The sequence below is a fragment of the Camellia sinensis genome, chromosome 2 (genome assembly GCF_055761805.1).
Source record: "Camellia sinensis isolate YWXY chromosome 2, ASM5576180v1, whole genome shotgun sequence".
NCBI classification, from domain to species: Eukaryota; Viridiplantae; Streptophyta; class Magnoliopsida; order Ericales; family Theaceae; genus Camellia; species Camellia sinensis.
Window position 1 is genome coordinate 52,709,581 of NC_138962.1, and position 72,089 is coordinate 52,781,669.

General features: G+C 34.3%; 3 protein-coding genes and 1 long non-coding RNA gene across 6 annotated transcripts; 2 read left to right on the forward strand and 2 right to left on the reverse strand.

The window, feature by feature from the left end:
* Positions 1-11,173: 11,173 nt before the first annotated feature.
* On the forward strand, positions 11,174-16,120 carry LOC114322800 (uncharacterized). 3 transcript variants are annotated; one of them, XM_082914417.1, is made up of 3 exons: positions 11,174-13,202; positions 14,395-15,319; positions 15,499-16,120. In XM_082914417.1, the coding sequence occupies exon 1, from the start codon at positions 11,387-11,389 to the stop codon at positions 13,076-13,078; it is 1,692 nt and encodes a 563-aa protein (XP_082770543.1). In that variant the 5' UTR covers positions 11,174-11,386; the 3' UTR covers positions 13,079-13,202; positions 14,395-15,319; positions 15,499-16,120. The 3 variants fall into 3 exon arrangements, with proteins under 3 accessions (XP_082770543.1, XP_028126016.1, XP_028126017.1); XM_028270215.2 differs by having other exon boundaries at positions 11,178-13,202; positions 15,246-15,319; XM_028270216.2 differs by having other exon boundaries at positions 11,178-13,202; positions 15,246-15,295.
* An 8,969-nt stretch (positions 16,121-25,089) lies between these two features.
* LOC114322816 (uncharacterized) lies at positions 25,090-26,427 on the forward strand. The gene is made up of 2 exons (XM_028270238.2): positions 25,090-25,596; positions 25,782-26,427. Exons 1-2 carry the CDS (start codon positions 25,398-25,400, stop codon positions 26,213-26,215), a joined length of 633 nt encoding a protein of 210 aa, XP_028126039.2. The 5' UTR covers positions 25,090-25,397; the 3' UTR covers positions 26,216-26,427.
* Positions 26,428-26,669: 242 nt separating this feature from the next.
* LOC114322817 (uncharacterized) lies at positions 26,670-29,177 on the reverse strand. Its single transcript, XR_003650879.2, has 3 exons — positions 28,851-29,177; positions 28,660-28,770; positions 26,670-27,100 (listed from the first exon to the last, which is right to left on the reverse strand). It is a non-coding gene; the product is annotated as an uncharacterized LOC114322817 (long non-coding RNA).
* A 3,312-nt stretch (positions 29,178-32,489) lies between these two features.
* LOC114322802 (uncharacterized) lies at positions 32,490-39,786 on the reverse strand. The gene is made up of 2 exons (XM_028270219.2): positions 38,754-39,786; positions 32,490-33,133 (listed from the first exon to the last, which is right to left on the reverse strand). Exons 1-2 carry the CDS (start codon positions 39,453-39,455, stop codon positions 33,047-33,049), a joined length of 789 nt encoding a protein of 262 aa, XP_028126020.2. The 5' UTR covers positions 39,456-39,786; the 3' UTR covers positions 32,490-33,046.
* Positions 39,787-72,089: the final 32,303 nt, after the last annotated feature.

A 72,089-nucleotide genomic window follows, 5' to 3' on the forward strand; every position in this document is an offset into this window, starting at 1 on the left:
GAGCTCGGTTGGAGCAAGGGCCTTTAGCCCGGTTGAACTTTTGGGGTAGCATTCTTAGTTCGGTTTTAACTAATGGAGCTGGTTTAGCTCCAAGTCATGGTTCGGTCGGTGGTTAAGGCTATTGGGGCAGCAATCTTAGCTCGGTTTTTACTAAGGAAGCTGGTTTAGCCTCAAGTTTTAGCTCGGTCGGTGATGGTGACTTTCTAGCGCGGCATTGTGCAAACCTAATCTAATTCGCTAGCTCGGCTAAATAAAGCAAAAGGTTCTTAGACCTACTTGAAACAACAAGTGTTCATGAAGTGTTAGTTCGGTTGTTTAGTCTAGCTAGGTTCGCACCTAATACAAACAACTTCCTAGTTCGGTTAGAGTGTGATTTTGGATCAAACACATCATTCTCCAGATTATTCGTGAGTACAAGTGGTTCTATTACATGGTTTTTCACCAAAAAATGGAAGTAAACATGGCATATGTTTTGAAAAAACATACGAACGAGCATGTTACGTATTGCAAAACAGGTGCAAAATTAACAAAAAGGAAACAGATTTGAGCAAACATACCAGTCAGGAATGGAGGAACTGGAGATGAAAATACAAGCTTCACAGGTGCAAAGGTCGCAGAAATGGAGACTCAAGCAAGAGAGAGAGAGAGAAGATGAATAGTGCAGGTAAAGTGGTTTGAAGCATAAGGGTTTGTTTTATGAAAAAGGAAGCAAAATGGCGGGACTGTTCAAATTTTGCGAAGTACGAAGACGGTGTGACAGCTACGCCAGGCAAATGACAGCTCGCCACGTGTCCTTAGAATGGGAAGCGATTCAGTTTTAGTACGATTGAAGAGAGGTTTTGTAACCGTACCAGAATGAGAAGCGATTCAGTTTTAGTATGATTGAAGAGAGGTTTTGTAACCGTACCAGTCGGTAGCCCGGCGACATACTAGCTCGATTGAAAGGCTAAAGTTTTTTAGCTCGGCTGGAAAAAGATAATCCCTATCATGCTGCGCAGATGGAATTAAGGGGCAATTGAGAGGGTAATTTATATGTAAATTGGGCCGAACTGGGTGATGGGCCGTTCTGTGGGCCACAGTAAAAAGGGCTGAGTAAAAAAGCCTTGTAGTTAGCCCGGTCCAAAAGAGCTTTGTAGTTAGCTCGGTACAGAGGAGCTTCGCAGATAGCCCGGTCCGAAAGAGCTTGGTGGTTAGCTCGGTCACCATGGTCGGCGCGGTGATAGTTAGCTCGGCCAAACCATCTTGAGCCGAGGTATTTTTCACTTCTACTCAGGACCTTGCTGTTGAATAGCTCGGTCCAAGTACGCTATGGTTAGCACGGTCTACAGGCGAAGCCGAGGTACATGTTACACATAAAGCACCGAGATAAATGTAACATGAGTGTTGTCAGCTTGGTTACATTGTCATTGTGCCATGGCAATGCTAGCTCGGTCATTTGGACATACCACCGAGCTAGAACCATCTCACTTGGTTTAAGCAGTGAGGGGAGTGCTGAAGGATAAGCATTATCTTTCAGGAGTGTGATTCCTAGGAGGACTCTGCATGGAGGAATAAGAATCCTACTAGGATTGTGCCACGCGGAACCTATAAAAGCTCATAACATCACCTATGGAGAGGCAACACAACTTTGATTCTCGAATACACAGAGCTTTTGTCTATTTTGCTGACTTAGGCATTAGAGAAGTATCCGGCACACATCCGCCGGCTAGCTCACCTTTGTGTTTTCAGGGAGTAAAGCGACGACGTTTGGAGGAGCGCAAACTTGATCAACAGGATTATACGAGAAGATTATTTCCTGCTCGTACATTTATCATGTTTATTTTCAAAAAAATAGATAGCAAATGTATTTTTTAAAATTAATCATTTATTTATTTTTAGTGACAAATACGATAAATTGAACAGATTATAATTTTTGAAACGATTTTTTTTTTTGGTAGGTAACATACACAAAGAATCTTATAAAATAAATAATTCGAATTATCAAGATAAAATCCGTGATGAGTTTGACGGATAGAAGAGACAATTCAGACGCTTTTTATATATGGAGAGGATTGAAGAGGTTGCTCCATTTGGGAAGTTTCATTTGGCTTTAGCTTATAAAAGCATCCCCAACATAATCCTTATTTCCCCTTTTTGCTAAATTGAGGAGTTTATTGTGGAAAAAAAAAAAAAAACCTTCATAACAGATTGTAACGCCCTGAAACAAATACAATAAATCATCTATGACAATAAGTAAACGACAATATAAATCAGAGTATAAGATCTTTCTATTACATAAGATTTAGTTGTAAAAAAAAAAGGTGACACATGTAAATATACATTCATAAATCCTTACCCTGAATCTGTAGCATGTGTCAACAACCAAAGTATGAAATAGAAGTTAAACAAATAATTGAAATGTCCTGTAGGTTACAACTTTCCACGACTGTACTTGGTTACATAAAAATGGATTTAAAACCAATACATATGAAGTCTTAGGTTTGTATAAAATAATAACAAGTAAACAAAATGAAGCTTTTACTCCAATCCTCCCAAGCTACTGCATTGACGGAGGCATCTCACAAACACCTGAAAATGATTTTCCTATATAGGGTGAGCCAAAATCCAGTAGAAATAATCTAACACAATATATGAATCTTAACAAAGATATAAGGTTTTATACTTATGCAATGCCCATATCAAAACGTTTTACATTTTCTTTTCAAAAATAATGCCATGCTCAGTTTATATCACAATTCTCAAAGCCATGCTCCTTACAATAGAAAGCAAGGGGGAAAATCTCAAACCAGTACAACTTTTAACGGATATTTCGTCCGCGGGAAACTGTCAAATGGTACTCATGTAAACGTAGTCTATACAAGCACTACTATTACCATTTTACAAATATTTCATTTGCTGGAATCGGCACCCATGTATACGCGCATTCTTCGAGCACAGGCCAACTTAGTTTGGTGATACACACACCTCTTTTCAACATTCATCCATTTTTCTCAAATTCATATTCATTTGCAATGTATTAAATGAGAAACAATGTTCAATGCACATGGATGAGAAATTAGTTTTAATTCACCTAATCCTCATGCAATTTCTACAATAATCATAACTATCCTTCACTAATAACCCAAAACAAATATTTCTAAACAGATATAAAATCTCAAATACAGATAAATTTTCCAAAATTCAAGATGTGGGCAATAATGCATCTCCAACTCCACCATCCATATCAATACCCACCCAATTTCATATTTCCAACACTAATTCTAGTTATTTATACAAAATAAATATTTGAGACATTTAGGGCAAAACTCATTTTTCTTCCAAAATTCACTCCAAGTACAAAATCAACAATTTTTTCACAACTCAATCTCATTTCCACTCTCATAACCATCTTCAATACATCCATTTGAAAATCCTCTTTTAATTTTAAACCAAAACCTTAGGTTTGTTCAAATTCCTCTAAAATCACAAGATTATTTTATAAAAACTAATAACTAAGTTGAAAATCATGAAAAAAGCATAGAGGATCCCTACCTCAAAGCTAGAAGACGAGATAAATACGGATGAAACTCGGATAAAGCCGAAACCTAACTCTATTCGGATGAAAACAAAGTTCTAGGTGAGTTCTACATTTTTAACCAAGAGAGTAGGGTGGAGAAATAGGTAGATCGTAGTGTGTTTGTGGAGAGAGAGTGAGTTTTAGAGAGCGCGTATCTCAACTTAGGGTTTTAAAATGTTTTAGAGAGAGATAGAGAGATGAAAAAGTGATGTAAAATGGCATGTTTACAAATTGATATATGCACAGTTCACTTGATCGCAAGAGTTGTCACTCGAGTGACCAAACATAATAAATTGTTCCCCTCGAGCGTAAGAAGATTTGCTCGAGTGCAGAATACACACTCGCAGTAGTTTTGTAGACAGATGTCGTCGCTCGAGCACAAGAAGCTTCACTTGAGCAAAGAACACAAACTCCCAGTATTTTTGCAGGCCTACAAAAGTACTAGAGTTTCACAAAGACCACTCGAGCACAAAAAGTGTCGCTTGAGCGAAGGAACAAAAATCTGGACAACACAAGTTTGAAAAACAAGCTGCCAACCTGTTTCAAACATAATCAACACAACTCAATAGCCAAATTCAAGGAAAGAAAAGAGGAATAAGACATGAACAACAATACAAAACAATGAAACCCGAATCCAGAATATAAAATGGGTCGGGTCTTAAACCAGAATCGCTATACAGATCCTCTATAGAGTCTTTTAAATTTGAAATTGCTATAGTCACTTTTTATTTGTAGCTCCCTTATATATATATAAAATTTTTATTTTATTTCATTGAAGGCGCAAACTCGAAACTAAAAGACACGAAAGACCTAACTTTCTCTTCTTCTCTGTTTCTACAAAACTTAGCAAAACGTCCACTAAGTGGTTGACCACCTAGGTTGGACATATGGATGTTGTGTCAATTTTGTGTAATAATTATTTTATTATTGCAAAAATGATTTTCATAATTCAAATTTAAAAATAATTGAAAATAATATTTTAATAGAATAGAGAAAGAATAGGGAGTGTTGTTGGGATAAGTAGTTGAAAAAGTGAATAAATCAATTTTTTCAATTATATTTTAGGAAAAAAATAGGATAGATTGTTGGAGATGTTCCAAGGTAATTTATTTTTGTTAGTTTATTTTTGTATTTTGTATTTTCTTAATTTTGAATTAATTTTTTTTAAGGTACATCAAAACTGTAACGACCCAGATTTCTAATTATTCTGTAGAATTTATACTAACATTATTTAATCTCAGTTCAGAAAATATATAATTTATTATATATTATTATGTGTAATTTTGTAAAATAATATAATTATTAAAAGTTTAGGGATCAAAATATAAATAATAATAATAATAATGGACATAATAATAAAATAAATAATTAATTTTCTGTTAGTATGTGATAATGTGTAATTTAATTAAAAATTAATCAATTTATATAATTATATTAAAATATTGAGTCAAAAAAATAATTATCTTAAATATCTATTAAGGATAAGAATGAATCTTTGTAATTATTATCGAAATTTGCCACGTATTGCTCTCTCCCCTATAAAAGGCGGAGGCGTCCGCAGAAAGAAAGAAAAGAAAAGAAAGAAGAAAGAATGAAAAGAAAAGGGAAAGAAAGAAAAAAAAGAGAGGAAAAGAAAGAAGAAATAATGGAAGCTAAAAGGGTCTTTGATAGTGGGAAGAAAGAGTAAGGTATTAAAGTTAAGGTGAGTTATATTATATCTTGAGTCACCAAAAAGTATTTTACTTATGTTTTGACTTACCAAAATCTATTTTATATAAGTTATGTTTTATTAATATATTTATAAAAGTTATGTTTTATAAAGGTTTCAACTACGTGGTTTTATTTCTGAACCCTATTTGCTTAAAAGGAAACCCATGGATTTGTCTGTTTTGCTTTTAAAGAATATTTGACTATGACATTATATGAAAATATGTTTTGTAAGTACCATCACGGGAGTTCCATGCCTTGGGGGACTTCAATAACCATTGGCTTAGTGAGTCCCATGCCTTGGGGACTTAAATAACCATTGGCTTAGTGATTGACCACTTTGTGGTCCAGTGTTTGTCGTGGATCCATTGACCAGTGTAGTGCTTGGCACTTAGTGATGTACCATGGTTATGGTTGCATAGTGATTTTTGTATTACATGTTATATGTCAAATGATTTTCGTATTATATGTAATAAACTCTTTTTGGCCTAACTAATTATCCATGGTGAATTTTATGCCTTATACTCTTAGTATAATATTTCTCACTCTGCCATGAGCTTATAGTTTTTTTACCACTTTCAGGTGACATGTTGGGACCAGCGTGTGGGATAGGCACAAAGCACCTTTGTTGATGTATTTTTGTTTTTATGTAAAAATTGGCCTTTTTGGTCAATACCTTTTGTAATAAAAATAGAAGCTCCAATGATTATTTTAGTACCCTTATTTAAATATTCCTTCCGCTTGCGTTTATTAATTTGTTTAAAGATTTGGCCGGAGGTAACCTCGGTTACTGGCCATCACGATGCCTAACCCTTGGGTACGGGGAGCGGGTCGTGACAAAAACTAGACAATTGTTGAAATAAGCCACTAAAATTGAAACAATAACTTTATATTAACAATCTTATTAACAATCTTACAGACAATCGTTGATTTCTTTTTTCTTTTTTAATATTATTTTAGATTTATTCATAAATATTTTACTTTTTACGTATGCTAATATTAAGGTCTATTTTGGCAATTAACTATTTTAATCAAAAAGTCAAAATGTCACTATAAAAAGTTAATTATTTTCTCTAATTTTTTGCATGTACAAAGTAAAAAAAAAAATCATTAAAAAAGTTAACTCCTAAAATAACCCTAAGTGCATCAAAAAACTAAAAACAAATAATTAAATTAAATTAAACATGAAAAATATTTTACTAAAAATAAAAATATTAAAATAAAAAAACTAAAAAATAATTTTTGATTTAGCATTGCTAAGTCCATATAGGGGTGTAGAATAGATTGCGACCCGAAACCCTCTCGTGACCCAAGGTGGGCCCAAACCGGTTAGGCCTAGGAACCTAACCCAATCCAGACCTTGGGTCTGGGCATGGGTCGTCATTTTGAAGCTCGGCTTGGCTTGTGTGCTGGGCCCGACTAGCTTGGCCCATGGATCGGTCCATCGGTTCGCTCAAGACCCATTCAAAGCCTGACCCGAGGCTTGGCCCACCCAAGGTGTAATAACCCGAAAATTTAAGTTGTCCCTTAAATTTTATACTAGCATTATGGTTGTATGTGATGATATATTATTAAAAATAAAAATAAATAACAATAATAATAATAATAATGGGTATGGTAGTAAAATAAATAATTAATTTTCTGTTGATATAAGATAGAGTGTAATTTAATTAGGGATTAATTTATTCATATAGCTATATTAAAAAACTGGGTCAAAGTGTAATTATCTTAAATGTTTATTAAAGATAAGTATAAATTCATATAATTTATGAATCAAATCTGTGAGAGGATTCGCTGGCCACGCATTGGCCTACCAATGCTCTTACCTCCTTATAAATAGGGAGGAGGTGCTGTGTGGGAAAGAAAAGGAAAAGAAGAGAAAAAGAAAGGAAAATGAGAGCGAAGGAACATCCGTGAGAAGAAGGTAGTAAAAACAAGAAGAAAATAGTAAGGGTCAATGTTAAGGTGAGTTATATTATACCTTGAGTTATCATAATATATTTTATGTATGTTTTGACTTATCATATTTGTTTTATACAAGTTATGTTTTATAAATTATTATTAATTAAATGTGTTTGGTTTGAGTTTTTTGAATTAAGTTTTTTGAAAATTAAGTTTTTTGATTTTCGTATTTTTTTGTTTTTAGTGAATATTTTTTAAATTTTAAATATATTTTTTTACTTTTTAGATGCACCTTACTTAGATGTATCTAAAAAGTAAAAAAATTGTGAAAAAATATTTTAAAAAATTAATAAATACATAAAAATACAAAAAATATGCTGAATTCTCATATATATATTTTTTTTTGTATTTTGTGTATTTAGTGAATTTTTAAAAGGTTTTCTTCACAAATTTTTTACTTTTTAGATACATTTAAGTTAGATATGTCTAAAAATTTTAAAAATTGCTTAAAATATTAAAAAAAATAGTAAAAATAAAAAAATACGAAAAATAAGAAAGTAAAATTTTCTGAAAAGAGTTTTTTGAAAAGTGAAACCAAGCATAGTAAATAATATTTCAATTTCGTGGATTATTTTTTGAATCCTATTTGTTAAAATAAAACCCATGGATGTGTTTGTTTATATTTTAAAGAATATTTGGCTATAACCTTATAAACAATTATGTTTTGTAAGTACCACCATGGGAGTCCCACACCTTGGGGGACTTAAATAACCATTGATTTCTGTTTAGTCACTTTGTGGCCCTTTGTCTGTCATGGATCCATTGACCTTCTGATTTCTGGTGTGGAGCAAAGTGCTGTACGGAACTAAGTGCTACACTGTTGTGGGAGCCACTTTTAAAGTTCATACGAGTCACCTCTTGAGTCTATGCATCTGTTCTATTCTGTTCTGTTCGGTACCGTGGTTATGATTATTTATTTACATAATCTCAGTTTTGCTACTTAAATGATTATTTGTTCAGACTAAATTATCTTAAATATTTTAGTTACATAACTATCCATGATTTTTTTGTGTCCCTTATACTCTTGATATAATATTTCTCACTCCGCCATATGGTTATAATTGTTTACCATTTTTCAGGAAATAATACAATTTAAAAATAACTTTTGGAAAGTCGGGTTGCAGAATAGACACACACAATACTTTTATGATATTTTTATATGTAAATATCGGCCTTTTGGGTCAATAAATTTTGTAATAGAAATAGAAACTCCGATGATTATTTTGGTACCCTCACTTAAATATTGTTTCCGCTCGCGCTTATTAATTTGTTCAAGAATTGGCCGGATGTAATTTCAGTAATTGGTCATCACGATACTTAACCCTTGGGGACGGGAGCGGGTCGTGACAAGTGGTATCAGAGCAATGGCTTATAAAAAAATAAATAAATCATCATTGGAGTATATGACACACACATTTAAGAAGTAGGTTAGCGAGTAATTAGTACCTAAATATTATATTTTGTTAGTCGATTTAATTATATTATAATTATATATATATATATATATATATTATTTTATTTTTTTGTGTGCCTAATTTGTGAAGGATATTAGATATACTTTACATTTGTTATAGTAAAAGAAGGAAAAGAAATAGAGGGTGTCGGGTTCAAGCACCCACCAAAATTGTAATATAATTAAATACATATAATTTTCAGTTCAGTATTAAAAAAAAAAAAAATTCATTTCGACTTTTTAAAAATGGATTCAAATTTTAAAAATACTAATTTTGAAACTATTTTCCATTAGTGGAAGTTCATGGATAAAAGAAATGAGAGTTTATCTCAAATTTCTTCAACTCTTGCATATGATTCTGTCATTTCACTTCCAGTAATGTGTTTGATTGTGTTTTCATTTTATTTTTTTTTAATTTTTTTTTGGAAATAAAACTAATGAAAAGTTTTTAAAATCACTGATTGTTTCTCATTTTTGCCCAAAATAATTTTTGACAACTAGACAGTGAGTTGTTTTTGGTAAAAAAATTTTTTGAGGTAATATTTTCTATCAGATTAATCATCTAATATATATTTATCAGAGTGCGCAGCGGATAGTTTACATATATGACAAATTTCAAGGACGAAATTTTCAAAAGGAAGGAAGATTGCAACAACCCAAAAATTTAAGTTGTCCCTTAAATTTTATACTAGTATTATGGTTGTATGTGATGATATATTATTAAAAATAAATAATAATAATAATAATAATAATAATAATAATAATAATAATAATAATAATAATGATGGGTATGGTAGTAAAATAAATAGTTAATTTTATGTTGGTATACGATAAAGTATAATTTAATTAGGGATTAAATTATTTATATAGTTATATTAGAAAATTGGGCCAAAGTATAATTATCTTAAATATTTATTAAAGATAAATATAAATCCATATAATTTATGAATCAAATCTGTGGAAGGATTCGCTGGCCACGCGTTGGCCTGTCAATGCTCTTACCTCCTTATAAATAGGAAGGAGGTGTTGTGTGAGAAAGAAAAGGAAAAGAATAGAGAAAGAAAGGAAAAGGAAATAGAAAGGAAAATGAGAGCGAAAGAACATCCATGAGAAGGTAGTGAAAATAAGAAGAAAATTGTAAGGGTCAATGTTAAGGTAAGTTATATTATACCTTGAGTTACCACAATATATTTTACGTATGTTTTGACTTACCATATTTGTTTTATACAAGTTATGTTTTATAAATTATTATTAATTATATTAATATTTCAATTACGTGGATTATTTTCTGAACCTTATTTGTTAAAATGAAACCCATGAATATGTTTGTTTATATTTTAAAGAATATTTGATTATAACCGTATAAACAATTATGTTTTGTAAGTACCACTACGGGAGTCCCACGCTTTGGGGGATGTAAATAACCATTGGCCTCTGTTTGGTCACTTTGTAACCCTCTGTTGTTATGAATCTATTGACCTTGTTCTGTGCGGAGATAAGTGTTACACTATTGTGGGAGCCACCTCTATAATCCGTATGAGCCATCTCTTGAATCTGTATATCTGTTATGACTGTCACTCCTGTGGCCTCTGTTCTGTTTTGTTTGGTACCATGATTATGGTTATTTACTTACATAATCTCAGTTTTGCTACTTAAATGATTATTTGTTCAGACTAAGTTATCTTAAATATTTTAGTTACATAACTATCCATCGCTATTTTGTGTCCCTTATACTCTTTGTATAATATTTCTCACTCTGCTATGTGCTTATAACTGTTTACCAATTTTTAGGAAACAATGCAATTTAGAAATAACTTTTGGAAAGTCGAGTTACAGAATAGACACACACAGCACTTTTATGATATTTTTATATGTAAATATCGACATTTTGGGTCAATAAATTTTGTAACAAAAATAGAAGGTCCGATAATTATTTTGATACATTCACTTAAATATTGTTTTCGCTCGCGCTTATTAATTTGTTCAAGAATTGGCCGGAGGTAGTTTCAGTTACTGGCCATTATGATGCTTAACCCTTGGTTACGGGGAGCGGGTCGTGACACAAGGCCTAGTATCATTTTTAGTAGAAAAGAATAAATTTTTAGTATTAAAAATAGAAAAAAATTAAAAAAATGTTTAGGCCTGCCTAGGCTCGGCCCAACCCAAGTCCGAGCCCAGACTTACGACCGCTCAAGGCCTGAATACCTCATAGGTCTGGGTCTAATTTGCTAGCCCGTGGGCTAGTTCGGCCCAACCTGAATTTTGGTAGGAACTCGGGCAGTCCGGCATGGATCGAGCCGAGCCTAATTTACATCCCTACATCCACATAATTTGTTTCCTTCAAAATCTCCTGAATAAGGTGACAAGACATAATACATGTAAAGAGAGTTTTAAGAGAATATTGAAATGTAAGATAATTATTCAAGAAATTTAGAGGAGATAAATTGTGTGAATGAATCATTTTCTTTAAAAAAAACCCAAAAAATTGGCCAAAAAGGAATGGCACACCTCAATTCCAAGTTTGTCCCTTTCCTGGCTTTAGTTTTCCAGCCCCATCCCTCAACTTCACCAAGCTGAGGTCAAAACTTTGCCGGAAGCCGATTCTTGTTCGGTTTCAAAACCCTAACCCTAAACCCAATCCAAATGTCATGACAAACAATCGAATCTCTATTTCTTAGATCGATTCCAACGAGCACTGATTGGAAATAATGCAATTGAGGATCTCGAACCAATCGAGAAGGAAAATTTTCCCACTTGTCGATTCCAATCTCTACACTGTTCGGAGTGAGCCCAAGATTGTAGCCGCCATTGCTTCTTTACACGATAAAGCTTTCCCCAATCCTCATTCGAATCACTCCGAGGTTTGGTTCGTCAAGGTTGTATGTACTCTCTGTATTCGTTTCTCCACGAGGTCTCTCGATATTTTTCATTCCGATTATTTTCGTAACAACCTAAGTCCTTTGATTGCATTCGACGTTATCAAATGCCTAAATTATAATCATAGTAATCCCAAGTTAGCTTTTAATTTCTTTCAGTTTACTAGGCTCAATTTGAATCTTATTCATTCGTTCAATACATACAATGTGCTTTTAAGGTCTCTTTGTCAAATGAGTCTTCATGATTTAGCTAAATTGGTATTTGAGTACATGAGGATTGATGGGCATTTGCCTGATAGTTCAATTTTAGAATTCTTGGTATCGTCGTTTGCGAATTGGGGTAAGTTTGATTTTGCAAAACAATTGCTTTCTCATGCTCAATCCGACAATGTAGAGCTTCGTTCTTTTGTATATAATAACTTATTGAGTCTGTTGGTGAAACAAAATCGGGTACAAGAGGCTGTGTGCTTATTCAGAGAGCATATTTTAAGGTTGCAGTTTTATCGGGCTGATACTTGCACGTTCAATATTGTAATTCGAGGTCTGTGCAGAGTAGGAGAGGTTGAGAAAGCTATTGGGTTTTTCAATGATATGGGGAGTTTTGGTTGTTTGCCTGATGTTATAACATACAATACACTTATTAATGGATTTTGTAGGGTTGGTGAGGTGGATAGAGGTCTTGAGCTATTGAGAGAAATTCAGTCTGGAAACACGTTTTCTCCAGATGTTGTAACTTTTACATCAGTGATATCAGGATATTGCAAGTCGGGTAACATGGAGTTGGCTTCGAATATTTTTGATGAGATGGTTAGTTCTGGAATTAAACCAAGTTTGGTTACTTTTAATGTTCTCATTGATGGTTTTGGCAAGAACGGTGACATGTCATCTGCACTGAATATTTATGATAAGATGCTTTTTCTTGGTTGTCATCCTGATGTTGTTACCTTCACATCTCTAATTGATGGTAATTGTCGGAGTGGGCAGGTCGATAAAGGATTGGGGCTTTGGGATGAAATGTATGTGAAAAATTTGACTCCTAATGTGTATACTTTTGCCATTCTTGTCAATGCTTTGTGCAAGGAGAATAGAATTGATGAGGCTCGTGATATATTACGACAGTTGAGATGGAGGGATGATATTGTTCCCCAACCATTTATTTACAACCCTGTGATTGATGGGTTTTCTAAGGCTGGTAACATTGATGAGGCAAATGTGATTGTTGCAGAAATGGAGGCGAAGAGATGCAAGCCTGATAAATTAACATTCACTATTCTCATTATTGGACATTGTATGAAAGGGAAAATGAATGAAGCAATAAACATATATAATAAGATGTTGGCAATTGGTTGTGCACCAGATAGAATTACTGTAAATTCTTTGATTTCTTGCCTCTTGAAGGCTGGGATGCCTAATGATGCCTTTAAGATAATGCAAACTGCATCAGAGGACTTGAACTTTGGGATTGCATCTTCAAGGAGAAATGTTCCAATTAGGACAAATATGGACATTCCAGTGGCTGTTTAATGGAAAGGGTTGCCAATACATCTGATGTTGTGGACCTGGCAGTTGCATGCATGAGGTCCTTCCGCTATCATGATCCAAATATGAACTATACTTCCAACTTGTGGCATCAAGAAGTTAGCAAGTGGTAAGTTTTTTGTGTTTGTCTGTTTGTTATGATCATCTACATCACCTTTTGTAATTTCTATAGTTAATGCTGTTTTAATTGGACTTATATGTATGATTTTTGTTTGCTTTTTTTGCTGGAAATTCATCATTATTACTTGATTCAAGGCAGTTCGAGAGTATCAGCATACATATGAAAGAATTTAAGTCCTACCTAAGAAAATGAATTATTATACTAGATTGAAAAAGAAGACTAAAATTAATGGAAAAGGAACATAGTTAAGACGAAAGAATGGAAAGAGGTAGATGATGTCCCAAGATTATTATCGAAGTAATTCATGTTAAAGCAAAAATCCCTGAAATCTTGAAAAATGAATTATATGTGTGTGTCATAATGTTAATGATCCACAACCCACTATCAGTACCTAGGAAGAATCTTTAACAATCCAGAACACTAAAAAGAGTAAAAAAAAAAAAAAAAAGTGACTATTGAAGTCTGTCATGTTTTTGTTTTCCAAATTCCTAACAAATATAAATTTAATAAAAGAATGTGAACCATTGAAACTATTCCAAAGTAGATTGTTAGTTTTCCTAAAAGATTAAGTTTTCCCGTTTTCCCGTCTGTTTCATGAGTAGGATGGGAAGCAAAATAGGGGCACTTTGCATATTTGAGTGTGACCACCACAAGAAGTCCAATACCCTTTATCTTTTTCCTATAGCAGTATGTGTATATAGACTTGTATTTAGTTTCAAGCATTATCTTCTTGCCCTCAAAACTTGTTCAGAATAGCGGGATGGTAACTGCTAGCTGCAATGGGTCGGTCACTCACTCCCTCATAGGCTCTTAGCACTTGTAGTCTTAACTCTCCTTAAAGATATAGGGTCATGCTGATAACTGGAAGATGACTTTTCGACTTGCTGCCATCACTTTTGATTGCTGTTGTGAATGCCAAGGCCTGAAACTCTTTTTTGGAATCATGTATATCTTATTAGGCAATAATTTTTGTCAACAATTACAAACGTGATGGTATCAATTTCTGATATTTCTAATGTCGAAAGCTAACTATAGTGGACTAATGCATATTTTTGTACATGCTCAATCTGGTGTAGCTTAATTCTAAATCATCGATCACTCTGAAAAAGTTCTCATGAACGATTATTGTATTTTATTAGAGTGACATAAATGGTGTCAATATTTCCTTATACTTTTGTAGGTCCATGATAAGTGAATTCCGTTCAGCTTTGCAGCTTGCTAAAGAGCTAAGATTTTCTCTGTCCTTTCAGCGCGCTGGTTAAAAAGTAGCTGCTGCTATGACTCTCTCTCAACCCCTCCCCCCTTCCTGCTTTAATCATCAATTTGATTTTTCAGCTTCTTAAGATTCCATTTATGGACAATATTTTCTATGGCTACAATTCAGAATACAAATTCTTTGTCACCTTTTCTTTTCTCTTCTTTTCTTTTTTGTGGCCAACACAGTATACACAAAAGTTGACGAGTGGACATGACTTTTTTATTTGGAATACAAGATTACTTACAAATTGGTTCCATACACCAGAAGACTATTGAAGTTTATTTGGTCTTGTAATTTATTGGATCGTGCCACATTGCAATGTATATATTAACTTGGAAGTAATTTCATGATTTAAAGAAATGATATCAGAAATTACATTCTATCGTATACTTGCTTCAACTTCATGAATTCACCCTTTGCCAGAAGTTTGTAGTGACAGAAGTCTTCTGCTTACTTGCATGTATGCTTCAAGCACAAGTATCTTTCACAAGTCCTATTTTTTTCAATTACAGTTCATTATGCTTCTGTTTGGCCCTTGATTTTGCAATTTTTTGACACACCCTATGGCATGCATTAGTCTGCAAGAATTTTGCACTCTATTTAAGTGCAGTCTTGGAGTTTATTCTAGCCATTTCTATTTGCTAGGTTAACGATGTTTTTTGTTCAATTATTGGCTTAAATTGAGTAAGTGTTTAATATTGGTTACATTGAACTCTTTTTAAATTTCAATTTGTTTGCTCTGACAATCTTAAATCAATTTCTTTTGTTTCCAGCAACTTATATGCAGAAGCAGAATGCAGATTTTGTATGGACTAGTTTGGAGGTGGGTGAAGATATTGGTAAAGCTGTGAGTAACATCAGTAATGCTGATTTCTTTCTTATTCTGTGATGTACTATCTGCATTCAAGGCTATTCAACTACTTGATGCATCTTTGAAGCACACAGAGCTCAAACCTCGAATGCATGCCTTTTTTCTTTTTTCATTTACTTGAATATTTTTTTATTTGAATTCCTTTCTTCTTGCAGGTAAAAGAATCTCCTGAGTTGATTCAACCTTTGTATTCCCGAGACACATTTTATCTCAACCTATCGGCAACTCTTGTGTTTTTGTAATGACAGAGACCTGACAATTTGTGGATCTTAGATTAGATTTGACAACTACACTAAACATATTGCTTGCCCCTTAGTGACTCCTTTCTACAACAAAGGCCTCTACGGATGAGTCAAGTATGAGGATTGCAGATGTAAAGTCAGATCGATACCAATTGGTGTTATTGGTTGTTCTTCTGCTTCGTTCTTTCTGGGGAGACTGATTCAACACAAGACAAGTTTATTAGCTCTGTACTTCATTCTTTTTTTTTTTTTGAGCAGGCTCTGTACTTCGTTCAAGGGGAAGAATTTTGATCTTCGGGAAATGGTATAGAAGCCTTTACATCTCATAGCAATCTGCATTCATTCAGTAATGCTGATGGTTTCTTCTTCCGGGTCAGCGTGACAATGAAAGGGAACTTGGAAATCTAATGGCATGAAATATTTAGATCAAGGAGGCATTGTTGTTGAGGGCCAAATTCTAAAGGTTGGAATGTTTTTTAGATGTGTGTTTCCTTTACAATATCCTTAAAGGCAGTTTGAAAAGGTGTTCTCTCTCTCTCTCTCTCTCTATATATATATATTTTTTTGGGAGCTTTTTTGATAAATCCACTTTCTAAGAGCTTTATTACATCCAACCCATATTCTTTTTGACTATTCCATTAGGTCCTATTTGAGACAAGAAGACCAAAATATATTTTTCATCTATTTATGTTTCATTTAGTTTACATTATTTTCTTATGTTTTAATAAGTCCTACGGGTGACATAATTATCAAAATACCCCTAATGTGAATGTTCACACCGTCAGTGTGAATGTTCATATCGTCAATGTGTAGGGGCCCGGCCCATGTCGATCCTCATGGGTGGAAAAATTCGAGTCAAGCAGGGGCGGGCCCGGCCCGTTGACAATGTGAATATTCACATTGATATGTTAACATTTACATTAATAGGAGTGTAAAATTGGCCCGCGTCCCATGGCGGTGCAAAATCCGCCCGCAGCCATGGGCGGCCCGGGGCGGGCCCGGTCCGGCTCGTTGACAATGTGAATATTCACATTGACATGTTAACATTCACATTGATAAGAGTACAAAATTGGCCCGCGGCCCATGGGCGGCTAAAAGCTCGCCCACGGCCTGGGGCGGGCCCGGCCCGTTGACAATGTGAATATTTACATTGACATGTTAATATTTACGTTGATAGGAGTGTAAAATTGGCCCGCGCCTCGTGGCTGTCCGAAACCAGCTCACGGCCCGTGGGCGGCCCGAGGCGGGCCTGGCCCGGCCTGTTGACAATGTGAATATTCACATTGACATGTTAACATTCACATTGATAAGAGTATAAAATTGGCCAGCGGCCTAGGGTGGGCCCGACCCGGCCCGTTGGCAATGTGAATATTCACATTGACATGTTAACATTCACATTGGTAAGAGTGTAAAATTGGCCCGTAGCCTGTGGGCTGCCTGAAGCTTGCCCGCGGCCCGGGGTAGGCCCGGCCTGTTGACAATGTGAATATTTACATTGACATGTTAACATGTACATTGATAGGAATGTAGAATTGGCTCGCGGCCCGTGGGCTACCCGAAGCCCGCCCACGGCTCGGGGCAGGCTCGTTTGGGTCCGGGCCCGAGCATGTCCGAGACCCTAGGCTAGAGCCTAGGCCATCACTTTGAAGCCTGACACGGCCCATCAGCCCGTTTAAGGCCCATTCAAGGCTCGGTCCGAGGCCCAGCTCGCCCGAGGCGCAATGTCTTTTTTTGTGAAAAATAATAAAATTTTGATAGAAAAAATTAAAAAGAATTAAAAAAAATGGCCAGGCCCGCTCAAGCCCGACCTAAGTTTGAGGCTAGGTCCAAGACCACCGGCTCGACCCGAGGCTCGATCCATCGGCCCGTCCAAAGCCTGAATACCCTTGTGTCAGGGCTAGGGCTTGGGCCTAATTTTTTGGCCCGTGGGCCGGGCCGGCCCGAATTTTTTCGGACACCCACGAGGCTCGATATGGGCCGGCCCGGGCCTCTACGCATTGATGATATGAATATTTACATTGACGATGTGACCATTCACATTATGGGTATTTTGGTAATTATGTCTCCCATAGGACTTATTGAAACATAAGAAAATAATATGGACTAAATAGAATATAAGTAGATAAAAATGGTATTTTGGTCTTCTTACCTCAAATAGGATTTAATGGAATAGTTAAAAAGAATGTAGGCTGCCCGAAGCTCGCCCGTGGCTCGAGAAAGGCTCGTTTGGGCCCGGGTTCGAGCCTAGTCCGAGACCCTAGGCTAGGGCCTTGGCCATCACTTTGAAGCCCGACCTGGCCCATCGGCCCGGTTGAGGCCCATTCAAGGCTCGGTCCGAGGCCCGACCCACGCCGAGGCCTATTGTCTTTTTTTGTGGAAAATAATAAAATTTTGGTAGAAAAAATTAAAAAGAATTAAAAAAAATGGCCAGGCTCGACCCAAGCCTGAGGCTAGGGCTAGGCCCAGGCCCATCGGCCCGGCCCGAGGCTCGACCCACAGGCTCGGACCCGGACCCAAACGAGCCTGCCTCGGATCGTGGACAGGCTTCAGGCAGCCCACTGGCTGCAGGCCAATTCTACATTCCTATCAATGTACATGTTAACATGTCAATTTGAATATTCACATTGTCAACGGGCCGGACCAGGCCTATCCCGGGCCGCGGGCAAGCGTCGGGCAGCGGCCAAATTTTACACTCCTATCAATGTTAATGTTAATATGTTAATGTGAATATTCACAATGTCACGGGTCGAGTTGCGGTCGGGCTTCAGGCCGCCCACGGGCTGCGGGCCAATCTTACACTCTTATCAATGTGAATGTTAATATGTCAATGTGAATATTTATATTGTCAACGGGCCGAGTCGGGCTCGCCCTGGGCCGCTGGCCAATTTTATACTCTTATCAATGTGAATTTTAACATGTCAATGTGAATATTCACATTGTTAACAGGCTAGGCCAGGCCCGTCCCGCCCCGGGCCACCCACGGGCCGTGGGCAGGTTTTGGGCAGCCACAGGGTGCGGGTTAATTTTACACTTCTATCAATGTGAATGTTAACATGTCAATGTGAATATTCACATTGTCAACGGGCTGGGCTAGGCCCGCCCCGGGCTGCGGGAGGGCTTTTGGCCACCCATGGGTCGCGGACCAATTTTATACTCTTATCAATGTGAATGTTAACATGTCAATGTGAATATTCATATTGTCAACGGGTTGGACCGGGGCCACCTATGGGCCGCCGGCGGGTTTCGTGTTGCCACGGGACGCGGGTCAATTTTACACTCCTATTAATGTAAATGTTAACATGTCAATGTAAATATTCACATTGTCAACGGGCTGGGCCCGCCCCGGTTCGCAGGCCTATTTCGGGCCTCCCACGGGCCAATTTTACATTCCTAACAATGTGAATTTTAAAATATGAATGTTCACATCATAAAATTGCTAACCGTTCAAAAAATATTTATAAGGGTATCAAAATTAAATATAAGGGTATAAGTGTTCAAGAAAATATTGTAAATCAAGAAAAAAGACTTTATGCAATAAAACTATACATACATTTAACTAAATGAGTTAAAAAATTCTTTTATGGACTTCTTGCGTTAAAATACTTCTAAATGTGATTTATCAATAAAAATCTCTTGTTTTTAAAATGGAAGGAAGATATCTATTTCCCTCGTTCTTTTGATTTAACTGCCTATTTTACTCGGTTTTTAGAATATTTGGACACCATGTAAAGAGTTCTCATATGTTATGAGTAGGGGTGGGCGCGGGTCGGTTGCGGCCACGGAACCTCCAATCCGCCATCCGTCCGCCAGATTAGCGGATTGAAGAAAATCAATCCGCATCCGTCCGCCAATTCGACGGATGTGGATTGAGCGGATTGGCGGTTTGGCGGATGGATGCGAATCGATTTGGCGGTTTAAAATTTTATAAATTTTCAACATAATTCAACTTGTGCACTTCCTCAAAAAAAAAAAAAAAAAAAAGTATTACAATCAATGACTTAAAAAAGTATTACAATCACTGTATGCCTTATTCAAAGAAAGAAAGTTTAAAACTTTAGAATATCACGATCACTGCATGCTTCATCCACATATTACAATCACAGCATGATTCATCTACATAAAGTATTATAATTTGTGATTCTTAAAATATAATAACAATTCAAACCACCAAAATCATGAACAGAGCAGTGTCTACATATGTTTTTGAAAACAAAAACCAACCAGCATATATCATATTTTCTATTTATTATTTTTAGAGTTAGATTTAAAAACTAAAAAATATAGATGAACAATACGTTTATTTTTCTCAATTCAAAAAATATATTCAAGTTGAAAACTTTTTTTCAACAGAATATTTAAACTCTTTTTCAATTGAAAACACAAACATAATATTTAAACAAATTGAAAATACAAAGTTTTATAAATTACTAGGGGTGCTCACGATTTGGCGGTTTGGCGGTTCGGTTGTGGCCACAAAATCTCAAATCCGCCATCCGTCCGCCAAATTGGCGGATTAGAGAAAATCAATCCGCAACCGTCCGCTCGTCATCACGCATCCGTCCAAAATGCGGCGGATCGGTTCGGTTCGGTCGGTTTTGGCGGATCGGTATATCCGCTGCTCACCCCTAGTTATGAGGACCTCTTTGTTTAATTTTTTGATATAAGCATTAAGAAAAAGCTTGTCCCCAGTCCATCCAAATTTTGGACTGGAGGGTCCAATTTATGCGGTTGTGGGCTCACTCCATACCCAATTTGGTGTGATCCAAACTCTTTAATTGTAGGTTTTGGAAAAAAAATGAAATTAATTGGACATCAACTAGACACATTTTTTTGTGTGTACAAATATAAATCAATCAACCATGTTATTAATATTTAATGAATTTAATTTATTTAAATAAATAATTTACTTGACAAATTTTACAAATTAGTCGGTTTGAATTACCATGCACCCATAAAAACTTGACCCTTTGGACTGAAAGTAAAACTTAATGATTTAAGGCACAATATATGGACACTGGGACCGAGTTAGAAAATATTTTTTCAGAGCATCTACAACTTTTAATAAACTGGTGAGGAGGATGATTGGGTGTTGCAGATTCACCATTTCTTGCCATTTAAGAGCGTTGTGCTTATTATTATATTTTTTTTTCCTATCAAATTTGAGTAAAGATTTTGGTTAAAATTTTCATTTGATATTAAGTGTTTCAACGTTAAATTTTTAATTTTTGTTAAAAAATCGGTCAACTGGGAGGATGTTTCGATAGTCGACCGGCCTAATGTGAATTTTTTTCAAATTATTTTCAGTCTGATCGTCCACCTGGTTGTCTAGCCAGTTATCCATCTGGTTGACCGACAGGTCATCCACTAACGGCCACTAGTGAGATATGAAGAGAGGTTAAACGATCCTTTGATTTGATTAAAAAAAAAAAAAAGACTCTTTTCATTTGATACCAATTTGGCAAAATCGTTGAAATATTATTTTTATTAAATTTTTATCAAATTTAAATTTGATAAAAGATTTAAATATACGTTGGAAATGGTCTAAATAGTTGTGTGTCGAGATATCATTGGAGTTGTAAAGCAAAAATAATTGGCAGTTCAGGATCTCTGATTTTTTTTATATTTTTTCCGGTTAAGAGTTATCATTCATTTTAAAAAGAGAAAATTACAAATATATGAGACAATCATAAAATAATTGTACTATAAATGATTTTTTTTTTTTTTTTTTTATGCAACTCTGACACGGAATAAGAGTTGTACCAAATGCAGTAATGAATTTGCACTATGCACAAAAGAAAGCTATACCGTCATAAAAAAGTAAATTTTTTTTATCACTGTTTCACTAAAATGCAATTTTTCCTTTTAAAAATATCTTCAGCTAATGAATGCGTGATTCAATTTTGAAAAATTATAAATAAGTAGAATAGATTTAAACTAACTACATTATAGGTATGTAAGGAGGGGTTCAATGTGAATAGTGATTAGAGAGGCAAAATTATGTTAATGGTCCAACAATGATGAAATGACTGGAGGATGAGTAGTTAGGGGATGGTGGAGCAAGTGGCTCAAGAAGAAGAGAATGACAGTGCACAAATGGGCAGCATCTCTCCCAAATCTCCAATAATCCTCTTTTGCACCTTGAGAAGTTGGGTTCTATTTATAGGTTTTTTCTTGGTACCAAGGGGACACCAAGTGGCCAAATAGAGAAAAGACAAGTTTCCCTAAGGATCACGTGGAATATTCTACCTTGAGCCATCAGGCTGAAGGTGCCACGCGTCTTTCTGTATGTACTGTGTACTATTTGTCTGCCTCCGCAACTACCTTTTGCGCCTCAGCAAGTGCAGTTGCAGCGGGAGTGTTTGGCACTGTAACTACTTTTTAAGCCTCAGCAAGTGCAATTGTGGCGGGAGTGTTTAGCACTGTAACTACCTTTTGAGTCTCAACAAGTGCAGTTGCGGCAGGAGTGTTTGTCGATGCACTTGCCTTCTTAGCTCGAGCCTCAGCAAGTTCACTTGCAACGGTAAACCTTGTTGCTGCACTTGCCTTCGCAGTTCTATTTAGCTAGTACATGTATTTTCAAGACTTCATAGTCTGCTATCGGCTATGTTCGTGTTCACCTCAGTGAAACCTCTACTCTTAACCATCTAACCACAAACTTCTCAGTTTTCAGGACAAAGGCCACAACCAAACCTATTATCAACCATGTTGTGCCTTAATACCAAGCTCAAGGGGGCTTCATTGGTCCTACCTATGCAACCAAGGCAGGTTCATGACCTGGGTAAATGAAAAGGGAGTCCCTCGCGCTCAGGCTGCCTTGCTCCCATCTTTGCAGGATTACCGCGGTATGCTGGTATCTCTCTGGGCCTGTTATTAGCTCTAACCAGTAAGCCTTGGGGCCTACTATTAGTCCCAAGCTAGTGAGTTTTGGGGCTTGCTTTCAGCGTCGAGCTAAAAATGACTTTTGGGGCCTGCTATCAGCCCTAGGCTAGTAACGCCTTGGGGCTTGCTATCAGCGCCAAGCATTAGCCTCTACTTGTAGAGGGAAAGCTTCTTCCAAAGGCTGTTATCACCTTGGCGGGATGTTCCCTTCGCAAGTTAGTTGCGGCGGCTGTAGTTGTTGTGGCAATCATTTCCTGCGGCAAGTCCAAATGGCAGTCCCGACAATATTAGGGATGGTGGTGCCAACAAAGTACCTCCGCAACTTGGTTGCTGCAAGTATTGTCGTTGCAACTTAGTTACTTTGATTTTCTCTTTCCTTCAGTAACTTCAGATGGTGGCGGAACCGACAATATTGAGAATTGCGGCGATGAAGCAAAGTGTCTCAGCAACTCGATTGTTGCAAATGTTGCCTCTGCAACTTCACTTAAACACTTTCCTTCGTGGAGTTTGTTCAGATCCTTGGTGAGTCAGACCTGTTTCGACCCACTATTGGCCCACTTCCCTTGGGCTTTAATCCATGCTCCTTTAGTCATACTTGGTCGCTTAAAAGGAGTAATCTCAGCACTTAGACCCATACTTAATTTGAACCATAATTTCTGGCCCTCTACAAAGTAGAATTTTTTTTGTTAGACTTGCAAGAACTAATTGGGATTGTTGTTGTGAGGCTTGCGGGAGTTTATTTAAGACTTATATTGATAATACGAATTGTTCATATTATAAAATTTATCGAGCATATTATTTATGAAAAAATAAATTAATTAAACAAACTTATTAAAAAAATTGATAATACAAACTGTTCATATTGTAAAATTCATCAAGCATATCATCCTTCGTTCCATCAAGTCCTAATTATTTTTTAAAAATTATAAAAATCATGTTAATTGCTTTATAAATAAATAAATAAATAAATAAATGTGATATTATAACAAATTACAAATGTCTAATTAATCTAATTTTATTTTTGTAGAATCTACTCATCTAATTTTACAATATGAATAATCCATATAATTGAAATAAGCTCGGTGCAAACCCCACAGTTTCACCCTGCATTCAAGACTTGTGGCTTGCACTACCATAAAAATTAAAAAATAAAGGTGACATTTGATTTAATTTTCAAATCATAATTTGAATAAAAAAATTTAAAACTCTTTTAAAACTTATAATCAAACTCTTTTTAAAAATTTATTTTTTTAAAAAATTATTTTGTTCTTTAAAATTATTTTTTTTCAAATTTTTTTATTATTTACTTTTATGAAAAAAATATTTTGTTATTTTTTTAAGTATTAGTCAAATAATTTGTTAGGATAGATGATTCAAGTTTTTTTTACAATTTTTTTTTAAAATTAAATATTTTAAAAAATAATAATATTTAAAAATAAAATAAAATATTTTAAATAAAAAATAATATATTATAAATAAAAATTTTATATTTAAAATAAAAAATAAAATTTTAAATATTTTTTAAAAATATAGTGTAATAAATACAATGTAGATTAAAAATAAATAAATAAATATTTATCTTCAAAAATAAAAATAAGAACTTTTTTAAATATTTAAAAAAATAAGTCCAAAATAATTTAAAAATATAACTCAAAACTTAAAATTCTTTTTAAAACTCATAATTAAACAAGTTTTTCCTTTTCAAATCTTAATTAAAAAAATTGAGTAATGATACATAACTTTAATTTGAGAGCTCTAAATGGAGCTCTAGTGAGGTGAAAGAGAGAGAGAGTAAAGAGAGATAGAGAGAGGAGTGTAGGTCCTACTTGCACATGGGTACTCTCCACATTATTAGAGCATTAGAGCTGCATTAGAGCTCTCAAATTAGAGCTCTCAAACATTATTGAAAAAAATTATATTTCAAAATATAATTCAAAATTTAAAACTCAAATCTCATTTTAAAATTGGCTCTGATTGGTTGTATTCTCAAATACAATTCCACCATATCATTCGTGCTTCACGTTTGTTTAGGAATCTCGAATCATAATTTCACTCACTTTTGAAAACTTGGTTGAAGGCGGAAAAATTTGAATTAACCAGACATTCCACCAATCGTTTGGCCGGTTGATCGGAACAGTACAAATTTTATTTTATTTCATTTTTTTTACAATTGACATATGTTAATTTTTATATATTCAAAAAAAATATTTTCCGAATTTTTAAGAAAAATTTATGTGCTTTAATAGAATTTTAAGTGGTATGTTTGGTTATGAGTTGTAAATTTTTGTATCAATTATCATATGTCACATCAAAAATTCTCCACTCAATTCAAAACTATCTTCAAAACTCTTTTCATAACTCTTTCATCAAACAAATTTTTCATACTCAAATCATAATTTTATAACTCACAAACTCAAAATATAATTCATACTCTCAAATCATATTTAGAAAAATCTACCAAACACAATCTAATATTGCAAATTATTTTCTCACCTTTCAACAAAAAAAATATTTCCTTTCAATAAATATCAGTGGCCCACACAATCCGCACGTCAACTATAACATTGACAATTATCTTTTATTTGGAACTTCCCCAATATCTTCACTACACGCGGTTCTCTTTGAATGGTGGAGTTTGCTTAAAGAAATATTTAATGAAATTAAAAAACACAAAACTAAAGTCGGTGTAGATAAATACAAGACTTAAAAAAATACGTAATTAATGACCTGTATAAATGTATGTATCTATATATCTCAACTTAAATGACGACTTTATCCCTTTCCAAGTCCCATTAGGAGAAGTTATTTTTAAACCATAAACCCACACGTTAAAGTCACCGCCTTTCTCGTAGCCAATATAAAAATGATAAGGGAGGAAGAAACGCCCAACTCAACAAAGCAGAAGAAGAACCCACAAAGACTCCACCTTCACAATGGATGAAATGGACGCTGTTCTACAACTCATTCGACTCACCCGGGACAGAAAACTGAAAAACGAAGAAGAACAAAGCACAGGCGACTCTACTGCTGATTTATCTTTCTCATCCATGATTCAGAAAATCCGGGACAAAAAGCTTGGAAGCATTGGCATGGATATACATCGGATAATGAAGCCTTTGATCGATAAGCATGGTAAGAATCAAGAACGAGCATGGCATCGAATGCTGTCTGATAATCTATATCTACATGCCTCCTCTTCGCCAAAAAAGGCCGAAAGACTTAGTAGATGTACATCATTCTATATATATATATATATATACACATGCACATATAAGTCTTGTACAAGTATGTTTGAATAGCCGAATCAACCATTGCAGGTCGAAGTAGAAGAACCATGAATGCTGGGGACATGACACAGCCAGATATGGAAGCAGCTCAACAGTTGCTTCAGCTTTGTGACAATTCCAATAGATACAAATACAAGGACGTAAAAGCCAAAGAAGAAGAAGAAGAAGAAGAAGACGAAGAAAGCAACAGCGATACAAGTTACATAACTGATGATTCATCTCCAGCCATGGAAACAAACCTAGCGGCTCAACAGATTATGCAGCTTCGCAGAAACTCCGATAGCAAAGATACAGAAGAGAGGGAAGAAGAAGCGAAAGGCGGAGGAGAAGAAGAAAGCAAAAGCAATACATCTTCTGTCATAAAAGGAGGTGTTTTCATGAAGGGATGTGAAGCTTTCTGCCCAAGAAAGAGGAAGTTCCGGTCTATTGTTGACATTTATAGGACCACAAAGCCTTTTGACTAGTAAAGTGTGACTTTTGTAATATATTTTGATTGTGAGTGTAAATATCTTGATTCGCAGCTGTGTATGTATCTTCATCTGCTGTGAATATTGCTATGATTACTAGCGGAAAAATTTATTATTGGAGAGCATGGAAAGCTTCAACATCACCTTTGTTATCGGTGGAGATCAATGAATTTATCCAGTAAAACAGGCATATTTGGGAATCTTTAAAATCTGTAGCAATTTGCTGGGATCTAATTTCTGTTCCGTCACAACAGACTAGCCTTTCACAGTTAGCATTTGAGAAATTGAGTCCACACTCCAACCCCATTGCAGCACATCTGCACGATGAGCATGACAATTCATGGTAGACAAAGCCATGATTAGCCAACAATTTTACAAGCAGACGTGAAACAAAGCAAATACAAGCCAAGAGGCAATCTAATAAGAATGAAAACGAAGTGGAGGAAACTTCTTTACATCAAATTTATTGGTCAAGGCATATATTAATTTGGGGGCTTTCATTGTTGTACAGAAACAAAGTCGATGAACATTTGATTTCAAAGAAACAACAAGATGACGGCAGAATTACATCTCCAGAACAATGGGTATGCTCTCACTATTAAAACTATTTTACCACGAATATTATTCTGATTCAGGAAAGTATTGATGTCATCATAGGCCAAAGACTGAGTGGTTAGAAACTTATAATTTGTTGCATCATCATCATTCATTCCCAACAAAAGAGCTGTATCTTGAATGTTTACTGTTGAATAAGCACACAGCAGTAGCTCAAACATCTTTTTGGTGTAAAGTTCGACAAGAAGACGACAAGTGCCACAAGGTAAAACATCTCTCTGTAAAAGAAGACAACAAAGAGTCCTATCCTCTAACTAATTCATAACCCTGCAGACAAACAAAAAACAAATTTTAAAAGAATAAAAGAAACAAACGCCCGAACTCCCTTTGATTCCAAAACACTTGCATATGTAATTGTTCTAAAAGAACTGTTATGAATGATGTGATGACATCATTTAGCTAATCAATTTTTTTGTTTTATAATGAGCAGTTAATCTATGTTGGAAGAAGTACATTTTGCCCATTGTCATAATTTTTTTTTTCTTACGCTGTGTTTGGTTGGGGGATTTGGGAAGTGATTTGGAAAGGGAAAGGAAAAAGGTGTGAAACGTGTATATTTTATTCACATTTCACCTACCCTCTTCCTTTTCCTTTCCAAATCCCTTAACCAAACACAGCATTACTATGACTATTCATGGGCTAGTACCAAATTAAATCGATGATTTAGAAATCAAATGAGAGATAGATGATTCTGTTACTTAAAACCACACATATCAATGAGTTTGAGGTTAAAGAATGACAATGACAGATGAACCCCAACTTCTTAGATCAAGAACTTTGAGCAATTGCAACTTATCCGGTTTAACAAGGGCACCTCCCCACTTCATTAATCTTCTATGGGATCACATGAATCACTCAGAAGGCTATTCAGCCATTCTTAGTGGACCTTGACCATTAGATAGTCTTCCACCTGATTCACTTAAAGCCTATAGTTGCTAATTAAGCCTTTGAGGACTTGTTTGATTGGGTAGACTATAGCATATGATTGAGATTATTAATCAATGGGACTCACATTCCATTGTTTGGTTGCAAATTTTATTATTCGGATTATATTCCAATAGCCATTCTACCTAACAAAATTGACAAATTTCTTAATCCTACAACGAATAACACAAAACATACATATAATTGGGATTATCTATTTCCATACCTATTGCAAAACAAACATAGACAAGAGAGAATTATGTGTCTCACTAATCCAATTGGATAATCAATCCTACACTAACCTCACGAATTGTTAATCTCCTCACTATTAATCCTACTAACCAAAACAAGCCCTTAGTTTGCGTTTGGATAATGAATTTGGGTAGGGATTTGGAAAGCGAAAGGAAAATGGAAAGGGAAAGGGAAAATGAAAAGGTGGGTGAAATGTACCGAAATCCATAATCCAAACAAAGCATTAGTGTGTAGAGTTTTCCATTAATTATTCAATCTTAGCCATAAAAATCAGATTTTTATGTTTAGTTCAAACAACACAAACCATGGGGAGAAGCATTTTTGTTAAACTACATATGCATTTGAAGAAAATACTATAGCTTCAATTAATTACTACCCAACTCAAACAATAAGCATTCAATCACTTTTGTTTCTTAGCCTAGCTAACAGTAGCTCTGTACTCTATCAACATCCAACAATATCCAGAAAAAAAAAAATATATATATATATATATATATAAAATAAATTCTCATCTGAGTCAAATAAATGGAATTCCAAATTTCCTATAATCTTCCACTTCATTCAAAATTACTGTTACTAATTTACTAGACTCCCAACTGGTACATTTCAATTCAAGAATGTGTGTGTAAAACAGAGGAAATCAAACTCACCTGAGAATGATGCCACAACATCTCGAGCTTCTCTAGCCACCACTTGAGGCCCGGCTTTCCTTGATCGAGGAAGGAATTGAATTGTTTCCATAGAAACCGAGCACTATTTAACTGCAACAACAACAACACAATCTACATATATCTCATAAGAACTAACTGTCAAAGTCCATGAACACACAAGACAAACTCACATGTCATTGACGTAATTGTGCCCTAGAGAGAGAGATCCATTGAATCGAAGCGTTTTCTTCTCGCTGATCGGCACTTCTTCGCCGGAGTTGTTGCGATTCTCAGACGGACATCTCTCTCTCTGTCTCGGCATTGTTGATTGGGCTTGGACTACCACGGGCGTGTGTGACAAGACCACTTGGGCCGGGTCCAAAACCAAGATCTATCGAGTCCATAAATCCAAAACCAGAACTTGTCTGAGTTTGGGTTTTGGTTTTGGGTTACAATTTTGGGCTTGATATGAACCAACAACAACGTGAGATGAAGTTAGAGGGGAGGGTTAGTGTTTTTTTTTTTGGTAAGAGGGTTAGTGTTATTTAGGATTGATTTGGGAAGTGTTTTTTTTAGTAATTTTTAATTTTTTTTTATTTAAAAAAATGTAATAAAAGTAGAGAGAAGAAAAGAAAATTTGACTTTTTCTATATGATGTTTTAACGTTTAGACTTTTTTACTAAAATACTAACTTTCCAAACACAAACTTGGGGGCTGTTTGGGATGAAGCTGTTTGGCTGTTTGACATGGGCTGGGACCATGTTCTTACCGCTTGAACAATCATCAATGGTTATTAATTGATTATTAGTGTTGCTTATAAGTGTATTATTCTAAAAATCTGTGTCAATATGTCTAGTCTAAAGTTTTCAATTTTTGAGATAAAATAATTTAAATAAGTTAATTATCTAAAAATTAAGAGAGAATGATTTTAATTTTTCCTTTTCGATTATCAATTTTTGACTCAAAAATTAAAAAGAAAAAAGAAAAAAGAAAAAAGGGAGGGGGAGGAAATCTCATGTGATATTATCACTTTCACTAGTTCAATTTGGCTTGGACATCTCTCTTCTGCTGCTGCCAATGAGGATGAGGTTGCTTTTGGTTTTGTATTGAATGTGAATTATTAGAAAATTCAACTATGACTTTAAAGAGGATCTGATGTTACTGATTGGATCAAACACAGATCTGAGCTTCTTCTTTTTAAATTTTGTTTAATATATATGAAAAAGTTATTGGTGGGAAAAAAGATGAGAATATATCCCCCTAGCCCTTTTTCTTCTGTTGATTAACAATTGATTTGATGAAAAAAAAAATTATTTTCATTTAAAAGGATGCCAACAGTCATATCCAGGCTGCAGCTGCCTGAGGGTATATACTTTCTATTTTTCAAAAAAAAGAAAAAGTAACCAATCACGGAGCCAGCAATTTCTCTCGATGTAAAGACTAAAGAGTTAGTTTGATAGTTAAGGCTGTTAAACAAATCAAATGACCCGAATTCGATTGGTTAAAAGTTCATTCGAAATTAACTTAATATATAAATAAGTCAAGTTTAGACATAATTTTAAATTTATTGAATTTTTAAATCAAATTTAAATAATTTATTACTTGACTAATTTATCATCCTTGTAGTTGAAGTATACTCTTACTAGGTGTGAACTCTAAGGCCAAGTTTGGCATGATTGAAAAAAGATAAAAAGTCAAAAAGTCATTATTCTATTTAAGTCACATCACCTCTCTAACACATCACTTCAAACTCAATCCAAACCCAACCCATATTACATAAAAAGTCAAAAAATATACTTATTTAGATCATCCCAAACAACCACTAAGGCCAAGTTTGGAAAGACTAAAAAAGTGTACTTTTTGTCTTTTTGGATTAAAAAATTGAGGTTGAAAATATGGATGTTTGGGTTAACTTTTTGACTTTTTATTGAAAAATGTGTAATAAAAAATTGTAAAAATTGATTTGTAGGGAAAAATTTGAATTGGGAATTGTGCAGCCGTAATTATTAACTTTTGATGAATAGTGTTAACTTTTTAACTTTTTGAGTAACATTTTGACTTTTTAATTTTTTTTAAAATCCTCAAACTTGGGCTAAGTTTGAGTCATCTTGCTTTTCCTTATTTCCTTTATTTCTCTTGACAAAAATATTATAATGATAATAATAAATTCTCCAATACGAAGAAGTCTAACTACGGTGCATCAATCAACCAGAATCTTTGTGCATCGTGCACTAAAAAAGATTAATAATTCACATAATTTTTGTATTTAATTTCCTTCACTAATAATTTTTGATTTGATGGTTGATTTTGTTTTAGTGCATGATGCACCATGCCAAAATCACCATTAGTACACCAGTAAAAATCCTATATGAAAAAATCTACTAAAGTGAATTATGGTCTAAGGCATAAATCTTTCTTGATTTCACAATAATATTCGTGAATTTATAATTATATTTTCCATTTTTCATTTATGTGTCATTTCTCAAATAATTTGTTATGATCTAAACAAATTTTAATCTACTTAGGTTTTTGATTTAAGGATTAAGCTCAACTAGGATCTTGATAAATTTTAGTACTATGTTTTAGATGTAAATTCAAATTCATTATATACAATTTCATTTAAACTTAATCTTGATTTTGTTTTTGAGGTTTTAAAACTTATGGCTTTCAAATTTATGAATTGATCGAGGTAAATTTGTGCTTTTGGGGGAGAGTCTGTAAATATAAATAGTTTATTTTTAAAAACACGTTTATTCTTAATTTCTTGGACATAAATATAATAAATTAAATAAAATATGATTATTGGGTAACTTATTTATATATATATATATATATATTTTTTTTCATAAATGATATAAATAGTTTAGATTATAAAAATAGATGTTGTGATGGATTCAAAAGTGTCTCCAACACCCTTTTATACAGATTATGAACAGAAGAAAATTCAGCTGCTTTATGTCAGTAGTTGAAATTACTACACAGCATGGATTATAAAAATCACATTTGATTGTGATCATATCATATTGATTAGTAATCCAATCCGTCCTGGGCAAGACTTTCACACTATTGTGAAAAAACATAATGATTGACACCCCCCCATGTTTTCCATTCAATTATTATAAAAAAATCCCACACAGCTAGAATGCAGCCGCATGAGTTGCCGAGTTGTCTCCCATTGTCGTTTTTGCCTAGTGGTAATAAAGAAATTACAGATCCCATTGTATAATTACTATTCTTAAGTTGAAGTAATGAAAATTTTTAATGCTTTGTTTGATTGGGAAATTTCAGAAGAAATTTGAGAAGGAAAATAAAAAAAATAGATAAAATGAGAGTAAAATATATCTACATTTCATATAATTTTACATACCTGTACTTTTTCATTTTCAAATTCTTTTCTAAATTCTCAAACCAAACGCAGCATAAATCTCTATTGAGTAATGTTAAAAATCATGAAAAAAATATCATGAAAATAATAATAAAAGATTCTCTACTTTTAAATTACATATATAATAAAACACCATACACTAATTAAAAAATAAAAAATCTTCTTAATATATTTTATAATATTTTTTTTATGATCCCTATCGGTAAAAATAGTCATTAAATATGCAATATAAAGAATCTGAATCTAGAAATGACGTTGCTTAGGAGCTACGAAAATCCAATAAGAACTAAAAAAGAATTAGAAATGATGTTGCTTAGGTGGTACCAACAAACAAATCCAATAAGAACTCAAAAGAATACGACAAAGGGATTCTAAAAACATACAAGTACATATGTTCATTGTTCAAGAATGGGGCCAAATCCATGAAAAATGATTCTACAAAACATGAATCTCAAATGTTTTTTTTCATTCACAACCCAAGAATACAATGGTTCAAGTACTAGCTCCACAACTCTCACATAAATATTAGAATTTTGAGTAAAACTTAAACAAGAAGGCAAAAAGGCCACCAAATAAATATTCACTCTCCATTTCTTTTCCATGTGAGAGAGAAAGGGGGTTTAGAAAAGTGGGAAGAAACAATAGCTAATGGGGCGCAGGATAGCATACATCAGTCCAAACTTTACACTGAGCACCAAATATTTTTTTTTAACTTTGCCCAAAATTCTCCAATGATAAAATTTAAATAAATAAATAAAAAAAAACTCTACGCTCTCTTAAAAATTAGAATCTCACCTAGATTTGCTTTTTCTACAATTTTTTCCATCCCATTGATTCCGAGTTGAGACGCATTTGCTCTTCTTCTTTTTTTTTTTTTTTTCCTTCTCAAATTCTATATTTTCCTCTCTCATAGTGTTTTCTAGAGAGAGAAAAAGAGTTCAATTATGGGGGGGGGTAAGGGTGAAGGAATGATATATGGGTATGAAAGGAGAAGGGGTGAGATCAGACGCTCAAGCCATCGAATCCACACTGCTTGTAGGTGAGAGCCTGCTTCTTTGGACTTATCACTATTGCACAATCAATTGATACCTGCCCATCACCACCAACCAAAAAATTTTAGCCCCCCAAAATAACAAAAAAGTATAAAAGTAAAGTAATTATGACAAATTTCATATGATTTTATTGGGGTATGTTAAACAAGGACTTTGATCCTATCTTCCATATGACATACAATGACCATAAAATAAGAATACAAATTTAAAATTATTTTAAATTAAAAAGGATTAACATACTCACATTAATAAAAAATTATTTTTTTAACTTTTTTGAGTCACAAAAAAAGTCAAAAAAAACCAAAAAATTAATTTTTTACCAACTTTTCAAAATACCACGTAATGGAATCTCACAATCCAAACAACAATATTCTCAACACATTCATAGACAACTTTTGGCTATAGTAATATTGGATTTCATAAAAGAAATATCATGAAAATGAAAAGCTTCATAAATTTTTTTTATTATTGGATTACACATAAAATAAAACACCACACATCAATTAAATAATAAAAAATCTTTATGAAGTCTAACATTATTCTTTAATTATATCTAGAGTAAATTACACTGGTCACACTTAATATTTAGAAAAAATTAATAAGGCTTACAAATTTGTTAAAATTACACTAACATTTTTTTTTCCGTAGTAAAGCTAAAGTGACTAAACTAATGCAAATAGTATGATGACAACCATAAATTAGATAAAATATATATTTCAATATTATAGAGATAAAAACATTATTTTTTATCCATACGACTGACAAATTATTGATTCAAATAAAGCTATATACTATGCAAATTAAAATAGTAAAGGAATCCAATAATTATGTTAAATTTATGAGGTTCAATGTATTTTTTTTCAAATTTTAAGAGAGTTTAGTGTAAATTTACCCTTGTCAATTAACCCAAATTTGTTACAAAAGTTACGGGCCCTTCGGTGCTTTTTCTTTTTCTAACAATAAAAACTTTGAAAACATCAATCATTTCATTTTTATGACAAAATTACTTTCGAAAATTTGAAAAATAACTTTTAAGTATTTCTTAAAAGGTGAATTGCTTTGATCAACATCTTTAGACTGTATTTGAATCATGAATTTAGATAAATATTTGAAAAAAAAAAGAAGGGAAATATGAGAATAATGTAAATGAAATGACATGCTAAACTTTTTTTTTTTTTTCCAATTCCTCTGTTCCTTTCCTTTTTAAAATTTCTATCCAAATTCGTAATTTAAACACAATGTTAAAAAAAATAGTTTTTTTTTTTTTTCAAAAAATAAAAACAAAAATCAGAAAATAAAACATAACTGAAGTACCCTGTAATTATACTTACAATGACATAATGTTCATAAAAATAAAAGGATGTTGCTAGCACGATAATCCTGCGAACCATCTTGAAAGCGAAATAATGTCAAATAATTAAATTTTAAATGCATTTTAAATATATTTCTATATATCTTAATATATGTTTTTTTAACATATATTGAGGTTATTAAGGACTACTCATTAATCACCTATCATTAGCAAAAAAAAATTTATTATAAAAACATTCGAATGATGTTAATATGAGGAGTGAAAAATCTAATGGCATACATGAATGAAATCCAAACTTATCAACTCACATTTTTCTAGGTAACTGGTTGATGGAGATAGTGTGAAATTCATATGTAAAAAAATTTTGTTTGGAATACACTATATAAATATATTTTTTATCTTTTTATTTTTTTTAAGTCACATTAATCAATGTGTTTGATTTGAATTTTCTGGATTAAATTTTTTTAAAACTGAGTTTTTTGATTTTCGTATTTTTTTATTTTTAGTGAATACTTTTAAAATTTTAAACATTTTTTTTTACTTTTTTAGATGCAATTTACTTAGATGTATCTAAAAAGTAAAATATTTGTGAAAAAATATTTTAAAAAATTAATAAATACATAAAAATACAAAATATGTATTGAATTGTTGTATTTTTGGTATTTAGTGAATTTTTAAAATATTTTTTTTACAATTTTTAAGTGTATTTATGTTTGATGTGTTTAAAAAGTCAAAAAATTATTTAAAATATTAAAAAATTCAGTAAAAATAAAAAAATACGAAAAATAAGAATGCAGAATCTTCTGAAAAGTGTTTTTTGAAAAATGAAAACAAGCAAGGTTATCTCTTTATTTTTTTTGTAAAAAATTAAAAATTATAAACAATCCAAATATAAATCATAAAATAATAATTTTAAATAACTGTAAGATTGATATTCGCAGTTTACACATGTGATGTGGATTGACATAACGCAATTGTTGGGACCAGAAAGTTGAAAAAAGGCTAACAAAAAAAGAAAAAAGCAAAGAAAAAATCCTCATCTTCATGTTGATGGTGAAGAAGGCAAACATGTCTGACGAGTCTCTGAGTAAATAGTACGCCTCCATAACCCACGTAATTTCATATTTTAAAAGTTGTGGGTCCTTTTGATTGCTACTTTTTAAAGCAACTAATAAGAAAATAAGTGAGAGCACTAATTAGTGCTATTACTAATGATGTGGCAGTAGGTCCCATTAGGAATGATTTGATGTTTTGACTTTGGTGTTGTATTGTTTTTCTTTTTTTATTGAGTACCATATCATTAGTGGTCTTTTTAGAGCACCAAAATTAGTGGTCTCTATCATTGTTGCAACTAATATGACATTCGTTAATTATTATTATTATTGTTTTTGGATAAATTATATTAACTATCTCTATAGTTTGGGACTTGTGTCATTTTGATTATTGATTTTTCAATTGTGACACATTTCATTTTGAAATTTAAATCTTGTTCCAAATAAGGACAATTGAATATAATATTAAATTTTTTAAGAGCAAAATTATCAATTTGATAAAATATAAATTCATTTGACAAAAATAAATGTTAAAAAATTATTTTTGAATTTTTAAAAATTATTTATACTTACTAAAAATAAAATTATATAAAATTGATAAATCTTTTAGACATTTATTTCTTTTTTTTTTTACCAAATTAATTTTTATTATGTATTTGGATGATAATCATGTAAAATTAATTTTTAAAAATTAATCATGTAATTTTTATTAATTTTTATCAATTTTACATAATTTTATTTTTGGTGGATAGAAATAATTTTTAAAATATTTTTTTGACATTTATTTTTATCAAATTAGTTTATATTTTATCAAATTGACTATTTTGTCCTTGAAATTAGGCAATGGTATGTTAATTGTCCTTATTTGGAACAAGATTCAAAATTCAGAATTAAATGTGTCACAATTGAAAAATCAGGGACTAAAGTGACACAAACCCTGAACTATAGAGACTGTTAGTGTAATTTACCTTATTATTTTTGAAATCAAAACAAAAATATAAACAAAAACAAATAAACAAACAAACTATTCATAATTAAGACGACAAACAAGTCAAATTTTTTAGTGTTTAAGTTTGTTTATTAAAATTTAGTCAAATTCGCACCCGAGCCAAGTTTAAGTCAACATAAATAATTGAGTTCGAACTTGACTTGACAAATATTTAAAAAACCCGAGCTAAGCTCAAATTAATTTGATTACATAAAAGAGACGAATTCGAGCCCAAGATTGAATTTTTTTTAATTAATTTACTTATTAAAAAAATAAGGTTATATGTAAAATATATAAAAATATTTATAATAATAATAAATTTAATCAATCAAATACGATATATAAATTCATATAAACACCCAACAGAGTTCAAATGAGTCTAAAAATCGAGCTCAAACTCATTTATTTAGTAAATGGACACAGCTCAAACGAATTAAATTCAAACTATTCCCGAACAACTCAGTTTGGTTATAGTCTTATCCACAACCTGAAAATCGAGCTGCATTTTGTGCCATTAACCTTCTAATTCTATAACCCTTTTTTCAACTCTCTAATTTTGTTTTTTTTTTTTTTGTTAAAACAAATTGACGTTTTTTTGTTTTAAATTTGGACAAAAAAAAAAATTTGGAATTGGAGGAAATTACAGGTAAATAAATACTTTTTTCTTAGTATAAAAAAACAGGGTAAATTTCACTGACCTTTCCAAGATTTAAAGAAAATACAATAAATTTCAGAATTTTAATATGATTATACGGACTTCCATTTTAATAAAGTTAAGTAGAGCAAAATAAATGTTGATAGTGCAAAAATACAAAAATAAATAATATAAAGTATATACTTTCATATCAAACTGATAATAATATCATTTTTTTAATTCATATAACTAACAATTATTGATGAAAAAATAGAAAACTAAATGTTATAGATTAAAATCTCAAGATAACTCAATAATATACTGATGTTAAAACGGTGTCACTCGCTAAAACTTTATCTAAATCTGAAAGTGGTCAGTGTAGTTGTAGTTAGACCAAAATAATAATAATAATTCCGCACAATATTGTTTAAATTTTTTTTAAAAGAAGTTAGGAAAGTTGGAGGGAGCATGTTTACTTCTAGTTAGTTAGGCCAAGAAGGTAGCTTTTTATTTATTTTAAGCTTCCTTTGAGAGGAAGGGTTGAGTTGAGTTTGGTTGGGGTTTATTTTAATTATAAAAAAATAAAATAAATTTTTTAGTTTAATAAGATAAAATATTACATTTCACTTATAATCATTACATTTTTTCTCTCACAAAAAATCAAAAAAAAAGACTTTTTAACTCCAGACAAAATAACCAAAAAATTAAAAAGTCAACCTACTTCCCAAATGAACCCTTATTATTTTATTTTGATGTAATTTATGTTCATAATTTATAAAAACAAAAGTAATTTAAAATAAATTAAAAAAAATTATTTATTTAAAAATTGGACAAATATAAGCCCCTTAATCCATGCCTATAACAAAAACACTATGCGCATGTTGGTAGCACTAGGCTTAGCCAGCGCACGTTAGCAGCCAGCATTGGGGACAAAAATGTAGTGCGGGTTTCGCCGGCGAGAGAGGGATATTATTTAGGGTTGGTTTGGTAAGGGCACATTGGTTTTTTTTGGCTCGAGTCATAAAAGACAGAATAGGCTCATTACACTCTTTTCTCATAAAAAAAGTTAAAAAATTCTTTCCAAACCAAGCTTTGAGCCCAGGCTCATATAGTCAAAAAAGTTAAAAAATTAAAAAGCCAACCCACTTCCCAAACGAAGGCTTAGTCATTTTATATAAAGTTATATTTCAATACTATTTTTTAAAAGAGGGGGTAGTTATTACCCATTAGAATCGTTAAAAAATTATTACATATAAAAAAATTATAGTTATTAATATTTACAAAAAAATTTACTGATAATATTTCACTTTTAAAATGTTCGAGTGAGACACTCCATTAAATTTTTCAAGAGAATAATAAGGAAAATCTACGGGTATTTCTGTTTAGAATTAAAAGATGCAAGAAGTAATAATCTTGTGCCAAAATTAGAGATAAAAAAATAAAAAAACAGAGTGAGATAGGATTTAGTAATTGCAGAATATAAATACGTAATATTTTATAATATTATGATTAGAAAAGAGAATATATATGTGAAATATTATGTTAAGTGATTGGAGAGCCTAATGGTGAAATATATGTGAAATATTGAATGAGATTGAATAAGAATTGATTAAGAATTATAAACATACATATTGAATAATTTCCCGTGAGGAAGAGGGGGAGAGTGCTAACCTGCACACCGGGCGAAGTGATCCCAAGAATCCGGATCTTAGCCCCAACATCACCCAACACCCTGAGCTCCACCCGATCATTGAGCGTGGCGTCTCTCACCAGCTCCGCCGCGTCGGCCTGCATCAAGTTCACCCGATCCACCGCCACCGTGGTCTCCACCTGCCTGACGCTGTGCGCCGCCTGGTAAAACCCCGGCACCACCCCTCTCCCCAGCGGAATCCCCCTATACATTACCGTAAATCTCGATTCTCCGTACTTTATCCCCACCTTGTTGTCGTTCGCCGCCGTGAATAGGAGCCGGATGTTTAGGGATACGGAGGCGGACGACGGTTCTGTGGCGGTGGTGGAGGGAGGGTTTGGGGATATGCCGACGTACTGGACGCCGACTTGTTGGAGATCGAATTGGGGCTTTTTGGGCTTGACGGCGAGGACAATGACGAGGACTACGGCGAGGATGAGGAGGGCAAGGAAGGAGAAGAGGAGGAAGAGGCAGCAGCAACAGCCTTTGAGGGAGGCTGAGGAGGAGGAGGAGGAGTATGGGGGTGGGTAGTAGTGGTCGTTGGAGTGGGAGTTGCGGTGGTTGTGTGGTGGCCGTGGTCGTGGTGGTTGTGATTGAGGTGGTGGTGGTGGTGGTGGTGGTGGTGGTGGGCGTGATGTCTGGTTGTGGTGGTGGTGGCCGTTCATGTTAGTTCTGGTGGTCATTTTCTTGCTATCGTGCGCCGGGTATAGGAGGAAAAATCTTGATGAAAATCAAGGGGGGCCTTGTCTCTCACTGTCTCTGATCTCTCCTCTCTTCTGGTCTCTGTGGTTTCTTTGCTTTAGAGAGAGAGAGAGTGAGAGAGGAGAGAGAGAGGGTAGCGTGGTGGTGAGTAAAGGAGGTATCTGTCTGAAAGAGTGTGTGGTAGTGTCACTGATCACTTGTTAGTTTGTTGGCTTGGTCGTTACCTGGTTGGGAGGACCTTTTTGCAAATAAAAAAGGAAGGGTATAAATGAAGGATTAGTCTGGGAAACAGAAATTTCTCACAATCCAGATGAATGGTAGAAATTGAGTAATGCTATATAAAATAAAATAAAAAAATAAAAGTACATAATTTTTATAAAATCTTATATAAGAATAAATTTTTTTGTGAAAAATAAATGAGTGTATTGTGAGATATGTAAAATAAATCTTAATCACATATTAAAAATTGTGGGTAAATTTTGGGCATAAAATTTTGAATTTGTATGATGAGTCATAAATTAAAGATGGGTAAGTGGTAGTCAAGTTTGAAGCCAAAATTGGTTGAAAATATTATTTATGTATTTTTTTAACATTTATTATGATAAAAAATAAATTTTGTCAATAAAAAATATTATCATATTATTATATAAATAAATAAAATTTATTTTATATGTCTAATTTTAATATCATGATATTAGTAATCTTTTCACTCAAATAAAAGAGTAACTCGGGTGGTTAATCATTAATCCCTAAGGTTTCTCTGTTCATCTAAACTTGTTTTGATTATGATTTTTTTTAATATTATTATAAAAAGATGTTTAAAAAAATATTAAAAAATAATATGACTCAAATAAGACAATAAATTACTTATTTTTGATTTTGCCAAAAGGGATTCACAGGCTTAAGAGTTGGCCTTGCAACATTAAATTTAAGAAAAATGAGTGAGAGCTCTAATTAGAGCTACCATTAATGATGTGACAGTAAGTCTCATCCACTATCACAATATGTATTGTGTCGGTTGTTGTTGTTGTTGTTGTTTTTTTTTTTTTGCCACCTCATTAGTAGTGGGTTTAGAGCCACTAAATTAGTGGTCTCTAGCAGCACTGTAAATTTAAAGATGGGCTTCTCTCCAATCCACAAAGTAGAGTGGATCGTATTGTACTATGGCGCTGATTGAGAAGTTTGCCTTTTGTTTTTTTTTTTAAATTTTTTTTTTACTAAAAGATAAATTGGTTACAAAATTAAAAAAAATAAATCCAAACAAAATATTATATCAAATCTCATAATCATTTCACATATTCTCTCACAAACATCACATCCAACCACAAAAAAATTTAATTATCTTCCCAAGCACAAAAAAAAAAAAAAATCAATAATATCCTACAAATAAAAAAATCTACAAAAAAATCCACTTTCCAAACACCCACTATGAGTCGATGTAGGGTCCATCATGGGTCCCGTTTTGATAATTCGAACCGTTTAATGTGTAGAACTCATCGAGTGTTTCATCCCTAAAAAAAATCAAGTTGATTGGAACACATTTAAAAAAAATAAATTGTTAACAAAAATGTGTTCCGATCAATGGGTTATTGATATTCGATCATCGTGATTTTTGACATAAATGAAATACTCGACAAGCTCTACATATTGAGCGATTCGGATTATCAAAATGGGACCCCTATGATGAGTCTCACAACCTTAATATTACGATCCAATCCACTTTGTGAATCGAAGAAAAGTCCATCTCTTGAATTTATACGTTTGAAATGGGTCCAATTTTTTTTACCTAAAGCTATGTTTAGTTTTAATTTTTTGGCTAAAAAAGCACAAAAAGACAAAATTGATTACAAAATCAATAAGACAAAATGTCACATCCAAACTATAATCATTACATTTTTTCTCTTCCAAAAGTCAAAAACAAAAACCAAACGAAACTAAAAAGTCATGCTAAAATAGCAAAAAAATCAAAAAGACAAGCTATTTTAGTTCTTCCCAAACCAAGGCTAAGCCGAGTTGCCAATCATGAAATAAAAAAATAAAATAAAACAAAAAATTATTAACTTCAATAGAATTCATAGCAAAATTTAATTTTACCTAAATGCATTGCACGTACACCTTAGTTCATGCCAAGTGATTTGATTTGTTTTAAATAAAATGGCAATCAAAGTTGTAGTTAACCCAAGGGTAGGTGGCATTGTGGTTAAGACTTGGGTTAAGCCCCAAGGTCATGAGTTCAATTCCTTTTTTTTTGGGCCAATCTCCTAGACGAAACACAGTTGGTTAGGATGTTGGACTAATCAGCACTTAGTGTGGGTTCAATCCTAACTTAAGTGAACGGCGACTAATCAGCATTTAGTGTGGGTTCAATCCTAACTTAAGTGAACGGCTAACAGGACACCATGGTAAGTTGTCTAATCAGCACTTGGTGTGGGTTCAATACTCTCCCCTGTGCGAGTCCTGACTTAAGTGACCCCTGTGCGAGTCCTGACTTAAGTGAACGGCTAACAGGACACCCAGGATACCTTAGTGATCTTTGCAAGAAGCGCTACCTTGGACTTGCGGGAGGGTAGGAATGATTTTTCTGTAACAAAAAAAAAAAGAAAAAAAAAGGACGGAATAGAAATTTTGTTGGGAAGGGCCAACGTATATACATATAAAAAACACTGCTAATTAAACATAATTTCTTATAGAAACGTGCGAAAGAAATATTTCACGAGTAAATTAAATAAATTTAACAAATATTTTTTTTAGTTGTTAAAATTTTTGAGCTACTAGATCTTAAGATACAATTGGTTAAAACATTATTTTAAGTTATTTTATTGATTGATATAATCTGATAAATAAGAAGTGAAAATGCATAAGGCTTCTAAAACATAATCCTTAAAATTACACTCAATAATATAGAATGTTACATATCAGTTAATTTGTTTAGAAAGGGCAAAGGCTTGCTGTTGGGTTTACGGGATTCATCACGAGTTTTGTTTCGATAATACAAATCGTTCAATATGTAAAATTTGTCAAGTTAATTCACCCAAAAAAAATTTATCGAGTATTTTATCCCTATAAAAAATCATGTTGATTGGATATAGATAGTTATTTGATCGGATTAGATTTTTGTCAACAATTTATTTTAAAAATTATATTTACCGTTAACAATAATTTGATCCGATCAAGAAGCTATCAATATCCAATCAACTTGATTTTTTATAGAGATAAAGTACTCAACGAATTTTACACATTGAATAGTTCGGATTATCGAAACAAAATCCGTGATGAGCTTCTACAGATCCAACAACACTCTCAAGTCTGGTCTTAAACTGGAGAGAAGTCTACTCCATTTAGAAATCAATCAATTAATACCAACCCTGGCAATGTTATTGTGGACAAATTTACAAGTGAAATTTTAGCTTCTCTAGCATTACTCATAAAAAAATATACATACCATTTTACTTTAAAAAATAAGTGACAAACATCTCTTATATTAATAAAATTGACTCGATAAATTGATACTATTATTTAAAATGTGAAATAAAAAGACAATAAAATAATTTTTATAAAATTAAAAAATAATCCCATTATATATTTTTACAAATATTCATCAATATAAAATTAATACTAAATTACAAAAAATCAAAAGCGGCCCGCCCTGGCCTAATTTTGGAACTTGGTTATAAGTCAAATTTTAACTTTTAACCTATTTTAAGTTATATCATCTCTTTATTTCTATATACATATTTTTTTTTAAAAAAAAAAAAAAACTTAAAAAAAAATTAAAAAATTAACTTCTGACCAATCTCTCAAAATAAGCCTCCACCTTCAGTTGTGGTATATGAAGTGATGATGTGAGAGAATAAAGTAATTTTCATTTTATTTTTAATAGCAATTGTAAATTCTTGATGGGAGTGCATTTGTTTGTACATTTTTTTTTAATTATATAAATACACTGCATATTTTGTCATTAATATATAAAAAATCGTATATAGCCCTGATTTGGCAGGTTAATTTTAGAGATTAAAAAGTTAAAATAGTCATAAAAAATAAAATAAGTAAAAAAATTAATAAGATAAAATGTCACATCTAAATTATAATTATTTTATTTTCTCTCACAAAAATTAAAAAATTAAAAAATCAACTCGCTTCTCAAACCGAACCTATAATTTTTAGTGCACAAAATTTAAAGTGTAATTATTAAAAAAATGAAATGTGAATAGTAATCCCTATTTAACAAGTGCATGTGCTTGATGAGTTTAGCAATGGCACTGATTGGAGCAGTTGAATTGTCTAAACATTACACAACATACTGATTGGAGCAATTGAATTGTCTAAGCATAACACAGCATGGCCACCACATGTCTGATGATTGGTGAAACACAAATGTTTTATAGCATCGTTTTTTTTTGTTATTATTTTATATCACTCTTTGTGCAGATTATTGTGATTAGTTAATTATTAGAAAATAAAAATTTAAGGAAAAAAGTAAATATGTCATGTTCCCTAATAATATTTATTTATTTTTTTAAATGACTATAGCATAGTTATGGTGAAATAGTTGTATTATAAAAAATTACTCAAAATTTTATATAAGTTTGAAATATGTAGATAAAATTCATTATACAAATAATTTACAATACACTAATTTTAATTTACATCTTATACTTCTTTTTCATGATAAAATTTCGATTTAAATGTTGAAATGATAAGTGAGAGGTAATTTGTGTAGCCAAATTGGGCCGAGCTAGGTTGGTGTGGCAGTCAAAGATGTTTGACCGAACTAGTAAATGCCCATATTTTCGGACTTAGCTACTTCCTAGTGGCAGTTAACGCTATAGCTGAGCTACAAAAAAAGGTAGTCAAACAGAGAGGAGAGTCGCGCAATGTCAGCTTAGTGGCATGCCGTGCAAACATTGCATGGAGCCACGTGTTGCACGGCTAAACTATTGGCGAACAAAGCAAAAGTAATCCGGTTGCATGGCAGAGAGCCAAGTAAAAACTTGTGCCATCTCACTTGGCTTGCAGTGAGGATGGGTTTAAAGGATAAGTATTATCCTTTGAGAATGTGATTCTTAAGAGATCTCTACATAAGAGAGTTAGTCCTATTAAGATTGTGCCACGCGAGATCTACAAAAGTTCAAACCAAATCCTAATCTTAGGTATTATAATTCTTACTATCGATTTTTGTGTTTTGTCAACTTGCTGACTTGGGTATCGAAGGGGTTTTCGGCACACACCCGGCAGTAAGCTCACGTTTGTATTTTTAGGTGATAAGACGATAACGTTTAGAGGAGTGCTAACTTGATCAATAAGATTATACGAGAATGAAGGTTTAATATATGTAGTTTTAAAGATTTTCAAGGGGCTAGGTGTAACACGTTTCTAAACATTTTAAAATAGGGTTGATAAACGTGTGTTAAAAATATTTTAAAAAATTATATATTTTTATTATATCTATTTTTATGTGAGTAATAATATATATAATTCTATTTCTTGTTTTATTTTTTATATTCCTAAATCTACAGTAATGGACTCCACATTAATAAATGTACATGGTGTCTAATCACTTGTGTTTATGAGTAAGAAAAAGAAATAATAAATAAAATTAGATATAAATTTTTCATGTAGAATATAAAATTTATTTTATTTTTTTGAATTTCTTAACGTATGTTCACTTTTAATTTTATTTTACTTGTATTTCATTATGTGATTATATTTTGGAGAAAATTAGTGAAACGACTCTTTTTAATTTTATGCGGTAGGAGAGATCTAAAATGTTTTTGTTATTAGTTAAGGTTTCTCGATAAAATTTCTCTGTGAATTTTTTTTTTTGTGTCAGAGTTAAAATTTCTCTAATTCAAATTTTCTCTATAAAAATATTGAAAGATCGTAATTATTACAAAAATATATTTTTTATCTTATAAAATTTTAATATTAGAATTTTAAAAACTAAAATTCTCTATATTTTGTACTATAAAATAAAGTAAATTATGAGGCCTCGTTTGGGAACAAGCTAATTTAGTAACTTTTTGGTTATTTGGCTAAAATATGAGCTAAAAAAAATTAGTATATTTGGGATAACTTTTTGGCTTTTTACGAAAAGATGTGCAAAAAATAGAGAGAAAAAAAAATCTTTGACTTTTTTATATGAGTTGTTGACTTTTTAACTAATTTAGTAACTTTTTGGCTTTTTAATTAAAAAAGAAAGGACTTGTTTGGTTTGTTTTTGGGAGAGTTGCTTTTGAAAAAAATTTGGGGAGAGAGTTTAGAAATTTTTTTAGTTTGTTTGGTTGTATATTTTGGGAGAGTTGCTTTTTTGGAAGTTTGGGATGATTTGATATTTTGGGAGAATTTGAGTAGATGTGTGTGAGAGAAAAAGCGATTGAAAAGGAGAGAGGAGAGAGAAAAAGTGATTGATTGATGTGTAAGAGAGAGAAAGTGATTTTAAAATTTTTTTGAAAAAAACTCAAACCAAATATTTTTTTAAATTTTTTTTTTCTAAAATTAATCTCCCAAATGCAAGCCAAACATATCCAAAATTTTCAAACGAGGCCTTGGTACACGAAGCTCCGCGAAAGCATGTAGGGACGCCACGAACGCCGTTGCTTTTAAGGCCACAGTTGGTCTAATTGCGCCCCATGTGACATGTAAGTGAGAGAGAGAAAAGCGGGACTTGTCAAGAAGTCTTTGTGCTCTTTCTTATCATCTTCTCATTAGGGTTTTCTTATATTATGGTCGAAAAAGGTGGTTAAAAATTATTTTTTAAAATTTTTAATTTTCTATTTAAAAAATATATAAAAACATGAGAAGTTTTATAATTCAGAATAAGTAAAAAGTTAATTTTAACTCTTTTCAAACGGCCCCTATATGTACATTAATCTAATCTCACAACTGTAATCATATTACTTTATACCACTTTGATGATCCCACCATATAAAAATAAAAAAAAAATAAAAACAAAAACAAAAACAAAAACAAAAACAAAAAAATTGTACATTATACTATATAGAATAACAAATTCTCTCTTCTTTTTTTTTTTTCTATTAGTAAATGTTACATCTAATCATAAAATTTTAATATTTTAAAATGATACCAACTGGTAATATGATACGATCAAAATGAAATTTTGGATTTTAGCACTCAACTTTGATCCAATTATGAGCACGGAACATGAATGTTACAAAATTTGTCAAAATGGCCCGTTTTTTTTTTTTACCTCTCACCAACTTTGGAGATTATGTTTAAATTTCAAATTTATGTGTAAAAAAAAAAATTTTGTTAGCTCAATATTTTTTTCTTCACAAATCCCATAATGAACTTAAAATTCAAACACTTAAATGTTGGTTCCCAAGGTGCAAGTTCATTTTCATTGGCAATGGACCTCATTAACTGTAAGCAAAAATTGCTCCAAATATTCTAACAAAAACTCAAAATAAAATAATAAACAATTTATGAACAGCTCTCGTAAAGGGGACCAAACAGGACCTACGATTGAATAAAACCAATTATTTGAAGTGCTATAAAAGGACCATACCATAATAACAACTCAACAGATGAGAAATAAATCATGAGCAGACACTACAAAATTGGATGGTTCAGAAACATAATCGAACTCCAACTCGTATTTGGTTGAGAGATTTAAAGAAAAATTTAAAAATAAAAAGGGAAATGGTATGTGTTGGCTTTTTGGTTTTCGAAAGTTATTATTGTAATTATAAGCGTGTCAGTAAGGATTAATCAGTCCTTACAGAAATTCAATTGTCAACCAATTATCAGACGATTGTGTTTTAGTTCTTTCAGCCTCAATGAAGAGGACTTTTACTGGTGGCTTTGTTAGGAGAATTAAACGAACAATGGGTAAATAAAGAACAGTTGAAGTATTTCATTAAGCAAAATGAAATACTTACAAAGATCTGAATCAACCTCGTAGAGGCTTACAACAACAATCTACTTGAAATCTACTCTTATGAACGAAATGCAGTGCAGAAATGTAAAGAACAGGAAATGTAAAAACTAGAAAGGAAATAAAGTAGAATAAGACTAGTTTTTTGGATTTGAGTCTGGGCTTTTTTCTGGGGCCTTCTCTGCTATTTATACTTCTCAAGGATGACCATCGAACTGCATTTCCAACCGTTGAACTGCTTCTCCATGATCGCTGATCATGTTGCCTTGTAATTAGCTCCACTATGCCATCACTTACAGTTAGGCTTCCCTCATAATTTTGAATTTGAATGTGAGTAACCGTTGAAGCCACATCACTTTGCATCTCTTTGCTGATCCAATGCTACTGAAATCTCGTAATAACCAATACTAACTGCCATGTGTACGATCATGATCGAAGACTTGAATAGTCTTCCTGTATTACCCTTATTCTGCCACGCGTCGAATTGCAATTGGCTTATACAAAATATGTAGTCAACATTACCCCCCGCACTAATATACCCAATATTTGGTGATATTAGTGGATCAAGGTCTTTTATCCACGTCTTAGAACATGCATGGGCTTTGCATTCTTCCAGAAATGCAACCGTTATTCATCATTTGCATTAAACTCTCTTTCAATCTTTTGAACACCCCCACCACCTTAGGATTCGAACAGACTGATACTTTTTATGGCCAAATCAATTTTCTCCTCTATTGATCGAGCACACGAAGAGTCATCTGATGATGCTGTTCCTCCTTGAAAGAACCTCCATGCATTAATTAGCCACCTTTACCTACCTTTCTATATTCAAGTCATGGAAGCCTTTGCAAATTATCAACCCTTGGATTACGAACACATTGCCCTTAATCCTTTGATTCAGAAAGTTACAAATAAAGACATGAGAAGTTCTTCTTCTGATTCACCCTTGGATTATGAACAAACTGCCATCAATCATTTGATTCAGAAAGTTACAAATATGGACATGGGAAGTTCTTCTTCACAGTCCTTTGCATGGGATGAGGCTTTGGCTTTTTCTTCCTCTGGGGCTTCTGACTTGGCAAGCTGGTCGGAACCTGAGGCTTATGATTTAAGGGAGCGAATTAACCATCACTTTGTCAAGTTCACTGACCCTTTAAAGTTTCCTTCCTATGTGCGAAGCTCAGTGGTTTATCCTTACGTGCCCATCGACCACCGACACAGTTTAAAGGACAATCTGCTTGTAACGTGGTACACATCCTCCATGCCTACAAAGATAGTACACGCTACCCGACGCCCAGAAGAGGCACAAGGGTACAACCCATCGTTCTTAGCTCAGAAGGCGAAGCTTTGCTCTTCTGACTGGCTCGATTATATTAATGCCCTTGTTCCTTCTGCCCTTGCTCCTTCTCCCGAAATGGAAGCTTCCATACCTTCTCTTCCGCCAAATCCTTGCTGGACAGAGAGATTGAGGCTTGCCCTCTTTGCGGATAAGGTCTTTCCTCCTTACAAGCCTCTACCTTCCCCTACTCTAGCTGAGCGGAAGTAAGCCCAACTTCTGCTTGCGGCCTTCTCTCACTTGCCTTTCAATGTTCTTGAGGACGATGTTCCTCTCAAGAACCTTCGATGGGCTTGTGATATCCTGACTCGGGGTCACGTCCTCAACCCCCTCGCCCAAGCAGAGCTTCACATGTTTTTGGACCAACTCCCATCGCTTCTTCACTGGCATCAGACTTCTATGGCCACAACCCAATCTTTGGACCAAGTCTCATCCCTTCGAATTCATGCCCAGTACGAAGCAGAGAACCTCATCGAAGAATTTGATAACTTCAAGAATAAAGACTCTGCGTACTGGGATGACTTGGATATGGACGAACTAGAACAAGGATTGAAAGAAACATTGTTCGAAATAAAGGCTGAAGAGCTCTTTTATCAAGTGAGAGCACATCAACTTCAGCAGCCAATCCTGGAAAAAATAGAGGATAGAATAAAGAAAGAACATAAATTCATTGACCATAGTTGGACCAAATTCCATGATCTTGTTATTTATTCTATTCCTTACTTTTATGAGCTCGAATTTGTACCCAAAGAGGGCCATTCGATGTAATTGCTTTTGCTTTAATATAACTAAGACTTTTCTTTTTGTTTGGCATTGTTTGATTTTGTCTCCGTTTGTCTTTAAAAGCAAATTTAGGACTTCGAACTGAACAATCTTATCCTTCGAATCCGGATTCAATCGTTTTAAATGAAACACTAAAAACCAACATGAACTTTTCCAATTTATGGATTATAGTTGACAGTCTTTGCTGATTTTCATTTAGAATCAGTGCTTCGAATTTAACAATCTTGCCCTTTAAAGCTTGTTGTAATCGTAACCAAAATATGGTCATGGTTAGTACGATCAATCAGTTTTAAATTGGCCATTTTTGCTTCGAACAACAGTTTATACTTTCAAAAATATGGAAGCCCCTTTTGAGGGCTGCACTGTTTCAGTCCGAAAAGACAATCCATTTCTGTATATATAAACCAACTATTGATTTTGATGTTTCGAACACCAATTCCCATCCTTAAGGGGTCTCAAGTTTTGCTTCAAAGGACATTACTTTCATTAAGAAACCTAAAACAGGTCTTTAATCGCTTAGAAATAAACAAATACTCGAGCATTTTTACATCTTTAGGTATGGAATCTGCTTCGAAGTCGGCTTCTCAGTTTTGAAGCCGTTGTTATTTGACTTTTGGCGCCAAAATCTGGTTTCGAAGCCAAATATTTTACTTCAAAGTTGGCATCAACATCTGGAATGTGTTTTTCCCTCCAAAAGTATCAATACTGAAGGAAACTTTTCGTATTTGTACTTTTAGTACTTAATGAATTACGCGATATATTTTTTAAACACAAAGGTTTTTTAAAACCCTTTTATTTCGTGTTCTGAAATCACTCGCTCCCTTAACACACAAACCCTTCCCTTTTGTTAACCCTTTCTTCCTCGCTGCTTGCTACCAATGGATTCTTCCTCTCTGAAAGTACTCGCTGGTGATTGTATAAGCCCAACCATGGCTTTGAAAAGGTGTATTGATGAAGAGATCGCTAAGTTAACAGCTGATGGGTCAAGTGCCATAGATGGACGCCTTTTTGTTCCTCGCCATAGCAACAAACAAGAATGTGTCTTAGGTCCCATCTTTCAAGAAGCTGCTGCTCAACTTCCAGCTTTATACCCTCGCTTGGAAGACCACTTTCTTCTCTATGAAGAGGGGCTCGACTGGGGAAATTGGAGAATAACCTGACCTCACCTTTGCTGGCCAACATTGAGAGCTGAATGGTAGGAATGGTATGACAGAGTTGTGCCTGCGAGAGAAGATGATCTGCAAGAACTCTGTATTCTCGATGCCCTCCGTCTTTCCTGGTTTATCATTCCTAAAGACCCTTTCTTGATTCCTGCTGCTCTTTGCTTTTGGAACATGGCTTTTAATTTTTTCCAATTTCGATATGGCATAATGGCCCCCACTGTTCTTGATATTTTCCATCTCTTAGGGCTTTCACCCCTTAGCACTTCTTTTATTCCCAGCTACCCAAACCTCTCTGTTAAGTTTCCTCTTCCACCCTTAAATTCCTCCTACAGTGACTTTGTAAAGGCTGAAAAAAAAAGGGTAGGCTCCGTGAGAGATAGAGAACTTTTTTCTTTTATTTTATACTGGTTGTGTAAATTTCTCTTTTGTACATCATCTCAACGGATTATGTCTGAATTTGCCCAATTTGCGAAGGCCCTTGTTTTGAAGAAACGCATAGCCTTGGCTCCATATCTCTTAGGCCATGTTTATAGGGCTTGCTCCCAGTTTTGTGAGAAACCTCTTGACATCAACCAAGGAGGCCCCCTTTGGGTGCTCCAACTCTGGCTCTTTGTTTACTTCACTGATTTGCATCCCAAATGCTTAAAATTCCTTGTTCAGGACCCTAGCACTTATGGGGAGAAATATGCTAGAATTGCTCTTTATCCTGCTTCCTTTGCCTATTACCTCACCTTTTTTCACCAACTTCCTATTTCTCCGTTTGCCACCTTCTTCTGCCCCTTTGATGCTAACAAAGGACCTGCTTGGTTGCAAACATTCTTGGCTGATAAGGAGTGCTCCACCCCACCCCACAAAGATATGTGGGCTTCTATTTTGCTACCGAGGGAGCTGTTCATTGGCACTTTAAACCCTCGAGCTTATAAGTGTATAGCTGAGGTATATTGTCCTTCTCAATTTTCCAAGCAATTTGGGTTTACTTAGGGGATTCTCATTCCACTTTGCAGCCTCTCGAATGTCTATCTTACAGCCAGAGACCTGAGAATACCCAAATCAGAACTAGAAGAGGCAACATTTAAACTGTTGAAGGAATTGAGTGAGTTCAAGTTTGTTCCCTTCCTTCCCTCTGGCTTGGCTTTGAAAAGATTTCAAAACTGGTGGACAGCCAACATGGAAATGCGCTTATCAGTACACCCTCATGATTTGCTGATAGGGTTAGGAGTGCCTTCGAAGGCTAAATCAACAACAGTTGAGAACATTCCCTCTCTTTCCACAGCTGCCACAACTGCTCCTGCTACCTCACCCCCTCCTGCTAAAGTTACCAGAGCTGCTTCAAAAAAGGGTAAGTATTTTCAGGTTTCTTTACTTTTAGACTATTTTGTTTGTTCCCTTTACATTCATATCTCTTGGTTCAGGATCTCCACAAGAGAAATCTCCTAAAAGAACTGAAACTTTAGCTACTCTCAAACAACAACAGAAAAAGAAAAGGAAGCTATTACTCCCTCCTGAAGAATCTGAATCTCAGACTGAAGAGAAAGAGACAGAGGAAGAACAAGAAATACCATTACAGAGAACAAAGAGGGCAAAGATAATTGTCTCTCCTTCTAATTTGGTCGAAGACCCTTCTCATGAGACAACTGCCAAAGCAGCAGAAAATGAACTTACTCCTGAAAAGTCTGAATCCCAGATTGAAGAGAGAGAGACTGAGAAAGAGCAAGAAATACCATCACCAAGAAGAAAAATAAAGAAGATGACTGTCTCTCCTTCTGATTTGGTCGAAGACCCTTCTCATGAGGTGGCTGCCAAAGCAGTAGAAGAGGAACATTCCAGAGAAATAATTATTTTTCAAAGAGCTGAAAAGAGACGGCAGCAGCAATTATTAAGAGATGAAGCTGCTGTTGCTGATGTTATCCAAAGGGAAACTACAAGAAGGCAACACTTTGCTGAGCATTATTCCCTTTGTAACTCTCCCATTGTTGCTATCACTTCTGAAACAAGTAATTTCTTTCATGCCTCTGATCTTTTATTCTTTTGTCAAATTCTTGGTATTAAGACTTGAAATTATTTTGTATTTCTTCTTTTGCAGCAACAACTATTGAGTCTATTCTTCCAATAAGGACTTCCTCAGTTTCAGTTGAAGTTGATTAATTGCAAAATGTGAAGTCTATTCAAATAACACTCCCACTTCCTAGGCCTACATTCTCTGTACCCTCCTTGAGGCCCAGTATTCCTGCTCCTTTCCCTTCTGGCTTAATTTCATATCTCATTCATTTGACTTTTGATTTATCTCAATTTAATTCTCTTTCGAGCCTTGCTTTTCCTTATCTTCCTGAGGGAATTCCAACTGCTGCTCCTTCTCTGATGGTAGCTGATTCCCCTATAGAGGGTGCTGCAGCTCTCTAACTCATAGTTTATTGTCTCTGCCTAGTTCTAGCCCTTCTTCCCTCGACTTATTGGTGGCTAGAACTATAGAAACTGCTGAAGATGTTCCACCCATTTCTCCTATCCCTATGAAGTCCTTTGTGCCTTCCACTAAGGCTCTTTCTGCACCCTTCATGTCTATGGATGAGGTAAACATCTTCGAAGCGAGACTAGCTAGTCTCTTCGACATACCTTCCACCTCTCCAATAGCTAATGATGAGACTGAGCCATTAGTTCTGGCTGACTCCTTGCTAGAAATTTTTTAGAGCTCTTCCACCAGTAGTAAGCCTTCTTCGCCTCTGATAGACTTGGACAGCTGCCTGGAGCTGTTGACATCCTTTTCGAGGATCCCTTTTGAGGCCTTACAGAAGCCTATACTAAGAAATGGCTTCCTTCAGTACTGCAAAATCGTTGAGCAATCCGGCATGACTGTCTCAAGTCATCTATCTCAGGCAGCAGCCACTATTGACTTTTACATCAACATTTGCCATGCTGCCAAGGCTGCGGAGGAGAAATTGGTTAGAGACCAGAGCTTTGTTTCCACAGTACATACTAAAGTATTAGAGCTAAAGGAACAACATTCATCTGTCTTCCACTTTCGAACTCAACTACTGGAGAAGAAAGCTCAACTTGAGGAGGAGCTATCTGTAGTTAACCAGGTGTGACAACCCTCACCTCTGATTAGTGTTAATCTATGATTAAGCATGATAAGTAACTGATAAGAATGAAATTCTGAACTGATTGTATGAGTGTATTGTTTTGAATGCATTTCTATCTGTTTGATTTCTGAATAAATCTGTTCATGTTTTAACTTTGAACTGCGAATTGAAGGTCTTATCGACAATCGAACCAGAAATTGATTAGTGCTTTATGCTAATTAGAATTTATGTGATTTATGGTAGGTTTAATTAAAATTTGGTTTGGAATGATTAAATTAGATTAAATAATGTTAAATTCCATTAGTTTGCAATTACTACCAAATTGCCATTGAGTGGATAATCCTAGGCTAACTCCTCCCCACTTCATACACATTTGACATATCACCTCTTTAGCCATTTTCTAGACCAAAAACGTGAGAGAGAGTAAGAGTGTTGGAAGAAAAATTGAGTTCATCTAGATTGGCTTGAAACTTAGAGGAATTGAAGGGATTTTGCAAAATTGAGCTTGTACACTTTGAATTCAAGACCTAAGGTAGAGAATTCATCCATTGGTTTATGTATTTAAGTTGTTTCTTGCATGATTCATGGAAATTTGGAGATTAATGTCAAGAATTAATTTAAGAGTTGAATTGAGTAGTAATTCATGCATGCATGTACATGTTCTTGAAAATTGAAGTTGTTTTGCATGAAATCCTTATTTGCATGTGCATATTTTAGTAGAGGTCCATGAATTTACCATGTTCTTGAGCTAAAGCTTGCATTGGATCATGTTTTGAAACATTGGAGTTCATGGGAACTCATGCATGTATGATTTTTGCATTGTTCTTCAAGTTTCCTTTGAATTTGTGTTCAATTGACTTACCTATAGGCTTTGATTTTACAAATTGATCTTTGAAACATGTTGTATTATGAGTTTTCAAGTGTTTTCCAGAAAATTAGCCCAAAAGGATCGAGTTGAAGCTTTAAAAGTTGAGTTTTGTGCTTGAGGATCAATCTGGAAATTCCAGATTTTGGATCCACGCTCGAGCGGAGGACTTCACGCTCGAGCGTACACTCTAAGTACATGCACTTCCGCTCGAGCGTAGGAAGTCACGCTCGAGCGTGAAATGCATATGCCCAGAAGTTCATATGTTTTGCAGTCCGCTCGAGCGAGAAAGTTCACGCTCGAGCGGGGTCGAGCGTCCGTCGAGCGTGAATTGCATGCATCCAGTACTTTTTCATGAGTTTACAGTTCGCTTGAGCGACGGAAGTCATGCTCGAGCGGAGCTCCTTTGTCTGCATGTCCGCTCGAGCGTAGAAAGCCACGCTCGAGTGAGACTCCTGTTTCAGCAAAAATTTGAAAAGTGTTTTAAAGTGCATTTTTGCATCCTCATTCCATCCTAGGCATTTCTAGGCCAAGTTTAAGGCATCTTAATGAGGATAATGTTATAGAACCACACCTGTATAGTTAAGGGCTAAGTTATTAATCCCGAGTGTGTGATCGTTCTGCAACTGTAGGGTTGACATCCGAGGACGCTCGTTAGATTGTCTCTAGCCCAGTGCTCTGTGAGTAACAATGTTGTAAATATATGTTCAATTATGATTATTTTCTGAATGATCAACTGTACTGCTTACTGAAATGCTATTGTTCAATGAATGAATGTTTGTCCTATTTGTAAACTATATCTGTGGCATCCATAGCAGTTTACTGTTACTGTACTGTTACTGCAACTATCACAGAGATCTCTGTTGGTTCCCATGCTTGGAACCACTATTGTTTACTGTTATGATGGCCATCAACTGACTGCTCGGTCTGTTAAGACTTACTGTACTGTTTTGCTATGGGATGCACTACATATGACTGCTATGGTTTCTTAGTGACTGATATGACTGTTTAATTACTGAAATGACATTCATTCTTAACCTCTTTACATAACTGTTATTCACTGGGTTTTAGCTCACTGTTTATATATATATGTAGGTGTCCAGGCACCGGACCAGAGCTAGGAGCGTCGGATTAGCTCTTGTTTTGTCAAGCCAACTACCGTGCCTCACCTCGAGGTTCCGAGTCCGTTCAAGCTACGGCTGTTTTGGGGTGTTCGGATTCACCCTTTTGTTTATGCATTGTAATAGATGTTATAGACTTCTACTGTACAGTTATAGTTAGGGATTCGATCCCTGACATGGATGGTTGTGTATATATTGCATATATATATATATATATTTTGGTTGTTAATGTGGCATGTTTATAAAAAGTCTTTTTGCATTCAGACTGTCACAGCTCATTGGACATCTTTTATTTATTATTTTGACTTCCACCAACCCCTTTATTCTGTATTACTGGCATTACTGTTAAGCAGGCCTTCAGTAATCACGGATTACTGGCCAGTTACGGTGCTAAACCCATAGGGGCGAGTTTGGGTCATGACGCCAGGCTTTAATCCGAACTGACACCAAGTTGCAGATTACCGATCAAGGACTGGCTGACCGAAAGTAGGAAATGACCACAGCCATCCAGTTGTTCTCATCATTTAAGAATAGAACATCTATTGTAAAAGAACAACTGAGACATTGTAATGACTTTTGAGCCAATTTATGACAGAATGTATTCAACTCTTTATGAAAGACAAATTCTTATTTATCATTTGAATATTCTCATGTTCTTTTACTCAACATTTATTCTATTCCTTGTGTTTCTCATATAGTTGGAAAATAAGGCTTCAAATATCTGCCATTAATCTTTTTGGAATGTACATATCCATTCAAATTTCTCAAATGGTATGCTCCAAAAGGCAGGACTCTATGAACTTGATATGGTCCTTCCCAGTTAGGTGACCATTTGCCAAACTTATGGCTTTTAATTCCTATTGGGAGTATTGTCTTCCATACTAAATCACCTTCATCAAAGCCAATGTGTTTGACTTTTTTATTATAGCTTTTGGCTGCTTTCTTCTTTTGGAAAAGAATGCTATTTAATGCCAGAATTCTAGCTTCATCTATGCTTTCTAACTCCAAGCACATACTCTGATCGTATTGCTCAAGATCTAACTGGTCTTGACATCTTACCCTCAAGGACTTAATATTAATCTCCACAGGTAATACTGCATCATGCCCATATACTAAGGCATAAGGAGTGACTCCTGTGCTTGACCTTGGGAAAGTTTTATAAGCCCACAATACATCCAACAATAAGTTATGCCAATCCCTAGGATTGTCTTCCACAACCTTTTGTATTCCTTTTTTCAAGGATTTATTGGATGATTGAGCTTGACCATTGGCTTGTGCATAATAGGAGGTGAAATTAACAAGGCTAATTCCAAACTCTGCCACAAAAGACTTTACCATTTTCCCATCGAATACAGTTCTATTATCAACAGTTATAGTCTGTGGGATACCAAATCTACGGATTAAATTCTTAATGAATCCAATGACCTCAGTCTGGTCTACAGCCTTGTATGGCTTAGCTTCGACCCACTTAGTAAAGTAACCAGTAGCCACGAAAATGAAACAATGATGCTTCGAAAAGGGTGGGTGTATTTTCCCCATCATATCCATGGCCCATCCTCTAAATGACCAAGGTTTGACTACTGCATGCAGGTCAGTTATGGGCACATGTCTTATTGTGCCATGCTTTTAACATGCTTGGCAACCTCTTGCATATTATATGCAGTCTTTAAGGATAGTTGGCCAATAATAGAAATGCCTTCGAAGCAACCATCTCATCTTCACACCAGGCTGGTGAGCACCACAGATGCCTTCATGAACCTCAGCCATAGCTGTCAATGCTTCTTTTGGGCCTAAACATTCCAGCAGTAAACCATCTCCCCCTCTTTTGTAGAGAGCATTACCATACATTATGTATTGCATAGACTGCAATTTAATTTTTCTACTGACTTTCGAAGTTGGGCCAGTCAGATATTGCATTATTGGATGTCTCCAATCTTGCTCTTGTAAGTCATTATGATTGACTTCTATGACCCCATTCCTTTTATTTAAGGGTGGTATTAATTTCTGATATGTTGTTTGGCTTATGTCCCTTTGAGCATTATCCCTTCTCCTGAAATTCAAAACTTTCTGAGCCACATCATTAGCTCTATTATTCAAGAATCTTGAGATATGAGTTACATTTGCTATTTGAAATTGAGAAAGCGGATGTAATGCAACAACATAGTATGGCAACATGCTTATACTTTGACATTTGAAAATCCCTTTCACTTGGTTAACCACTAATTGAGAATCTCCAAATATGTTAACTGCATGAACTTGTAATCCAATAATAATTTCCAGTCCAATTATTAAGACTTCATATTCAGCTTGATTATTGGAGCAAATAATTTCATCCACTCTGAAACCATGCGTGGTTTCTATTCCTTGTGGCGACTTAATTACCACACCAATTCCAATTAGACCATTGGCTTTTGATCCATCGAACCACATTTGCCATGGTTCAACACTAGCTATACCAAGTTCCATTATCTCTTGGCTTTCTGTTTGAGATGGATGGTCTGCCAAGAAATTAGCTAAAACTTGTCCTTTTATTGTCTTTTGGGGAACATATTCTAAATGAAATTCTGATAAGGCTAGTATCCATTTGCCAATTCTCCTCCTCAACATAGCTCTAGATAACATATACTTAACCAAATCTGTGATTGCAATTACCAAGACGGTTGTAGGCAAAAGATAGTATCTTAATTTCATTGCAACAAAATACAATGCAAGGCACATCTTTTCAATAACTGAGTATTTTCATTCACAAGAATTTAGAAACCTACTAAGGTAATAAATAACTTGCTTCTTTCTTTCTTCATTGTCTTAGGCTAAGAAAGCTTCCAATGAATCTTCTGTTGCAGCTATGTACAACTTCAAGGGCTTGTCACCCTTTGGTGGCATCAGTACTGGAGGGTTGGCCAAGTAGGCTTTGATTCCTTCGAAAGCAATTTGATGCTCTGTTGTCCACACAAATTCCTCTTCATCTTTTAGCCTTAACATGAAAGAAAATACTTTAGTTTTCCCTGCAGTATTAAAAATAAATCTTCGAAAAAAATTAACTTGTCCAAGGAACTTTTGTAATTCTTTCTTACTTGATGGAGGTCTGGCTTCAATGATGGCTTTGGCTTTATTCTGGTCAATCTGTATTCCTTTCTTGTGTACTACATAGCCCAAGAAGTTTCCAGATGATAAGCCAAAAGCGCACTTAAGAGGATTGAGTTTCAACTTGAACTTTCTCATTCTTTCAAAAGCTGCTTCTAAGTGAAACAGATACTCCTCCATGGATTGAGATTTCACTACAATGTCATCAATATAACACTCTAAATACCCTCCAATGAGGTCATGAAAGATAGTGTTCATAGCCCTCTGATATGTAGCATCAGCATTCTTCAGGCCAAATGGCATTTTAACTCATTCGAAGGTGCCAATATTCCCAGGACATCTGAATGCTGTCTTGTGGACATCTTCCTCTGCAATACAGATTTGGTTATAACCAGAGTGCCCATCCATCATTGATAAAATTTGATGCCCTGTTGAACTGTCTACCAACAAATCTACTATAGGCATAGGATACTCATCTTTTGGAGTTGCTAGATTTAAGTTTCTGAAATCAATGCATACCCTTATTTTACCATTCTTCTTAACTACAGCCACAATATTGGATAACCATTCGACATACCTGGCTGTCCTAATAAAGCCTGCCTTGAGTAGTCTAAGAATTTCCTCCTTAACTTTCTGAATCACTTCTTGACTCATTCTTCTTGGTTTTTGCTTGTATGACTTGAAATTAGGCCTCATAGGGAGCCTATGTTCTACTAATAACCTATCCAATCATGGTAGTTCATTATTAGACCATGCAAAATAATCTTTATATTTCTTCAGAACAACCAACAACTGGTCCCTGTCAAGAGCATTCAACCAAGCACTTATATAAGTGGGCTGTTGTATAGAACCTTCCCATAAATTTACTTCTTCTAAGGGGTCTTGTATCTGAGAACTTACTGAAGCTCCTTCTTTGATTCCTTCTGCCTTCGAAGCAATCTCTTTACTTTGTTCTGCTCTCAAGTTCTTTGATTCAACACCTTTACCCTCCTCCTCATAGACAAAGTTTGTCCATAAGGCTTCTTCTTCCTGTATCTCCTGGACTTTTGTTTCAATGTCCAATGCATATAATTTATCAAGGGCCAAAATTCTGACCTGTTGCTGCTCTTGCTTGCAGCCAATTATCATGGCTTCTTTTTCTTGCTCTTGCACTTTCTGGACTATTGATTTTACATCCAATATTGAAAACTTAAGTAGAGCCAAAGACTTGGCTTCTTGGGCTTCATTTCTTTGCCTATAACCAGGCATCATTGTCATTCTTAACGACAACCTCTTCATTAGCACTCTCCTGGACTAAGTGCTTCAGGTGTGTCACTTCCTCATCAGCCGTCACTTCAGCTGAGCTATCAGGTTTTCTCAGTATACTGAGTGGTGTTACTCCCTCAATATACAATTTGGCTTCCGCGAAGTCTGCACAGGCTATGAAGGGTTGAGGATCTGCATCAATTTCCCCTGTCTCTCCATTGCCCAAGGCCATCATTATTTTCTGATGCAAAGAGGAAGACACATACTTATTAGTGTGAATCCAATCTCTACCAAGCAAAACATTGTACTTAGCATTGCTATCGATGACGAAAAATGCTGTCATGTAGTCCCTGGTTCCCACACTCAGGTTTATGGGCAGAATTCCCTGAACTATCTGTTTGTCTCCAACAAAGCCAGCAATGGTTGTGCTGGTTAGGATTAACTTGGGGTTCTTTTTCCCTAGTTTCTTCAAGGAAGATTTCGGTAGTAAGTTCACTGCTGCCCCATTATCCACCAAGACTCGGTTCAATTGTATCTCATCGAAGAAGACCTTGATATACAAAGGTTTGACATGCTGTGTCATAGAGTTCGAGGGATACTCAAAAGGATATGAGAGGTTAATACTCACCTCTTCTTCACTCTCGTATTCAGTTTCCATTGGGCTAGCCATTCCGGATTCATCTTGTACCATATTCACTTGTGAGTCTTCACTAGAGACTGGAATTGGGTCAATTTCTTGACCCTCTTGGTTCTCATTGGAGGAAACGAGCCAAATTGGATGGCTGGTTGTGCCTGTTTCTCCTCTTGGCCACCTTGTTCAGTTACTTCAGAAGCTTCTTCCATGCTGCATTCTGGTACTCCATTACTAGCAAACTCCTTCGAATGGTCTTTTTTGACTGGCATTTCAACCAAAAACGTCTGTTCAGCCATGAAGGCTTTGAACATTTCTTCCTCAACCATTTTTTCTTTTGGCCTAGGCCAACTTCTTCTTCTGTCTTGTTATCACTCTCCATCAAAGCCTTCTCCAATCCTGCTAGACTGGACTTCTCTCTGGCTTTTAGTTCAGAATGAACTTTGGCCAATTGTTCTCTGCTACAACCCATATTTCTTGTAGAGTTGGTTTTGGAGTATGGTCTGACTTTGGATTCTTCTTTCCTTCTGTCTGGACCAATGAAGAGCTTTCTCCACTTTCTTTCAGGTTTTTCTGGTACTGAATGTACCTACGCTGAATCTTCCTCCTCTGTGATCTAGAAATTACGAGGACCATATCTGGTTCCTTTGTTTTTAGGTGTTTAAGCAATACCCAATTGTTTGGAGCCACCAAAGGAGGTTTGACCATCTTGCCTTGGTTTCCAACATCTCTTTGGGTAGACACTTCCCTAGGTTTGTTCTGCATCACAAACCAGTCTGGAACTCCAGGTACCCACGAACTTACTGACTCAGCTGTTGAATTGTTTCTTTCCTCCTTCGAAGCCATATTCGAAGCTGGCTGTGAAGGCCACTGCTTGGCCTTGACTTCATGTTTTGGGCCTAACTCAGGCTCTGATGAAGGTAGCCACTTTCTGTCTTGCGTGAGGCTGGTCTATGGGGCCAATTTCTGGCTTTGATCCCATAACCTGAGCTTATTTCAGTCCTTCTTTCAGGATGATTGCCCTCCACGCTGTAATTGTTGGCACGTCTGGACTCATGTAGAGGTCTCTTACCATTGAATTGCACTCTAGTAACTGCTGATTCAGCCATGAATGGCTGCTGCCTGGGAGCAGTTGGATATGGCCTTTTGTTATAAGCACTGGTTGGTTTAGGACGTTTTTGCACATTCCTGTAGTATTGCTTCCCGTCAATCGGGAGCCCTTTCAGCCACTTATAGCTCAACCTACACCTGGGACACATTCTTTGGATAACTGCTGCCTCTAAGGAATCATCATCCAGCGCTTCTTCATCAGAGTCTTTTCCCTGACTTGTAGAGCCTTGTCCAACAATTGACAGACTTCTAGTGTCTTTCTTAACAGTAGCCTGGCTGGCAACATGCATTTGCACATTGACCTCTTCCAATTCCTGCAAAGATAAATTCTGGAAGTCTGGTACAACAACATTAGCTGCACTTTCTCCAACTTTTAGAAATGGATTACTATCGATCCCCATGGCCTTTTCTGCTTTTGCTGGGAATTTTAGACTTCTTTTCCGAATTTGTTCTTGGATCCTTCCTCGAAAAACAATACAATTTTTAGTCGAGTGAGACAAAAAATTATGCCATTTACAATACACTTTTCCTTTAAGTTCATCTAGAGATGGAATTTTGACTCCTTTTGGTAACTTAAGGAAGTTGGCCGCAAGCAAATGATAAAAAATGTCATCTGCTTTCGTTAAATTGAAAGAGTATTTCCTATGAAGGTCTTTCTTTTTAAAATGCTGGTCAATTGTTGTGTCCTTATGAATTAATGCCTCACAGATCACAAGTTCTTTCCCCACAATCTCTGCTGCATTAATCTCATAATTAGGATCTCTATAATATGTCTTGTATGACGCATTATTTCAATCTTATTCCTCCTCTAGTAATGCTTCATACCTAAACACCTTATAAGTTAGTTCTACCAAGTCTTTGAACTTAGTTGAGTCAAACTTCTTTCGAAGCCTAAACTCTAAGCTATTTTGAGTCAATCTCACGAATTCTGGCTCTGGTAGGATGACCCTACATTTATTTCGTGCTCTTTTAAATTTGGTAATAAATTGAGTAGTCTTCTCATCAGGCCTTTGACTCAATCTTGCCAAGTCTGCTATGAAAACCTCTGGCTCCGATTGGAAGAATTGGGCTTGAAATGCCTCTTCCATTTGTTGCCACGTTTGGATAGAGCCAGTTGTAAGGTTAATATACCATACAAATGCTCCCCCAATTAGAGAATTTGAGAATAATCGTAACTTCATATAGTCATTATTAGTAAATTCATCGCATTGAGCAGCAAACCTAACAATATGCTCCACTGTTGACTGGTTTCCATTCCCATAAAAAAGGGCAAAATCTGGTATCCTGAAACCTCTTGGGTGTTCATGTACCCTATCTACCCATTCTGGGTACGGTTTCCTGTACATAGGAGTTTGGACCCCCTGAGCCATCGGTCCACACATCTCTCTAACAATATTAGCAATTTGGTCCCTAGGGACTATATTTTATGCCTGCTGAACCACTACTGGAGGGACGAACACAGGGTTTAGTGGACAACCTTGTGCCTGGGGTCCTCTTGGTCCATAAGGTGGTATATTTGGGACCGGTTGTCCCTGTGGTGCCGGTTGCTATTGGGGGTGTTGGTAACCCCTTTGAGCCTGTCCTGCGAAAGGACTTGCGAAAGGTGCTAGAACTGGTGTTGTGTCTCTTCCATTTGTAAGAAAACCTTCCAACTCCCTGGGTGTAAATTCGAATAAGGGATTAGTGAATCCCCTCGTGCCAGGTATGGCTTCGAACATGGGATTTGGAACCATTCTTATGCCATTTTCTTGTCCTGGGCCAGATCCACCAATTTGCATGGCTTCACTGTTAAGTACTAAGGCATTTTGACCTGCTATAGGCCTTGAAATAGGTTCATACCAAGACTGAGGTGATGGTCTTTCATAGTTTTAATTATTAGTTTGACCATTAGAATGTCCATTAATTTGCATAGGCTGTTTATCTCTAGCCAATCTTTGCTGAGGGACATTTGAAATTTCCTCCATGTGTCTTGTGTTTGTTGGTTGGTGGGTATTCATTCGATCCAAAAAGGATGTTGCCCATCTTTCTATTGTATTCATTAACTGCTGTCCCATAACATCTACTAGGCCACCCCATGGATTTATTGGCTGAGTAGATGGAACGGTGGATGATCCAATTCCTTGGCGTTGTCCAATATTATGAACATGTGATACTTGTTCTGAAGTGCTGGTCTGTTCGACCATAGGTTTTGATAAACTGGGTGTTTCCAAAGGATGTGTTATCACATTATCCTCTGGATTGGGCACTTCTACCTCTCCTTCCACGCCTTCTTCCAAGCGTTCATTTTCTCTTTGTCTCCTACGTCTAGCCATTTTAATTAGTCCCACTGGGCGTGCCAAAAATATATGTTTGCTTTTTGACTTTCGAAGGTTATTATTGTAATTATGAGCGTGCCAGCAAGGATCAATCAGTCCTTACAGAAATTCAATTGCCAACCAATTATTAGACGATTGTGTTTTAGTTCTTTCAGCCTCAATGAAGAAGACTTTTACTAGTGGCTTTGTTAGGAGAATTAAACGAACAATGGGTAAATAAAGAACAGTTGAAGTATTTCATTAAGCAAAATGAAAGACTTACAAAGATCTGAATCAGCCTCGTAGAGGTTTACAGCAACAATCTACTTGAAATCTACTCCTATGAACGAAATGCAGTGTAGAAATATAAAGAACAGGAAATGTAAAAACTGGAAATGTAAAATTGGAAAGGAAATAAAGTAGAATAAGACTGATTTTTTGGATCTGAGTCTGGAGGAGCAGTTCGACTTTTTTGAGAAGTATACATATATAGAAATATCGGAATTTAAACTTTAAAATTTATAATCAGTCAACCAAATTGCTCTACCCCGTTATAGTTAATACATATATATTTTTTACTTTCAATAAAATATCAATAAAAAAAATAAGTGTATGAGAGATTCAAGATCTGAAATTTATTACAAATTAATAGTTATATATATGAAACATATTATGTAAAATTACTTTGTCTTATATATCTAAAAAATATTATACAAATTGGTGTTATATATTATGTCAATGTATAATAATTAGTTAGAATATTCTTCAATCCGTCAATCCGTTCAAAACTGTTCAAATCACAATTTGTCAATCTGCTAATCTATTAATTCATCATTTAATTTATAATTTTATCCTCAAACCGTCTGAAGCGTAGTCCGGGCACCCTTACTTGTAAGTTCAACATATCATTGTTTGGTTTCCTAGCTTTTCTCGCATTTTGCCACCTCTCCAGCTCCTTTTCAACATTGGCTATTGATACTGCTCCCCAATTTGCTCCTGATATCCGGAGAGTTCCTCTTTCATTGCAGCCTGCCATGCTTGAAAAGTCTTGATATGCGAAATTGGGATCACGAGTATTTAGACAAACAAAAAATTCCACTAGCGTCTAAAAGCAACAAAATCAAATTTTCCATTTCATCATCAATCCTTTCCACCACTAATCTTTTCTCGTGCTTAGTTGTGAGATTTGGAAAGTAATTTAAAAAAAAAAAGAAAAAAAATATATGAAACATGATAAAATGTAAAAATATTTTATTCACATTTTACTTATTTTTTTCTTTCTTCTTTCAAATCTCTTTTTAAATTTCTTAACCAAACAGAACGTAAGTAAATGATTCTTTTGAATGGGTGCTAGAGCAGCATTAGAAATAAAAATACCTTGAGAGCAGGAGCGCTCCAAGAGCATCTACATAAATATATTACTATCCTACATATTTATCTGAGTAATGTTGGTTCCTCGCAAGTTCTTTTGTTTCATTATCATGTTGACACTTGACTTCACAGACATCCCAAGAGCACAAGAAGGCAATGTTCAATTAGTTTAACATTTATACTTATATCCACACTCTACAATCATTAAATGATCTAAAACCAACCAATTACAAGGTTCTAATTTGTAAGTAAAAAAACCCATATCACAAGACAACCTTTAGTGGGCTTAACCACTTCCTAAGCCATGCCAGCTATTATATTTCTCACCAAAAGCTCACTGCTTTCACTTTATTATGAAAAACTAGAATTAAAATGCAGTGGAATCTAAGTCTAAGCGCAAAAAAGTATTCACCATTTGTGAAGAATTTGACCTCCTCATGTATGCCTCTGTTCCTGAGAGTTGCACGTCTTCTTTCTTGAATTTCTGGAATAGGTTCAGACAAACGAGAAAAAGAGCAAAGACAGTAGAATTAGTGGGCTAGCACAAAGATCACACTAACAACAAAACGAAGAGGACTTGCCAGCAAAAAATATTTATGCAGAAAAAGATTAGTACAAAACTTAATATAAGAAAACTTCACCAAAAGAAAGATCACTTCATAATAATATGATGATAGTTATTAAGGGAATATAGGCCTCGTTGGGAGGTGGCTATTTTTTAAATTTTTTAGTTATTTGGTTATTTTATTAAACTATTTTAGTTTTGTTATAAAAATATTTGTTCGTAAGAAATTAAAATATTATGAATTAAAAATAAATTTACAAATTTGTAAGAAACTTTACTTTTAATTCTATTAATAATTTTTAAAAAAAGGCAAATTTCTTACAAATTTGACTTTTAAATCTAAAAATTACGAATTAAAATAAATTACAAATTTGGGCAACATTTGACTTTTAATTATAAAAATTAAGAATTTAAAAAAATTGCAAAATTGTAAGAAATTTGACTTGTCATTACAAAAATTACAAATTAAAATAAAAACACTTTACTGAATTTGCTTAGTTAGAGTTTTCCAAAAATACTTTTCAAAAAATTTTACTTTTTTGTTTTCCATATTTTTTTTGTTTTTACTGGTTCTTTTTAATATTTTAAGCAATTTTTTTAATTTTTAGACATACCTAACATAAATATACGTAAAACGCAAAAAAATTATGAAAAAAACCTTTTAAAAATTCACTAAATAGCAAAAATACAAAAAAAAAAGACAAGAATTTAGTAGATTTTTTGTATTTTTATGCATTTATTAATTTTTTAAAATATTTTTTCACAATTTTTTTAGTTTTTAGATACATCTAAATAAGGTGTATCTAAAAAAGTAAAAAGAAAATTTTAAAATCTTAAAAATATTCACTAAAAACAAAAAATACGAAAACTAAAAAACTCATTTTTCAAAAAATTTAATTTAAAAAACTCAAACCAAACTCAGTACTCAAATAGCCTAGAAGTATGACTTTTAATTATAGAAACTACGAATTAAAAATAATGGCAAATTTGTAAGAAATTTGACTAAAAATTCTAAAAATTCCGAATTAAAAAAATTGGCAACTTTGTAAGAAATTTGACTGTTAACATTTAAAAATTACAAATGAAAATAAATTAGAAATAGCCTACAAAAACTAACTTTTCATTATAAAAATTAGGAATCATAAAAAAAATTGCAAATTTGTAAGAAATTTGACTTTTCAGTATAAAAATGACGAATTACAATAAAAGTACAAATTTATAAGAAATTTGACATTTAATTATAGAAATAAAGAATTAAAAAAATGGCAAATGTGTAAGAAATTTGACTTGTAATTCTTAAAATTACGAATTAAAATAAATTACAAATTTTTAAGAAATTGACTTTTAAATATAAAAATTAAGAATTAAAAAGAATTCCAAATTTGTAAGAAACTTGACTTTTCATTATAAAATTTACCAATTAAAATGAAATTCGTAAATGTTAAACTCTGACAGTTAACATGAGAAACATATTCACTGTTGGAACAATTTTTTGTGTAAATAAAATAAATTAAAACTAATTCAAACAAAACAAAATAAAACTTACAGAATTTATATTGTTGAACCAAACGAAAAATAAAAGACCAAGTCGAGTGTGTGACACTCTGTCCTTGAGACAGATTCACCCCGCTACGGTGCTTACAGTTGAGTGGCGTCTATCTCCCAAGATACAATGATCTTCACAAACTTGTAGTAGCACTCCACACAAATTTGTACGGTGAACTAGAACCTTCTGTTTTTATACTCTCTTTATTTTATCTCTAAAACTAGAATGAAGATTAAAATGCAAAGGAGAAAATTCTGGACAACAAATATATAAGTTGCAGACTGATTTTCGAATCCTAGACTGCTGGAATTATGGCTGTATTTATAGGCAAAATTCACAGCCGGAACATGTGCTGTTTGGACTGAACAGGTGCAAACAAGTGTCAACAGATACTGTTTGAAATTCAAGCAGATTCTGAGCAGTTACAAAACCAAATCTGTCCGGTGCTTCTTGGAACAGCTTTTTCACACAGTTTGAAAAAATTAGCCGTTACTGGAACAGTTTAAGTACTGTTGAAACAGTTTGTATCAAAACTGTTGGAACAGTTTTGGAAGAAGAACAACTTTAGGAAACAAAAATTTGAATTTAAATTTCAAATTGAAATTGGAAAATATTCAAACAAATTTTTGTCCAAAAAATTAATATTAGAACCGACCACCCCCGCGCCCGGTCCGGCTCGGCCTGACGGACAGCGGCGACGGCGCGCGTGTGATGGTTTGGGCTAAGGTTCATTTTGTCCATAACTCCTCCCTTCTACAAACTTGGGGTGCCCCTTGGGGCCCAACCTAAGTGTTGTAGGCTAGAGTTTATACTCAACAAAACTCTCTTAAAGTTTCAATGTGGGACAAGCCTCACAAGGAAACCCACATTTAAAACTTAAATGTCCATTCCACGAACCTGAAAACGACGTCATGTTCCCATTCATTCGTAAATAGTTTTGACGAACCGTCTTCACCGTGTGCCTTGCCACGCGGTAAGGAATACTTTACCTCTTCGGACCCACCCCAAAAGACATTTGGGGCCCACTCAATTTTGGGCTCAAAGTTAGCCCAAAATAAGCCTTATATAAACCAATTTTCCAACAATTCCCCACGTGAATGGAATTTGACGAAGAGAAAATGCAACAACATGACCTATTACAGAGAGTACAGAAATTGAAAATATTCTGCAAATGATAGGTAGCTTTTGGCTTTGAGCCTTTCCTTGTGAGACACTATCGGATTTACTAGCTAACCAATGAACATGATGTGTTGAACTGTTTAGCCGTTTGAATAAACCAAGACAATAGAACTCACACAGTATATCTCCAGACACAGTTTAATTCTCACTATTGTGTTCATTTTGGCCCTGAACAACCTGGTCTTTCATGAGTGCTTTAGAGAATTGTAGCCCTTCACAAATCTCATAGAACCGGCCCAGTTCACACTCATATAGGTGATTCTTATGAAGAGTATCTTGCCATCTACTAGGTATACCTAGATATAAGAATCATTAAAGTATTACTTAACCTAAAACGCTGCAGACATCACTATTTCATCAAAGAAATGGGTAGGAGTTGGACTCCCCAGTGATCCTTCTAAGTCATTCACAACTCAGTTGTCCCTTTGAACCTAGATCTTGGGATCTCCAATCAACTAGGTTGGGTTGCTGTTGTGGTAACTCTTATTTAATAGGCTTTAGTCCCATTCCCCTCGATGAATTCTCAACTAACTCTCTTGCTAACCCTTTGGTCAGTGGATCCGCTATGTTGTCTTTAGACTTCACATAGTCAATGGAAATAATTCCATTAGAGAGTGGTTGTCTCATGGTGTTATGTTGACGACGAATGTGTCGTGATTTACTGTTATGCATATGACTCTGCGCTCTATCAATTGCTGATTGACTATCACAATGTATGCATATAGCACGCACCGGTTTTGGCCATATTGGAATATCTTCAAGGAAGTGGCGAAGCCATTCTGCTTCTTCCCCAACTTTGTCTAAAGCTATGAATTCTGATTCCATAGTAGACCTAGCAATGCAAGTCTGTTTGGAAGATTTCCAAGATACAGCCGCCCACCAAGAGTAAAGACATACCCACTGGCGGACTTTGAGTCTCTAGTATCCGATATCCAATTTGCATCACAATATCCTTCAAGTACTGCTGGATATCTAGTATAATTCAGCCCAATATTACGAGTAAATCGAAGATATCTAAGAACCCTTATAATTGTTTTCTAGTGTTCTACTCCCGGGTTACTCGTATATCTACTTAATTTACTTACTGCATAAGTTATATCTGGACGAGTGCAGTTCATCAAGTACATTAAGTTTCCAATAATTTGGACATACTCTAATTGAGAAATACTTTCCTGTACATTCTTAGAAAAATACAAATTAACGTCTACAGGTGTTCTAGCAAGATGATCATCATCTTTGCTGAATTTGTCAAGTATTTTCTCAATGTAATGAGATTGTGACAAAGCTTATCCTTATGATGTTTTGGTAATTTTCGTACCAAGAATTACATCAGTAATGCCCATGTCCTTCATGTCAAAATGTTTATTCAACATTTTCTTAGTAGGTTTAATCATATCATTATTACTACCTATGATGAGCATATCATCTACATAAAGACATACAATGACATAACCTTTGTCTGTATTTTTAATATAATCACATTTGTCACACTCATTAATTTTAAATCCATTTGACATCATTGCCATATCAAATTTCTCATGCCATTGCTTTGGCGTCTGTTTTAAGCCATATAATGATTTAACCAATTTACACACTTTCTTTTCTTTTCCTGGAACAGAAAATCCTTCTGGTTATTCCATGTAAATTTCTTCATCTAACACACCATTTAAGAAAGCTGTTTTTATATCCATTTGATGAATTTCTAGATTGTATAGAGATGCAATGACAATTAGCATTCTAATGGATGTTATTCTAGTAACCGGTGAGTATGTGTCACAGTAATCAAAACCTTCTTTTTGCCTAAAACCTTTGATCACAAGTCTTGCCTTGTATTTGTCAATTGATCCATCCGTTTTCAATTTTCTTTTGAAAATCCACTTGTACTCAAGAGGTTTACAACCTGGTGGCAAATCCACCAATTCCCAAGTGTGATTTTGCAAGATGGATTCAACTTCACTATTGACAGCTTCTTTCCATAAAGGAGCCTCAGGACTGGACATAGCCTCTTTAAAAGTTAAAGGTTCATTTTCTAACAAATATGTTAGAAAATCTGAACCAAAAGATTTTGAGGTTCTAGCACGTTTACTACGCCTAAGTTCCTCTTCATTATTTTGATCTAACTCTTGTTCTTGATCATGTTCTTGATCTTGACTTGTAATAGCATCATGAGATCTTTTATTGTTACTAGTCTCTTGTCTAGTCTTATTTGGAAATACATGTTCAAAGAATGATGCATTCCGAGACTCAATAATAATATTTACATACATTTCGGTATGTTCTGATTTATGAATCAAAAACCGATATGCACTACTATTCTTAGCATAATCAATGAAAAGGCAATCAATGGTCTTAGGACCTATCTTAGTCTTTTTAGGACTAAAAATAGCCATTTTAGCCAAACACCCCTAAACTTTTAAGTATTTGTAGGATGGTACTCTCCCATGCCACATTTCATAAAGTGTTTGATTCACTTTCTTTCAGGGTATTTTATTTAAAATATAATTTGCAGAAAGTATTGCTTCCCCCCACAAGTTTTGAGGTAATCCAGAACTGGTTAACATGGCATTCATCATTTCTTTTAAAGTCCTATTTTTCTTTTCAGCAATTCCATTTTGCTGAGGTGAGTAAGGAGCAGTGGTTTGATGAATTATTCCATATTTTTTACAAAATTCACCAAAAGGTGATTCATATTCACCACCTCTATCACTTCTAAGTTTCTTGATTTTCGTACCAAGTTGATTTTCAACTTCAGTCTTATATTGAATGAAAGTTTCCAAAGTTTCATCCTTGGTTCGAATTAAATAAACATAACTATATCTAGTATAGTCATCTATAAAAGTAATAAAATATTTTTTCCCACCTCTAGTTTGAATTGATTTAAAATCACAAATGTCATTATGAATTAATTCAAGTGGTTCTGTACTTTTTTCAATTGAATGAAAAAGAGTTTTGGATAATTTTGCCTCAACGCAAATTTCACATTTATGATTTGAATCAATGTCAAATTTAGGTAAACATTCCATATTAATTGATCTACGCAAAGATCCATGATTAACATGTCTTAGTTTACCATGCCATAAATTTGAAGACTCAAGCAAGTAAGAAGAAGATGTATTTTTATTAATACCAGAGGGTACAACAGTCATTACATTTATCTTGAAAAGACCATTAGACATGTAACATTTCCCTACATATATCCCATTTTTGGTAAGTACAAACTTGTCACTTTCAAAAACTAGCCTAAACCCATTCGTACTTAACAAAGATCCGGAAACAAGATTCTTGCGAATGTCCGGTACATGCAACACATTGTTGAGAGTGAGATCCTTTCCAGATGTCATTTTTAGAATA

Coding starts and splice junctions, on each gene's coding strand:
- LOC114322802 (XM_028270219.2), bottom strand. CDS start 39,455: ATGACCACCAGAACTAACATGAACGGCCACCACCACCACAACCAGACA. Junction 33,134..38,753: donor TCACTTCGCCCGGTGTGCAG/GTTAGCACTCTC, acceptor GGTGATGGGCAG/GTATCAATTGATTGTGCAAT.
- LOC114322816 (XM_028270238.2), top strand. CDS start 25,398: ATGGATGAAATGGACGCTGTTCTACAACTCATTCGACTCACCCGGGAC. Junction 25,597..25,781: donor GCCTTTGATCGATAAGCATG/GTAAGAATCAAG, acceptor CAACCATTGCAG/GTCGAAGTAGAAGAACCATG.
- LOC114322800 (XM_082914417.1), top strand. CDS start 11,387: ATGCAATTGAGGATCTCGAACCAATCGAGAAGGAAAATTTTCCCACTT.